Consider the following 72,089-nt stretch of genomic DNA (forward strand, 5'->3'; position numbering starts at 1 on the left):
ATTTATATGTGAATGATTCTAACCGTGAATCATCTTTGATAGTTTCTGATTGGAGTGCATTTTTTGAGTGCAGATGTGGATAGCAAAGGCGGAGTATGATGAGTCTGGGCCATCAATCGTGCATAGGAAATGTTTCTAATTGTTCAAGAATAGGATCATGGAAGAAAGGAAGCACTGCACTATTTCTTGGAGAGAAATGCGGCTTTACAACCTTTGGTTCTAGCTTGTTTTCTTTTTATGTGTACTTGTGTCAAGGTGACGACCTTGACTGGGCTGAGGTGTTGATTACGGAAACAGTCCCGATTCTTTCATTATTATTTGTTTTTGAAATTTTCAACTGTTGCCATGCAATTTCTTTTGCAGCTTGTGAATCCCAGTGTTACTTTCCTTTAGGGGTGAGGTGTGGTGGAAAATAGGCTAAATCTGCAATTTGCTTCATCCAGAATTAATCTATTATTTATTATTTATTTATTTATTGAGACCAGTTGGTGTTTTCGGAGGATCCAGGAACACTGAATGACTTCGTTTTGTGTTTTAGCATAGCATCAAAATTGAAGGGAAGGGTTGCCATTCAACAAATTGGGCTTGTACCAGTGCCACGACAACTGGACCAACCTAGCCATGGAGGGTAAAACTAATTTCTTGTGGTTGATGTTCTGTTTTACAATATGAAAAACTCTTTTTCTTTGGGGCTTTCTTTGCCTGTTTTGGAGTAACCTCTACTAAATCATTGGTCCTTCCAAGCAACTCAACTAGTTTCTCCTATAGTAATTTGTTGATATGGTGGTATATACAACACTACCATAACTGATATGGCAGTGTTATACATACTATCATATCTGTCACAAAATTTACATTTCATAGCTAATATGACATTTTGTCACAAAATTAAAATATTATCACTAATTTCTTTTTACTACAATTTTCTTTTTTTGGCCATGAATCTGTTAATGGATGAAGTGTTTTTCTCTAAGGTACACTTCCCATGATAAAAGTTTTTCAATAACAAATATATTTCACATATTACCATCGAAGTCTAAACTCTAAAGTAATGACTCAAAGTAAAAGCTTGTCACAAATTTATTTGTTGCAAAAATATACGCTACTTTATTTGCCACAAAACTCATGTCATATTTAAAAGCGATATGCTTTTAAAAATATTTTTTTGCAAAAAACAAATTTTACTTTTATAACAAAAATAGAAATTTTGTGACTAAAAAAAGCAATTTGCAATGATTGTAAATTTTGAAACTCTTATTAAAGTAGTATTTCTATAAAATTATAGAAAATATAGTATTCATTTTTTATTTTAATATCGAATAAATTTGATATTAATAATTAAAAAAATGAGTCAAATTAATAAACATTTTTATTCATTAAATTAAAATAGTTAATGAATAAATTTTTCTTTTTTAAAAAAGGGCCTTTTCATTCAACTTAAAAAAAATGATGTTGACCAAGAATGAAAAATAAAATCAACTATTCCACCTTTTTTTTATATATGAATTGTAACAATTCTATTGTTGAAAAGATAAATGAAGTTCATAAAAAATTGTAAAATATACAATCTATTTGAAAATTTTAAAAATTAGTTTCTCATCCATGGTATAAATATTTTTTTATCTCTAAATATATATATATATATATTCAGTTTTTCATTATTTCATTAACAAGACTATTAAAAAATAATCTTAATTTGAGATGAGTGTAAGAATAAGTCTAATATTGAATTGAATTAAAATTCTCTTTTGAAAAATGATGATAGAGTGAAGGATCGTGGAACTTGATTGGTCACAATAATGAACCTTTTGCCAAAAGAAATTTTGTCACTGATATAATATAAAATTCATTTAAAAAAGAAATCTTTTACCAAAAAATAAAATGTCACGAAAATAATAATAGTATAAAAAAACCACAAAACCTGTTTCAAGGTAGAGAGGTACCTTTTGTCACCAATATTTTAACTTGTCGCCATAAATATTATTTGTAGTACAGAGTTACACTTTCGCTATGGAGTTTTCTGTTCATAGATAAAATTAATTAATCAAAAACCACATTGCCATGAAAACATTTATGGTAAAAAAATCTTATTTTTTTATGGTGCATATAATGCTACTAAACTAAATCTCTTATTATGAGATCAAAAAGGAAAAAAAAAAAATTGACTTCTCCAAAAGTCAATCCAAATAGACCTAAAATTGAGCTTAAACCATTATTTCTTAAAACTTTAGCTATTTTCTAATTTTTAGTTGATTTTTTACTTTTTATGATGAATTATATTTATATTCCACCATTATATAGAGAGAAACAAAGCGAACAGTTTCATTGGAAGCATCAGATTGGCAGGGTGTTATGATTTACATGTCAAATTATTTTACAGCGGCCTAGGATCGTAAAAGTTTTATCCGCTAGGATTAATTCAGAATCCTTTTTAAAATTCCTCCGGGAGACGAGTATAGAGACAACTGTGACCTAGATTTCCTTTGGCTAGGCTGGATTAGCTCCAAAAACACACCTAAAAACAGACCATGGGAGACGATAGAAAACCAGGCCACCCATTACACATATCCTTGGAGCACCATCACCACAGATTCCATTGAGAAAACCCTTTACCCCACAGGCCAATACATCAATTCCATGGCTGGCTAGTGACCTCAATACTGTGATCTCAAAAGAGACCCAAATCAATAACAAACTTGAATTCCATTTGCCTGCTTAGTCACAATGCATTTCATACGTGGAAAAGGATTAGAATGCAGGCGGCAGAAGAGAGGAATCAAAATCCTAATAAGAGTGAGATTTGATTCCTATTCCCATTCCAAAAAATCAATCAATGGGAATGAAATTGATTTCCTACTCCCATACTATATTCCAAACTTTACCTAAAAATTGCTAAGAGAAATAAATTGTTCTTCCAAAAATTGCTCAGAAGGTCAAAAAATCTTACCCAGGATGGCATTAATGATCCTGTGTACATAGGCAAGCCTCGCCCACTAAAACTTCAGATCCTTAAACCATGAGAAATAAGAAACTAAGCAAATTTATACTCATTACATCTCTCACACCTGATCAAACAATTTCCCAGCATTATTTTAACTTTTTCTTGCGTGGACATCCCTGACTCTATAGTTTAATCAGCAATTGTAAGGAACAAAGACAAAATAAAAATAGTAGTTTCCTTTGTATAATTTTACAAACTGAACTACCAGGTCAGATCATGGCTTGCATAAAAATTCACGAAATTAGTAATCTTTGTTCGTGCAAAAGTGAAAGAAGATTTGTGTCCCCTAAGGTTTGCCTAATCAGGTGTCACTTCTGTCTGTGAAATTGCATCAAACTGGAGGCGGCAAAAAAGATGACACTACTCCTCTTGGATCAACTTCAAAGTATAAATACTCAGGTAGAAATTTTCCACATACCAGTCCTATATCCAGCAGACATGAGTGCAAGCTCCCAAAGCATGTTGGGAATGCTTAATGGATTCACCTTAGAACCAGGAATCTCAGACCAATTTACAGATATCTCAATCATTGGAATACCAAACCATTTGCATAGATAGACTAACTCAACATCAAAGCACCACCTGCACCAAGTCCATGTGGCTATGTAAGTACCCCAAATTAAATATATATATATGAAACATAGAACAAGACAGATGGAAAAGATCATTGCAGAGCATAATTCCCCAAATAAAGATAAAAAATTGATATAAAACATGCCCACTTAACTGATAAGTCATGTGTCCCATTTATATCTCTACTGGTTTTAGGCCTAAGGTCTGCGAAGTTAAATATCCAGTCAGCTGTAGCTAACCCTGGCCAAGAGTCATCTTCTGTATCTGGTGAGTACATGAGTCCATGTATACACCCATTGAAAGTGGTCCCCCCACATTAACATCCAATTCAAGATTGGTGTGATGGGGGAAGAGGAAGAAACCTTCTCCAGGAATTGTCAGCCGCATCTTGACATAAATTGTTTGATGCCAATTTCAATAGCTTGGACCAAAGGCAACAGTTTTCATAGATGCATCTTATCTATATACAATTTGCTCATAGCATCTTGGCATAAACTTTTCTAATTTTCATTTGATCACTTGGATTGCAGGTGAAAGTGGCTTTAATTTACTTGGTACATACACTACATGAATGTCCTCAAATTGTTCTTTTTCTGAGAATTTAAAATAAATCATTGTCATAATAGAACATGCTAATTTCCATGCATCTGAAAGCATTTCAATTTTCCAATCTTGATGTTTTTTTGTCCTGTAGATCAAATCCTTAAATGTATTCTAGGTCACTTTTCTTGTATTATATGACCTTCTTTTTCTATTTAGTTGTCATACAGTTGGAAACCATACTTGTCTGTGAACTTAACACATGATGAGTTGAAATGCAATCCTAAACTTCAATATCAGCCCGGGCTCCTTACAAATTCAATAGATTAACTAGCATTCTACCCAGAGGTATTGATTCCTCAGTTTCACTGGAGAGAAATCGCTACACCAAAAACTAAGTTTGAAAGACACTGGATGCTAGATTAAAGGTACAAAACAGAATAAATTAGCTCCAAAGGATATATTCGATGAATAAACAAGAGTACACAAAATACTTCACAATTCCTATTAAAACAAAAAAGAATCATTAGAAATTGAAGGGAATATTGTAAGCGGATCATCAATAGCATCCAAAGTTATGTAGTTACCTTTTCAAGCGGATGTTTGTGAAAAGCTTTCGGGCAGCCGCCCTAGTAAACATCTTAAAACCACACTGTGATGCATGAAAATGTCCATATCAAGTAAAAATTTTAGAATATCTATATTAACCCCAGTCTAAAGGCTTTAATTAAGAATCCAAGAAACGATAGGGATCTCTACTCATATCTAAGGGAAAACAAATTATTTGTGAAGTGGAAAGTCTACCTGTGTATCCCGAATTCCAGGACCAGCAGTTAAGAGAACCACAACATGGAAACCCTTCATTAAAAAATTGCGGTACCACTTCCTCTGAAAAATGAAGTAACTCTACTAAGAAAAATTTAACAATATAAAAAATCGAAAATATATAAAGAAGCAAACGTCATCAGCAAGACTCAACTGTAGCCAGAGCTTTCTCCTCAAGATGAGCACGAGAACCAAATGCAGCAAGTGGAATATCAGAAATTCTTAAACTTGAATCGCCAGTTGCTGAATCTCCAAACTGAATTTCTTTCATGGCAACTACGTGAATCTGACAGGAAAAAAGTCAGGTGGTCTGTGATCAACTCTAACCATTCCAATTGTCATTAAAAAAGGTATATTCGCAATGGATGGCATACAGCCAGAAATAACCTGATTTTCAAGTTTTTCTAGGTCAGTAACCTTGGTTGCCCCATCAGCATCCAGCATCAGAAGTAGTTCACCACGTGAATGAAGCATCCCCTGTTTTCCAATGCTTTCACAGAGGTAAAGCGCTTCAATAAATTGTCGTCACACATAATAGAGAAAAATAGACCCATCATAGAATAGGAAAATATTTGTAGCTGACTGAAGAATAAATAGGCTAACAGACTCACTTGTCTTATAGCTTCTCCTTTACCATAATTTCTTCCAAGAAGTATAACCCTAACATTGTCTATTGTGTATTTTTTTACAAAGTCAAAAGCTACTCTGTTTGTCCCATCAGCACTTCCATCATCGACAATCACCACCTGTACAAGAACACATGCCCCAGTATATGTGAGAGAAGTAGAGAATGCTAGGATAAAGCCCATGTTGCTATTTGGAAATAGTAATCAGGACATCCTGTAAAAGATATAAATCATATCAACAATCTAGGCAACAAGACAATGCATCAGACTTGAGTCCTAGCTCATATGGCAAGGAGTTAGGGCAAGGAAAGGGTGAATCCAGGTTAATTCTATGTATTAAAAGGAAATACCTATAAAACAGAAGGAGGACAAAACAATAGCAAAACCAAATTTTAGCCAAGCAAAAACAAACCAAAAAAAAAAAAAGGCAAAACCAAATTTTCTATAATTATTTCCTGGTTGAGAAGAAAACACACAACCTGACCTGACACAAGAGCTGACAGAATGTTTTGAAAGAATTTGTTGTTGGGCTCCCATAGATGGTTATTTTGCAGGGTTTTTTTTTCCTCTTTTTTGACATGCAATATTTGTTGTCCCAATTGGGTCTCAAACCTGTAACCTCCCACATCCCCACACCAACCCCTCACCACTTGAGCCACACCAACAAGCTTCCAGGCTTTTTATACAAATATTTCAGGAAACATTTACATGGTTCTTTTTTTCTTTTTTTTAATTATTATAAGAACTGTTATACATATTACTTTGAAGTTTTCAAAATAATTATCACAAATGTCACAAATATTTCATGATAACTCAGATAGACACCGTGTAAACTTCAATTAGTTAACAAGCTAGTGCATAAACTTAATGGACATATAGACTAATAACACACAAACTTATCTCAAGATACTATCACTAAGAGAGCTTTCCCATAATGGATCTACATGGATGGTTAAGACCTTAACCATGAAGTGAGGACCTTATTCCCTGTCAATTTGGGAGAACTTCCTGCAATGGTAAAAACAATAATTTGTCTGCTTCATAAATGCAATACACTTCATCTAAGTATTTTTTTTAAGGTAATGAGTCAGCAATACCATAATCTAATTTTCATTTTATGGATCATTAGAAGAATTTTTTCCTTACAATTACAGTATGGCAATTCCTCAAAGCCCCAAAAAGCAATTTAAATGATACAGCAAATAAAAGGAACAAAATTATACCTCATAAGAAAATGACTTATCCTTGGCTGCACGTTGTTGAAGATAACTACAAGTAAAGGTTCAAATATTAGAGTGCTTCTACAATTTATGGAACTCTGCACATTATCCACTAATAAATTGATTAATTACCATTCTGCATATATCATTCTGCAAATGCACCTTCATTTCCTAAGACAAGTGTTGTGCTACAGAATATGAATAGAGATGGCATATATTTTTGAGTGCCAATAGATATGTGTGTGCACATGCACAGTTCCATATCTTAGTAAAGTGCATTATCACAACATGTTTGTAAAGAAGTCCTACAATGAAGGATTGAAAATCTCAATTTTGAACTGAACCCTTTAAACGACATTGTTGAAACAACTCTAAAAAATGATTGAGCACAAATCTATAACAACCATACTTTTTAAAAGCATTGTTGAAGCCAGTGTAAAATAACCATAGCCAATCAGATGTGGATGAGTTTAGCAGTATTATTTTCCTGATTCAAACCAATTCAAGCCATCTTGGTAAAATTTCTTTACATATTGTCCACTATTGAGATAGGCGATCTATCATGAACTCAGGCATGTCCCCAACTAGAACCATATGAGTCAATATCAGATGAAGATGTGTTCCTTAGAACACTGGATTGCGAAGAAGTTGAAAAAATCATATTAAAAGGACCCTTTCAAACTTCTATTTTATTTTGCCACCTTTATATGATCCCTGCCTTCCTGCTAATTATAGATATTTTCCAAGGGAAAAGAGTTCTGTCCAACCACTTGTGCAATTTTTATTTAAATGAAACTTGTTCGCGGATGTGCTATGTATAATATAGACTGGCAATGACAAAGCATTTGTAATGCATGTAAATTCCTAAGAGAATTGCCTTTTTCCTGAGAAACAACAAAGATCAGGTTCCCAACTCAATTACCTGCTCTTGTTGTAATGCCACATGCAACACAGATAAAAGGCAGGATAGCATGCTAACAGAGAGCACATGGAAAATTAAATACAAGGAATAATTATATCCTAGAGCAAAAAAAATAAAATAAAAATGTATCAGATCTTATTCTAAGAATGAGAGTTCAATAGATTTTAATTTTCACAACTCTGGTGCAATGCAGCGGTTCTTTTTGCTTCACTCATGAAATTTCAATTCTCTCCAAAGGTCCAAACTCATAGAAATGAAAATTTTCATGCTTAAGTTTTTCCCATGGGAGTTAAAACTTCAACCCAAATAATTCTACAATTCTTGATCCAATATGAACAATAATTCAACTCCATAGAATCACTGGTACAGTTAAAAGAAACATTAGAATCTGAGTTGGATTACAGGAATCTGAACAGATTGATCAAAGCATTTTTTTAAAAATTGCAATTTCTCTTACATATTAATACATTTGATGTAAATGTTTCTATAGTTTTAGGGGGTTGAAGTAGTTGGTTGCTGGGATTTTCTTTAAAGTAACAGTTTACAGATTTACAAAGTGTGGACTATGATATAGAAGAAAGTAGCTAAGATTAGAACTATTGATTTGGTCCATGCGTCTGTCCAGTGATTGTTTATAGAAAGTAATTAAGTAATCCTGCACCTTACTACCTATTTATGTATTACGAACACCAATAAACACACAGATACATGTGTATTGTGTTTGTGTATGCATTTGTAACACCTTTTTCTGATAGAATTGAATAGTGCTTTAAAGGATGATAGCTTTTGCAGGGGTTAAGTCAGTTCAACAGATTCATCATCATTTGACTCAAGATATAAATGAAGGTTAGTATTGATTAATGCACTAATGCAAGAAAAACTAGTTGTCTATATTCCCTTTTGCATCAAATACCCATCCAAACCACACATCCACAAATTTGCTTCTGAACACAAAAAATTGCTCCATCCATTCACTCACTAAATTGCTTTCAGAATAATGATGATTAAGTAATTTTTCTTCTGCATATCAGTCACAAACCAATGATGAATTGCTTAGGGAACAATTTTGTTGAGTGATCTATGCTCTCTAATTCCTTTTCTCAAATGACTAAACAGTGTATGAATAAGTTGATGTCAAAACCAAATCATTGTAAGATATACAGACAATGATGTCAAAATCCTATCAAATAATTACCAATCATAAACTATAATACTAATTAATTAGAATATATGATGATAGATATGCTTCTGCTTACTTCATGGTTTCATCAAGCGCTCCGGGAAGTCTAAGCTCTTCATTGAATGCAGGAATTATCAAAGATATATACTTTTCAGCAGGATCAGAAATATTAGGACAAGGAACCTGTGACAAATGGGAAAAATGCTTCCAGCAGAATAAGTATTTCCACAACCACTTCCACATCCTAGCTAGATAATAACCACTAGATTTACATAGTAATGTAAATAAACTTGAATTGAAACAATTCTATTGGTATGTTGAAATGCTTAAAAATTAGTTCTTTTTAGATCATTTTAATCATTTTCTCATCCAGAACTTTTTTTTATTTTTCTATTGTTCTAAAATAATAGAAAAAGTAAAAGAAATCATTTATTTATTTATTCAAAGAGATGTGTAGATCATGTTGAGATTATATTCTGGTATAAATTTTTAAAATTTTCAATAATATATCTTAAAAAATGCTCCACTCAACTAAGACTATCCAATTGTTAGTTTAACGAAGTTGCATTTCAAGACCAAAAGAACAACATTTAAAAAATAATTTCTCTTTTTCTTTTAATCTTTGAGAAACCAAAGCCAATGTTCCATTCCTAAAATGCATATGCAGAAGAAAATACAATTACCTGCTTCAAAGAATTTGGATCTTCGAATATTGCATTACCAGATTCAACATGACTGCCAAAAGATTGAAATGTTAACAAAAACAACAGCAACATTAAAAGAGAAAAAAAAAAATCAAATATGAGAAAATTTAGAGTTCAGGTATGAAAAATACGCATTGTTGTGTCTTCTCCTGAACGACTCGAAGATTATAGCAAACCCTAATCCTAAAGCCGCAAAGGTCACAGCAATGACCAAAAGTTCCGTGATCATCCACAGCCATCCCATCCTGGAGTTGTTTCGCCAAGTTATTTTAAGCACTGTAAGGAGAAAATGATCCAATGTGACAGCTGAAATTCAACCAATTAATGATCCTAATTCATATATTTAGAGTTCAAATGAATAAAACAAACCGTCGATCAAAAGAAAAAGTAGATTAAAGTTCAATCCTAAAGAAATGAAGTGAAAATATTTCAATTGCATGTTTTTGGATCTGAGGACAGAGTATGAAGTGTGATTACAAGATCTTTAACGTGAAAAACCTAGATTCAATGGTTTAACCATGGAAACATCAGAATCTAATACGAAGTAGAACGATGGAATTGAAGGAGAAAAGAAAGGTACCTCGATCGGTTGGCGCCAAACAACCCTCTCTTCACCTTCTCTCTCGCCAGAAGTGAGAAGACCCAACCCTAGGACGGCTCAAGTGGTCAACTCTGTAATTTACTTCAATATTGAGGTTTTAATTATATTGGGAAGCAAAATTATGATATTTATATTTTAAAGTTTAGCTTTGATGCCACAGCCCGTCTAGCTCAGTCGGTAGAGCGCAAGGCTCTTAACCTTGTGGTCGTGGGTTCGAGCCCCACGGTGGGCGCTTTTTTTTCCATCTGTCTTCTTCTACCTTTTTCTTTCTTTTTTTCCTATCTTTTATTAAACTATTTTAATAAATTAGCTTTTTTTTAATATAAATTTAAGTATTGCTTTTATTACTTCTCACTTTCTCTAAAGTAATGTTTAGTTCTAGAAAAATTTTAAGTAAGAAAATGATAATAAGGAAAATGATTTTTTTTTAAATACTAAGAAAATGAGCCCCATTGTAGGCATTGTTTTTTGCTTCTTTTTATTTTTTTTTCTCCAATTTAGACTTCAAAATTATGAGTAGGTCAAGTACCTCTTCTTAAACTATTCCAATAAATTAGGTTTAATTATCTAAATTAAGTATTATTTTTTTATTAATTATCAATTTTTTTAAGTTGATGTTTGATTCCCAAAAATTATTAAAAAAAAAAAAGAAAAAAAATGTTAAGGAAACTATTTTTTTGATGTTTGATTTACTATGAAAAAAAAAATCAAATATAATTAAAAATTAATTACAAATTTATGTATTTTTAAATTAGGGTTAATTTTATTCACTTCCCTAAAAGTTTTTATTAAATACACCTAACTCATATTGGTTAGAATAACTTTCTAGATAGCGAAGAGTTGGGTGTAGTTATGATTTTCCTTCATGGATGTAAAGCCTTGGGTATCAAACAACGCTTTTCTCCTTACCTTAAAGCCTAACTAGACACTTTTCTTGCGCCTTAGAAGATTTGAACATGGGGAGGAACCATGGAAAAGGCAAACAACCACATGTATTTTGATTGAACATTAAAATCTACATGTAAATTTTAGAGTTAAATTGGTCGTGATATTCAATTTATTCTTGGAGTAACTTGTAAAGTTGTGAATTAATTTGCATTTTCTCTATAAACTTGATATCGAACATTTGAAATCTTAAGAATTTTCTATTCATTAATTATTTAACTTCATTTTATCATTTGATAAATCATGTTTTTATAGACTTTCTTTATATGAAATCAAATTTTAAGTCAATGAAAAATCACTAAAAATATAAATGTTTTACAGCGATATTTTGAAAACTTCCTTGCCAAATAATACGTTACTTATATGTGTTTCACTGGTGTAGACCCCTCTCTTCAAACCAAGTGTAATGGTTTGTTATTATTATTTTATTATTTCTATTGTTATAATTTGAAATAGATGGCACTTCATAACCACCCGGGAGAGTGGAGTTTATCCATTTCTTTGGAGTAGAGGGGGGGGGACCTCCTTATGCCGAGGACCAACTGCATGGACGGGTGGCAAGGAGCATGGTTGGCCATGGTGGTGGGTGAAGATGACGGATTGGCGGAATGGTGCACAGTGGAGCGAGTAATGGCTTGTTGCAGAAGACAGGAACATGGGTTGGGAGATATTTAGCTGAAATTTTCCTTTGGCTAAAGCAAGGATAGAGAGAACAAAGCAAGCGGGATCAGGGGAAGATTTTCATTTTCTTGAAGAGCAAAGGAAAGTGGGGTCTCAGATCATCAAGTAAGGCAACCTTGAGCTTGAATGACTTCCGTTTCTGAATGTTCTACTTCATTCTTTGTTGATTTCCGAGCATTGTTTGTTGTTTGTTTGGTTGAACCTGTTTATTTGCATATAATGCTCTGTTTTCTTATCCTCGTTGATACTTCTGTTTTTCTCTTGTACATGGTTGGTTTCTTTTTGAGTTTGGGTTTGATGTTTGATGGTTATATTAAGGCCTTTGAGTTTCGTCCCACCAGCTTTGAGCTCGTTCATCACTCATGAAGCAGGGCTTTGCCTAGTAACATTTCGAATCCCTCATTTTGCTCTGTTTTTAAGCAACTTTATCATCTGTATTTCCTTATTCCCATGTAACTAGTTGAGGAATGATTTGGTCAGTATATCACCACCTGAGAGCTCCTGTTTGTTAGAGTGAGACATTTCCCTGGATGTTACTGTAAGTTGGTATATGTCTTCCCCTGATCAAGCTGCATGATGGCTATGATATTTGTCCGCATGTTAAGATCATTCAGACCCTCTACCAGTTTTCTTTTTAAAGCGAAGTGCTTCGCGTGTCATCTGCTGACTGAGTCACTCATCGATGCTTGTTACTTGAATGAGCGAAAATTTTGGATGGTGTGTATCACATGCAAATGTATATCGTTATTCCTCTGTTTGTACATGATATTTGACTTTCAAATCCCCTATGGACTGCAATAAGGAATGGACCCCAATACCTAAACACTAGAGTTGGTACTGGTGGGTTCGAAGAGGGAGTGATGCAAGTGGAGATGAGGTGCTTGATAGCTCGATTACAGATTGAGAGTTCTGAGTCTAAGAACTCAGCGATGTACTCGTTGTTGGATTTGTTCTCTAAATGTGACAAGAATGTGATGATCTTGGTGACACGAGGTGTGTTTCCAGTGTTCATGCACTTACTCAATTCCAACTCCTTTGTAGAGATGGAGAAGAAGACCGCGATGGCGATTTCCAAGGCCTCAATAGGATGATAGCAGGGATGTGTTAGCTATTGGAGGGTCAAGTGATAATTTTTTTATTCAGATAGTAGCTCAAGTGGGAAGGGTAAAAATGTTTCAAAGGTTGCTTCTTCAGCTAAGAAGTTGCTACCTTCCAGTTAAGAGGATGTTCTAGTGATGGCTCCTGAGGGAGCCGAGTCATGTGGAAGTTCTAAATGAGACTGATTCTGATGAAAAGAGAGCTTTCATTGAGCTAGGGCAAGTTGAATAGGCAGGCCGAAGCCTTCGTTAAGAAATCCAACAAAGAATATGCAGTGATAAGATGCTTATCCGGATTGGTTTTGAGTTGATGGTTATTTCGGTCAGGGCATGAATTTAAAGGTTTTTTCGGCTCCAAATCTCACCAGATTGAATGTTCCTCACGGTGACAAGAAATTAGTTGCATGCGACAAGCATTGATAATGTCTTCCCACACTCAAGAATCTTCATCATATCCATTGAAAGTCGAGATAAAATATCGCGCATTACATCATGTCCCGTGACCTTGATATCGATTTTTGTGTAGTTTGGGGTGTTGTTGATTTGATTTATGTGGTGGTTTTGGTTGAAGAAAGATGACTGTGGGAACTGGGATCACTGTGGTTGACGACAATCTCGTGGTTCTTGGAAACACCATTCTTTCCGACATGCATGACCGCATCGTTATAACCCCTGTCGTTGGAGACTCCCTTACCAACGAAGCTTTCATCAACGTTCCCTCTGACCGCTTGGGCAATCGCTGGGTCTTTCCTGTTGACAAGCTCTAGGATTCGAGATTTGCGTGTGTTTTCCGCTTCAAGCTGTGGTGGATGACACAGAGGATGGGGTCTTGTGGCCAAGACATTCCCATTGAGACCCAATTTTTTATTGTTGAAAGACTAAATGGTTCTCATTTTGGCAAGGGAAGTGAGAAGGAAGCAGGCCAATATGCTCTGCATGTCGTTTCCTTACCCATTCTATTCATTCATTACTCCAAATGCACATCACTACCCAAATACCCCACTTACCCATCTTTTTGTTATCGCCACCTCTTCTCTCTCTACACCACACTGCATGTCCATCACCACCCTTCCTCTCTCTATCACCACATGCACCTCTCAAGCCCACCATGCCCATATTTTACACCCACTAAACCCATGTTTCTTTCATCACCCGTGTCTCTCCATCAAATCCAAGTACCCTCACATGCATCCTTCGTGCCTACCATACTTGTTTATCACTCATACTTACACGGACTCATGCTTCTCTCACCATATCTATCTTCATTCCATCGCACCACTAACTCACTTCTCTCTCTAATATTTTCATACCCATCAAACCCACTGCTCATATTTCATGCACCATCATGCTCATCATACCCATCTTGCACTTCACCACCTCATCACTCACCTTTCCCATCCATCCTCATCATGTCAATATCACACTTATCATCCTCACCTCCCATCCGATTCACCTTCACTTCACCTCCATCATTCTTCACGTGCATGAAGTCTCCTAACTTTCATACCCATTCCACCAACCTCCAATTCCATATTCCGTACCATACCCACGACACTAAATATAACCAATGTTTGGACCCATTTTCTTTTTTATCCCACGTACGAAGCCACCCTCAATGGATTCCATGCAATCATCTGTCGAGCTTTGTGGAGTCTAGTTTTGTTTGATCCGGTTTGACGATCCGACCCGAATAATATTGCATGGCTTTTTAATTGGAGATTTATTGAGGTTTGTTAAGCCCGTCTAGCCCATTGTGGAACCACCTTTTGTAATTAGGGTTTTTTAGTGTGGTGTGATTGCCGTGTTATATATAGAGAGAAAATATTATAGTCGCTGTGGTTGTACTCTGTATTCTTCCCTGATAATAGTGATATCTCTGCAACTCCGTGGATGTAGGCAAATTGCTGAACCACGTAAATACTGTCTTGTGCGTGTGATTGCTTTTCTTTGGCGTGTGTTTTCTCTATTTTTTTTGTTTCTCACAGGTTGGGAATTCGATTTAATTTCCTACAACTGGTATCAGAGCCTAAGGTTAGGTTTGAGTGGAAGCAATGGTAGAGGAAGTAAGAAAGGCGTCTAGAATAGAAAATTTTGATGGCACAGACTTTGCGTATTAAAGGATGCAGATTGAAGATTATCTCTATGGGAAGAAATTACATCTACCTCTTTTGGGGACAAAACCCGAGAGTATGAAGGCTGGGGAATTGGCGCTTCTTGACAGACAGGTTCTAGGAGTTATTAGGTTAACTCTGTCTAGGTCTGTTGCATACAATGTTGTAAAGGAGAAGACCATAACAGATCTAATGAAGGCTTTGTCCGATATGTATGAAAAGTCGTTCGCAAACAATAAGGTGCATCTGATGAAAAAATTGTTCAATTTGAAGATGGCAGAGAATGCATCAGTAGCACAACATCTGAATGAATTTAATACAATCACAAATCAATTGTTCTCTGTAGAAATTGATTTTGATGATGAGATTCGTGTTTTGATCGTCTTGGCTTCTTTACCAAACAGTTAGGCGGCAATAAAGATGGCAGTAAGCAATTCTACAGGAAATGAAAAGCTCAAGTACAATGATATACGAGATTTAATTCTAGCTGAGGAGATTCGCCGAAGAGATGCAGGCGAAACCTCAGGATCTGGTTCTACCCTAAACCTTGAGACAAGAGGCAGAGGTAATGACAAAAATTCTAACCAGGGTAGATCAAAATCCAGAAATTCTAATCGGAACATAAGCAAATCTGGATCAGGCCAACAAGTACAATGCTGAAACTGTGGGAAAATAAGTCATTTTAGAAAGCAATGCAAAAGTCCTAAGAAGAAGAATGAAGATGATTCTGCTAATGCTGTAACAGAAGAGGTACATGATGCATTACTTCTTGCAGTAGACAGTCCACTTGATGATTGGGTTTGGATTCAAGAGCTTCGTTTCATACCACTCCATACCGAGAAATCATACAGAATTATGTTGCATGTGATTTTAGTAAGGTGTATTTGGCTGATGGTTCAGCCTTGAATGTTGTGGGTCTATAAGATGTCCGAATATCATTGCTCAATGGCTCTGTTTGGTTACTAGAGAAAATTCGACATATTCCTGACCTGAGGAGGAATTTGATTTCTATTGGACAACTTGATGATGAAGGATATGCAATACTATTTGTTTGTGGTACTTGGAAGGTTACAAAGAGAGCTAGGGTATTGGGTCGTGGAAAAAAAGTCTGGTACTCTGTATATAACCTCATGTCCAACAGACACAATTGCAGTTGCTGATGCAAGTACTGATACAAGCCTATGACACCGTAGACTTGGTCACATGAGTGAGAAAATGATGAAGATGATGTTGTCAAAAGGAAAACTACCATAATTGAAGTCCATTGATTTTGACATGCGTGAAAGTTGCATCTTAGGAAAGCAAAAAAATGTGAGTTTTTTTAAAACTAGCAAGACATCGAAGGTTGAAAAATTGGAACTAGTACACATTGATTTGTGATGGCCTTCTCCAATTGCATTCTTTGGTGGTTCAAGGTACTACATCACTTTTATTGACGACTCAAATAGAAAGGTATGAGTTTATTTTTTGAAAAATAAATCTGATGTATTTGAAACTTTTAAGAAGTGGAAAGCCATGGTTGAGACATAAACAAGTTTGAAAGTAAAATGTTTGAGGTCAGATAATAGAGAAGAGTACATAGATGGAGGGTTCAGTGAGTATTGTGCTGCACAGGGAATTAGGATAAAGAAGACCATTCCTGGAACACCACATCAGAATGGTGTGGCTGAGCGCATGAACAGAACTCTCAATGAGTGTGCTAGAAGTATGAGGTTGCATGTTGGACTACCAAAAACTTTTTGGGCTGATGCTGTTAGCACTGCAGCTTACCTGATAAACCGAGGACCATCAGTTCCCATGGAGTTCAGACTTCCTGAGGAGGTTTGGAGCGGTAAAGAGGTAAAGTTTTCACATTTAAAAGTTTTTAGTTGTGTTTCTTATGTTCATATTGATTCTTATGCTTGTAGTAAACTTGATGCAAAGTCAAAAATATGTTTTTTTATTGGCTATGGTGATGAGAAATTTGGCTATAGGTTTTGAGATGTATAAAACAAGAAAATCATCAGAAGTAGAAATGTGATATTTAATGAATAGGTTATGTACAAGGACAGGTCAACTGTAGTGTCAGATGTTACAGGGATAAATTAAAAGAAATCTGAGTTTTTCAACTTAGATGAATTGACTAAAAGTACTGTCCAAAAAGAAGGTGAAGAAGATAAGAAGAATATAAATTCATAGGTAGATCTGAGTACACTTGTAGCTGAAGTTCGCAAATCTTCCAAGAACATTAGACCTCCGCAACGTTATTCACCTGTTTTAAATTATCTTCTGTTGACTGATGGTGGTGAGCTAGAGTGTTATGATGAAGCCTTGCAAGATGAGAATTCAAGCAAGTGGGAGTTAGCCATGAAGGATGAGATGGATTCCTTGTTGGGGAATCAGACATGGGAACTGACTAAATTTTCAGTAAGAAAGAAGGCTTTGCACAACAAGTGGGTATACATAATAAATAATGAGCATGATGGTAACAAACGTTACAAGGCTAGATTAATTGTTAAAGGGTTCCAGCAGAAGGAGGGCACTGACTATACAAAAATATTTTCTCCAGTTGTGAAGATGTCAACAATCAGACTTGTACTGGGAATGGTAGCTGCAGAAAACTTACATCTTGAGTAGTTAGATGTGAAGACAACATTTCTTCATGGTGACTTGGAGGAAGACCTTTACATGATTTAGCCAGAAGGGTTCATTGCTCAAGGACAAGAGAATCTAGTCTGCAAACTGAGAAAGAGCTTGTATGGCCTTAAACAAGTTCCTAGACAATGGTACAAGAAGTTTGATAGTTTTATGTATAGAATTGGGTTCAAGAGATGTGAAGCTGATCACTGTTGCTATGTTAAGTCTTTTGACAATTCTTACATCATATTACTGTTGTATGTGGATGATATGCTTATTACAGGGTCTGACATTGAGGAGATTAATAATCTGAAGAAGCAATTGTCTAAACAGTTTGAAATGAAGGATTTGGGAGCTGCAAAACAAATCCTTGGTATGAGAATCATTAGAGACAAGACTAATGGTACATTGAAGCTTTCACAGTCAGAGTATGTGAAGCAAGTTCTCAGCAGGTTCAACATGAATGAAGCTAAACCAGTGAGCACACCCTTGGGGAGTCATTTCAAACTAAGCAAAGAACAGTCACCGAAGACAGAAGAAGAAAGGGACCATATGAGCAAAGTGCCCTACTCTAGCTATTGGCAGCTTAATGTATGCTATGGTATGTACAAGGCCAGACATTGCACATGCAATGGAAGTTGTGAGCAGATTCATGAGTAGGCCTAAAAAGCAGCATTGGGAGGCAATCAAGTGGATTCTAAGATATTTGAAGGGTTCATTAGATACATGTCTTTGCTTCACAGGTGCAAGTTTGAAACTGCAGGGTTATATAGATGTTGATTTTGCTGGTGATATTGATAGTAGAAAGAGTACTACTGGGTTTGTTTTTACTCTAGGTGGTATAGCTCTATCATGGGCTTCAAATCTATAGAAGATTGTTACTTTGTCTACTACAGAAGCTGAGTATGTTGCAACAACTGAAGTTGGAAATGAGATGATTTGGCTACATGGTTTCTTAGATGAATTGGGTAAGAAGCAAGAGATGGACATTCTACATAGTGACAGTTATAGTGCAATTTTTCTTGCCAAAAGTTAGGCTTTTCATTCAAAGTCGAAGCATATACAAACAAAATACCACTTTATCCGTTACCTTGTTGAAGATAAACTGGTAATACTTGAGAAGATTTGTGGATCTAAGAACCTGACAAACATGTTGACTAAGGGTGTCACTATTGAGAAGTTGAAGTTGTGCGCAACTTCAATTGGTCTTCTAGCTTGAGGACAGGAGGATGAGTTGCAGGGATAAGGGATTGTTTCTTGGAGGATAGCGGTTTGATGTTGGTGATTGAACTAGTCTCCAAGTGGGAGATTTGTCAGGCTTTGTGGAGTCTAGTTTTGTTTGATCCGGTTTGGCGACCCACCCGAATAATATTGCATGGCTTTTTAATGGGAGATTTACTGAGGTTTGTTGGGTCCGTCTAGCCCATTGTGGAACCACCTTTTGTAATTAGGGTTTTTTAGTGTGGTGTGGTTGTCGTATTATATATAGAAAGAAAATATTGTAACCGTTGTGGTTGTACTCTGTATTCTTCCCTAATAATAGTGATATCCCTACAACTTCGTGGATGTAGGCAAATTGCCGAACCACGTAAATACTGTCTTGTGCGTGTGATTGTTTTTCTTTGGCGTGTGTTTCCTCTATTTTTTTTGTTTCTCACAGGTTGGGAATTTAGTTTAATTCCTTACATCATCCACATATATCTTACCTTCTACCCGTCCTTGTTACCTTTCCTATTACCCTATCAGCATGGTATGCATGATGTCTTTCAATAGAGAAGGGTGAGAAATATTGGCTTGATAGAATGAGTTTCTCAAGCTATTCATCATAGAGGCTTACATATTCTATGGGACGTCCTTAGAAAGTCAATATGCAAAGATACAATATGAGGGACGACTTCGAAAAATAATACATGCTACTGACACGCACCACAGAAAGGCAGAAACCTATCATCACTTCGATTGTTGTAGTGTTTCGTTAGATGGCTACTATAGCAACCAACCCACCTTCATTGACGAAGCAATGGATAATAGCTTCATCATAACATCTCATGGGAACCTTGCCGCCGTCATCGGCGTATTCTAGGTCCGGGAAGCCATCATATTGGTTGCACACAACTCATCATATGGCGCTGCTAATCTTGCCTACGACTCATCCCCTTGATTGTAGAGTCGTTCGCGTCCAAGACTGTGTGGCTCTACCACCTCTCACATTGCTCGACATTTGAAGACTAAGGGCCACTACATTATTGTTTATGACTGGAAGATAGAGTGATGATGATGCACGCATTCCTGTTGGTTCGTAATGTAAACCCTACAAAAGGTGAATGAGCAAGCTAGCAATCAAGTCCCTAAAGGATAAATATAATATAAGTGACATGAAGCAACTAAAGGGTATGCTGATTTAGCTTAGGATGAATTGGAGCATATCAGATAGGCCACTTGCAACCTTGGGTCACCAACCAATACAACCGAGACAACTGGTTATCACGATGCTAGCATAGTGGAGTTTATAATGGATGCCATCTCAAGCGCCCACATCTGGAATGATCATCCTCTCTTAAATGGGCCAGTTTGTTCGGTTAGACAACTCAGCGGCCCAGCTTTGATGGTTGATATTTCATTCTCACAAATGAACTCATCATGACCCATTTGGCCCAAAGAAGCAATTTCAACTTTCAAATGTTCCCTTCCAAAGCTTTTGACAGTGACTTTGAGCAGGTGGTTGGAATCAGCTTTTGGACATGGATCTACTCCATACTTCCCATATTTTCAGTGCACATGGGATCCATAACCACTATTGGCTACTTTGGATTCCTCTACTAACTATTCTGATTGTGAGAACAAAGCTTGGGGTTGTGATAATCAGAACGTGTTTGGTAAGTTCTAATGAGAATGATGTGACACGCAATTTATGACCGCTTGTCATCACCCCATTCCTTCTTCTTTGATTTTAAAAATAATATCCCCAAATTCTGATTTTCAAGTAGCTTTCCAAATTCCGATTTTCAAATATTTTCGGTTTTCCACAATTTTTTTTTATCTCAAAAATCCCATTTCTTTCAATAAAAGTTGCTGTCATTTTCTATTCGTCAAGCAATTTTCAAATCTTTCTTGGTTTTTTTTTAAACGTTTCAAAATAAGCAAGAATTAAATTTCGTAATTACGATTAATGGAGTTATTGAAATTGATTCATGCAAAATAAAATAGGCTATGGTGGGAGCCCAACATCAAAGGAATTTTATTTAAAATAAAAAAATGAACTTGAGCTTAGTGTTATGTGTGCCTTTGATGATTTTGTATTGTGTTTAGTAACATGCGAGCTATATTTTGTATTCATTAATTGTGCACTAATCTTATTTCTTGATAGCGCATTATGGCTTGTTGCCTAAGTATGCATTCATTCCCATTTTGGTCATTCTCTATGCATGTTCTGATTCCCATATGTGCATGATCGATTTGAATATCCATTGATTTTCTTATTGATTGTCACGTCAGTTTCATTTTATTAGTAGAAACCCGACTTTAGGGACTTAGAGGGGTGCTACGATTTTTACCGTACCTTCCCGATAAGTAACCTGACCCCCGAACTCAATCCGATTTTTCGTAGACCACATTTTCCAAAAGTAAGGAGTGACACTTAGGGTTTTCTTTGTTATTTTGTTTACCCTTTAAAAATAAAACAAAAATAAGTGGCGACTCCAAGTCATTTTTCTAAACGATAAAAATCATCTTCAAATAAAAATTGAGCTTGCCGTCAAGTGGATGCGCATGAGCCGAAATGCGAGGTCCACAACTGGTTTTTTTTTTTAATCAATTTTTAATGATTTTTTTTTGTTAAGAAATACTTAAAATTTATCAAGTCAAATTTTCATCGCACTTTTTATTTCAATCTTCACCAAAACTCAACATTTCTATTAGAATTTCATCAAAATTCAATGATGTCTTAATCCTTGGTTATATAGAGATGATCCAAGGATTGATGTTAGGTTTCATCTCCATGAAAGTGAAGTTGAAAGTGATTGAAAGAATTGCTATGCCTTCCTTTATTGATGGTTGAAAACTTTTGTTGCGTGTGTGTGTGAAGTTTTTGTTTCATCTTGAAAAACAACTAATTAAGACCAAGCTACCCAAAAGCTTTCAATTGCACCTACTACCTAAAACCCTTCAATTACGTACATTTACCCCACTAGATATCCTTTTATTGAGAGCAACTTTTAGGTTCCAAAGAAAGCCAATAATTGTATGAAATAATAACAACATCATTTGGCTTCAATTGCTTTTAGCTTTGACCACCTTTAGGTTTAAATACTAACATTATTTTTTATTAATCCAAAATTTGATTGAAGGGTTTAACTTTTAAAATAATGGATGTTATAACATTTCTTTGGTTTTTAAATATTTTAACATATGCTTGTTCCATTGCTCCTACCGGTGCTATGTGTGGTTAGTTCAAACCCCATTTATCCTACTTATGTTACTTGTGGTCCAAAACCTCAAAGTATATTTTTATAAATAATTAAAATATTATAATTTTTTTTATTATATTATATTTAAAATAGGAAAATAAAAATTAAATTAATTCATTTTTGAAATTAAAATTTATATATAATTGGGTTGGGTTAGGTTGGGTTGGGGTGGAGTGGGGCAAGATAATACCCGAATCCGCTTTAAACCTGTTCTAGGTTTTTTTTTTAAATTCAAACCCATCCCAAACCTTTAAATTTAAATTTCAAACCCGTCTTATTAGGGACAGGATGAAGTAGATACTCGAAAAAATCTGTCCCATAACCATCTCGACTTGACTTTCAAATGATAAGCATTTATATGCTTTAACATTATTATTTTTTAAAATCATTTTTGAGGTTGAAATTTGAAGATTCTTTAAGAGTGATTTTTAGGAAATCTTGAGACGCAACATCCAAGTAATTCCATGAAAAATCCATAAAGAAAATAGTATGAAGTTCAAATATATTAATAATCAAAGAATACCATATAGATGGTCGAAACGAGGATCGAATATTATGCACTAAACAAATCTCTCGTACTATTTTTTGAATTATTAGTGTATTATTTTTATAGATCTAGACCCAAAATATTTTTCTATCTCTAAAGATCATTTTCATTATATTGACGTCTATTACATAATTATTCTCCTTATCTCTCATTTCGTTTTTATATTCATATATCTTAATTGTTATTCCAAATCAATGAAAAAGAATGCAACTTTACATATCATACATAGTTAATTCAAATCAACCATATATGGATGAAATTAAAAGTGAACGAGGAAAGTGTTGATGCAAAGTCAATTGGAGTTGGATTCGTCCAACTCAATGGGAAATGAACAATCTTCCTCCCTTTGTTTGCCTCTCTGAGTATCCACTCCAACGATAATGAGGTTGGATAAACTCTTTTCCTGCACAAAGGATGTTCGAACAGGTGGTTCAGACACGCCCCTCCGAACCTTAAGTTAGACAAAAGATAGCTCAAGCAGTTTTAGAGAGAAAGAGTCAGTAGGCTTATTTCTGCGTGCCTTGTTTGTGCTTGTAGAGGGTTTTTATAATGCTAAAGAGAATGTCATTGTAGTCCTAACTAAGCACTTTGACTTTCTCTGTAGTGATGATTGTTTTGTAGGTGATAGGGCAATTATCATAGTTTTAGATGGTTGGTAGGTATCGTCAGCTGAAGTGCCACAATGTTTGACCGTGCAACCGCCTGTCCTTGCAACTTGTTAATGGTATGAGATTATGTATAGCAATTAATTGATATGAACTTGAGGGTTGGAAGTGGTCCCATCAACCATTTCCTTATCAGTACGTGAATGATTACTCATGCTAGTAGGTCTTGAAGGCTTGATTGAACGGTTTCATCTGTTTGGGGAATCAGGTCCTCCTTTTCGTCTGAGCTCGTAGGGAAATGACCTTTTTATATACATGGCCAAATGAATTGGGCATGGTTCCGGATGGAAGGATCCAGGCGGTTGCTTGCTTGTGCCACCCGACCAAGTGTTGCGATTGGAAAGTGACACGTGGAGAGAGCCCCCCACATAATGTACTCTGCCTTCAGCCCACTATATGTCATTTGTCCATTTTTTAAGAGCCTCTTTTAAGTTCCAAAGAAAGTGGCCAATCAAAACATCTTTGATGTTATTAATGGCTTCAAAAACGTTACATGCATTCACCAATACCCACCATATAAATGCAAAAAAAAAAAAAATTAATGGTTGAAGAGGCCTTTGATTTACTAAGCGTCTACTCAAAAGTCGGAGGGGAATTAGTCTAGCAGAGATGTGTAGATGATTCATGTGAAAAGTAGTTGGCATGGGACCTTCTCATGACATGATTAAAGGCAAAGGAGGAATAAGAAAAAGAAAGATTTTCCCTTTTTTCCATTTTTTGTTGCTTTTCCCTCACTTTTGTAGGCCATAAAGCTTTGGAATGGGTGGCGAGGGTACCCCATTTCTGCCTTCCATTATGCCATACAGCTTTTCTCCACCACCATCATCCTCCTCCACCTCCTCATCATCATCATCACATGCCATCATCATTCACTCAACCATAATAACTGACACTTCTTCAGTCCACTACATATATATATAAAAATTTCTCAGGTTTGGTCCGTTTGGACCTCTCGAGAAAGTTTAACGTGTTGCAAGTTGCAGCCAATATAAAAATGAGTTGGTCGCGTGTTTCAAAGCCATTGGTGGGGATGTGGGTGGGTTCACGGATTGCATCTCTGCGCAATTCACGAAAAAGCCAGTGCCCGATGGACAGAAATTTGGACGGTCTAGATCATGTATTAATTTTGACACCAACCATGGCTCGTATTCATTGGACGGTAGTGATGGCTCCATAGTTTATACAGCGAACTAAGCTCTTATATCTGTATTTTATTTGCCTGTAATTTGAAAATTGAAATTAGGATTTATTTTATTTAGATTAATTTTTTAAAATTTATTAACCCTTTTAATAACATCATCTAAAAATTTACGAAAACTATTATTATTATTTTTTAAAATTGAGTTTAGTATGCAATTTTCTACTGTGATTGATTGATTGCTGAATTTCAGCATGGGCCCTAGGGTCGGTACTGGGTCTCACCCATTTTAAATGGTACAAATTGTATAGGGGCCATCGACTCACAACTCACAAGGGAGGCAGGAAGATTTTTTCCCACTCAGAATATTCCTTTTACAATCTCAAGGGCAGATAATTTGATAATTTTCTTTTATAAACAGGATTTTACTTCTTCTTAATTAAGTATACAAGTTAAGCTAAAAGCAAAGTGTTTTTAACACTGGACTAGTTTTGATCCTATGACTATGGCTCCCAAGAAGATCTTGCAGGCGAGATCGTACCAATATTTAAAGAGGGTTTGGTAGCAAAAAATGGGAACTGTTTTTGTTTTTGAAAACAAAAAACATATAAAATTTCACAAAGCATCTTCAAAACTCAAAACTGGTTTTGAAATTTTAAAAAATAAAAGTTAAAACATTACTTCTGAGTGGTTTGGGTTCCTGTAGTTAGGTTAAACATCATGGTGGTAGGTATCATACCCAAGATCAGTGGATGTCAGCAGAGGAATCGAAAAGAGTCATAAAAATTGAAAATGTTTTGGAAATGAAATTAAAAGTAATTAATAAAACAGGAGAAGACACAAAGGGAAGAGAAATATATACTCATATATATATATATATATGAGTATATATTATTCTCCCTGTGATACCAGCCAATATTGATGATAAGGGTATAGCAGTAGTGCTCAATTGTTCTAAGTAAGAAAAATGTCACATACCTAGTCATGGATGATTACTTCAGAATTTTGCCCAGTAACATGTGCTTTTCTGCAAATCAACAGACCAGACCCATCTGAATTCACTGTAGAAACCCACTGATTTATTTGTACTAAAAATAGGAAAAGAGAAAACAAAAGCAAGATCTCCAAAAAAATTAATCAATCCCCTCCCCCACCCACCGCCCCAACATCATAATCACAATATTAAAAAAGAAAAAAAGAAGTCAACAAATTAAAGAAGTCTTGAAGGAGAAGAGATGAGGATGATGATGATGAGGAGGGTAATGGCTAGTGAGCCATGGCCACCGGAGGTGCAAAGGCAATGCTTCTCTGGTGAGGCATGGCGAGCATAGCAGTGTGATCCAAGAAATCCTTGAGCTCGACCACTGACTGAAGAATTGTTCTCAGATCATCAGCGCATGAGAAGCCCAAGTTACCTACTCGTCGAACTGCATAAACGTAGAAAGTGATGCACCCTTTTCTGAACTTAAACCGAGCCATTTCATAGCCTGTCAGCCCTCTAATCAGCTTCTTGTTCACTTCTCCTAGAGGAATCTCCGGCGGCCACACACGGTCCACAGCCACCTTCAAGCTCTCCGATTCAAAGACAAAGAGAAGGACCTTAGATTTCTTGGTGCCAAGGCCCAGTGTGAGGGTGTGCCATGCATGGTGAGCTAAGATTGTGAAGTTTGTAGGCAAGAAAGCTGTGGTTGAAGGAAAAGGGAGTTTGGCTTTGGTTTTATCTTTGTGGTGATTGGTGGGTGGGAAAGAGAGGACTTTGAGGAGCTCCAGAGGCCTCGCTCGCCGGATTGTGAATGATTTTACGATGAACTGACCCCCAAATCGGAGACCCTTTACTTCTGAGCTGAGCTTGAAGGCAAAATCTGATGAGGGTTTGGTGGTTTGATCATTGGGGTGTTGGTGTTTTTGCTTCTTCTTCTTGCTCTTCTCCTTCTCTTCCATGGTACATTTGTGGGTTGTGGTGATGCCTTTTGTTTTGTATGATAACAAACCAATCTATTGCTTTTGATGATGTGTTGTTATCTTCCAACCTTTAATTATGGAATATCAGTCAAAAAGGGAGGTTACTACTTTAGAAAAATTTGTTCATTTTGATATTATTTTAATTATTAGTATAACCTTGATTTTTTATTTTATATGTACGCCAGTCTATTATTAAAAGTGGGCTTGGAGATGAAGTAGGTTGGAGTTATTGAGTGCTCACATATTTTCATGACATATCTCATGATGTTGCCTCTTCTTTCCTTCACCTTTTCCCTGTATTTTTCTTGCATTTTCTTTATGTGGCATCTCTATACCATCATGGATGCATCAAGGCTTAAATATTTGGAGACCCAGAGGGATAAAACTTGTGATTTGCAATTGAATCTCAGAGGCACCACATGGGCAGAGAGAAGACCTTGGGACTTACAAATGATAATTACCCTCTAAATATGGTATACGTGGAGTTTTACAGAGGAGAGGGACCACATTATGGAAAACCCATTTTGGAAATTTGAATCCTATCCTCAAGGCTGAACCCATTTATCCATGTTCTTGTATTGGATGGCTAACATTATCTGATATGGGTAATGGTAAATGTGAAGTTTTTATCAAAGAAATCTCCAAAATCAGGCAGAATCATGGGTGGTTCCAAACTTGGACCATGGTCCTTTTTCTTTTATGTGTAGTAGGGTTCATTAAATGCTAGCTGTAGAAGGGTTAGTTCAGCCGTAGTTAGGAATCGGCCCCATTACCAAAGGTTTGGTGGAAGTTGTTCATATGGTATGCCAAGAAACCATAAAAAAGAAACGAGGAAAAAGAGAAATGGGTTTCTTTGGTTTTTGTATGAGAGATAAGGTTGGCTTACCTCATTTGACAACCCATAAGTCTTCACATTAAAGTTGTTTCCTTCTAAAGGCAACATTGGCTTTAATCATTTCAAGGGAAAGAAATTCTCAGGCCCTTCAGAAGACCAACTAAAGGCAACAAGTCTTGCAAGTGGGGACGGCATGCCCTGATTAAGATTTATGGCTGGTTTCATGTTGGATGGCTTGCCTTTGCCTTTATTTATCAGCCTTCAGCCAAAATAAGTTTTGAGCCATATTTTGTGGTGAGCAACAGATTGGGGAGAGACCTCCAAACAAAATTTGGAATAGTGCAAGAGACTTGGCATGTAATCCTGTTTTTGTCATGGTTAAGAGGCTTGCCTATTTTGCCTTTAAACCAATAAAACATATTGCACCAGTGACATGGGTTTCAAGTCTGATGGGCAGATCTCGGTATCATGATTATAGTAATATTACACTAATTATGTTTCTTTCCCAGTTGCATTAAGATTGGTTAGAAGTCAATTTTATGATTTGTCTCTAATCAATTTTGAAATCCAAGGTCGCTTAGAAGTCATCCTCATGATGTTGGATTGATATCATCTAGAGTTGTTTAGATGTCATCTTTCTCATGATCCTTGGGCTATATGGTGTTACACTCTTCATTCATTCAAACAAATTCAATGGTAGCTTATACGATCTAAAAATTAAGACCCTGATTGAAAGGTGTTTTCAAAAACAGTTTTGGAAAACAATTATTAACATCTATCTTATAATATTTTGTAACACAAAAGTTTATTTAAAAACTAAAATATTTTAAACTTGTTTTTTTTTTATATTTTTAAATATGTTTTAAAAATAATTTCATATGTAATATTTATTTTTCATCATTTTCTATATTTGAATAATTTTTTTAAAGCATCCCTTAAAAAATAAGTGAAAATAACTAAAATATATTATTTAAAAACACGAATAGATGAATTGATCATGCATAAAAAGGTAAAAACCACCCATAATCTGCCCATAAAGGTTGAAACCCAAAAAGAGGATTGGCCAAAATTTCTAAATGTTTAGAGATAAAACAAACCAGAATGTGTATGGATTGCTAGAATAAATATAAAGTACTCCCAACAGTAATTAAGAAAAATAAATGAAAATGATGACAAAGGAGACAGGTTGGATGTTGTTCTCTGAGCATAGTTGGGTGCATTATTATCAAAATATTTGTACTTTTCCTTTAACTTCATTCATAACTTTTCTCTAGTTACCATGTACCTTGTCTTATTAAACATGCCCCTCATTCTTGCATATTCTTGACTCTAAGGAGACCACATGATTACTTCTCACTTCACAGTAATTACCTTCAAATTTGAAGCAAGATGAAGAGGGTGTTGAGCAGTCCAACCAGAAGCCTAAAATCTTACAATGCATACACGTCTGCCGAACTAGCAATAACTAAAAGACGATGGCACTTGTGCTATTGTAGAAATCTCCAACAAATTCATTTGAAAAATGTGTCCCGGCTCGGTAAATGATCAAACATAAACTTTAGGTTCATGGGTCAAAAGACTCAAAACTACTATCAAGATACTAGTAAGGGGATGCTAGGAGTCGAGCTCTCTGCTGAACTTGCAGAGATTGAGCTACTCAATCAGCTTGCCAGGGTTTAAGGGGTTCCTAGAAATTTTTTTTATTTATTGAATAACGAGTTTACCCCCACTGTATATTTAACCTTTTCATGTTTTAGGATTTTGTTTTAGAAATAAAAAAATTAGAGTGCAATTGTGATCGAGAGGAAATTAGGAAAATCTTCACCATTATAACTTTTTCTCTTTCGTTTGATTAGTAGATTCTTGAGTGTTGATGCGTTTCATAAATATAAAGATCATATTGATCATCTAGTGTACTTTGATTACCATTACATGATCCATCATTAGGTTTAAGAGCTGCCGAACATAACGTTCTCGAGAGTTGAACTCATGACCCGTGGCTCTGATGCCAATTCTTTGAATCAAACTTTCATTATTTTATCTAAAAATTAATTGGTTTCCAATGAGGATAAAACCAAACCTTTTATCACACTAGACATCACATCCTAAGGACTTGTTTAAAAGTCATTATATGGACCACCTATCTCAAGCTTAAGAACTACTTTATTGCACCCTTCCCGTAACAAGACCTTACTAATAGAAGTCAAGCAAAGTCTATGCACAACAGCCAGCTTAAAAAAGCTTAACCATCCCATGTGAAAGGGGAAAATGGATCTCTTTCCAATTCATGATGCAGTCAGTATAAAAGCTACTTTGATGCATAAGCACACGGGCTGTGCTAGAGGCTGATGTTGGCACCATGTGGCGTTGGCATAAATTTAATGGCACTTATAGTAATTCAAATGCATTGATGAACTCTGTAGCAGGTATTCCCTGCAACCGGGGGTAATAGGGGCTTCCTGTGCGTAGGCAGGCAAATCCTTAGCTCACTACAATGGAAACCTGCCAGACAAATGGACTAAGGCGTTTCATTTCCTCTCTCAGCCGGGGTTTCATTTTCCCCCTCAGCCCCTCCTATCCCAACTCATTGATATTTTCATACACAATCTCTATTTTATGAGTATGATTCAAGTTTCTCCAATTCTCCCAGTGCCAAAGTTGCAAAACATTCAAGGCTTGGAATACTTAAAGGTTTTAGACCCCACTCTGTTTTCATTTTTGCCTCCGTGAATAACAGAGAAATATGACTAGAAACATTTTCTTGTGCAGGTTAAAATTCTTCATCCTACCTTGATTTTCCTCTCTTGGCACTGGTCTTTCTCATTAACTTGTTACATCTTTAATTTGTATGCCTTTCGTTTCTTTTAAAATTGTCATCATTCCATACCCTGCAGTGTTATGTATTCCAGAGGACCAACAGGCCTCAGAATAGGAACCACATACACCTGATGATAAAGCCTTTGGTACCATTGAAGGCCCTGGTAATTACCCATAAAAAACAAAAAAGCAAAAGCAAAAAAAAAGGCAAAGCAATACAGTGTAAAATGTACAGACATGAATATATGGTCTATATAAAGTAAAGTAGCACTGTCATGGGTTATGAACTAGTCATCTGTTTTCCCAGCTAGCAGCAATATTTTAACGAAAATAAATAATCACCAGAGGATAAATACTCTGAAGTCAGATGAGGTCTCTGGTCAGGCAATGCGCTGTTTGCTTGCGTTCAACTTCCAAACTCAAGAGATGTATTGACATGGACCATGACCTGTATACAGAAGCACATAAAGGATGAACATCACAAAACTTCGAGAATTAAAAACATGTGTATGAAGAAAAATAAGGCAATTGAGAAAAAGGTGTTGCGAAGCTTCAGAGGTTAATGACAGGCATTATGCTCATTGTCTCTAATCATTTCCCCTAGAGAAAATGTCAAAGAAAGGGAATACCGGCATGTGAGGAAGTCATGACACTCAACAAGATCAATGAGTAGGCAAGCACAATGCTTAAAACACTCGTGTTCCACAAGTTTTATCATCTTAGCATTAGAAATAAATGGGGGAAAGGGAAGCGTGATCATGAAACTAATCAATCCCCTTAGAATATGATGATTCAATCAATTCATCTTCAATCAGAATTCTTTACACAAGAATAAAGCTTGCAAAACTACTCATGTAAAGTATGCAAGTCATGATCATGAGGAAAGGACAAAAAAAAAACAAAAAAACTAGAACTCTTTTATCACTTACTTGGATCAGAGGTTGCTAGAACACCAGTATTGGCAAAGTCACAATTGAAATCATGGCGACCAGAAGTCTGATAGTAAGCATTCATGGCATACGAAGCATGAGATCTAATGGTGTTGGGGTTGTAGCAGGCCCCACCAGGTTGTATAGGCTTGCAATCTACTCCTGTGCTGCAGACGTAGTTTATGTTGGATTGCAATGCTTCGTCGGTAGCATCTGGTTTTGGTACACACCACTTCTTGCCTGATGGCACAGTTGGTGTTGGTGAGCCACCAGCAGACTACACAGCAGTAATGTGAAACAAGCCGATTAAAATAAACCTAACAGACATGACACAGATCTAAAACATCTTATAGAAGGCATATGCAGTCCACTCTCCTCATAGTGTTGTTTAATTAGTCTAACAAAAACACGAAAAGATCTGATTTGTTCTTAAGGAAATACAAAGGGGGAGCTTCATTGGCATCTCCATTAGAAAATGTGTATGTTGATGTAGTCAAATGATCAAATTACTAAGAGGTCTCCATAGAAAAAACTTAATCTTGTATTAGACAATCTTGAAACTCTAACTATACTGCAGTTGATTGTCATTTGGAGTGTAAATTCCAGAGAATCTGCAAGCCCCACCTCTAAAAATGAAAATTCATCTCTTACCATCTCCAAAATCTATTTTCATTTCTAAAACTGATATGCAATTCTATTCACACATCCTCAGGCTAAGTCAGGACAAATGAGAGCAGGGGACCTACCTTACCATATGGTAGTCTTATTCAATAGTGTACTTCAATTAGCTCAATTGCTGGGTTTAAGCATAAATTAATATTACTGTTCCACCTGGCGTTAAAACTAATCAAGCTGAGCTCGAATTTTTGGAGAGTGAGCGAAGAATATTGCCAAGTCAAGCAACACAAAGCCACTTCATTAACAAGGATTGAATAAATACCCATGTCGTAAGCCATGATCTTACCTAATCCGCACTCAAACTAATAAATAGAGAGCATAATCTCACCTGTTTCAGAATCCCAATGTCGTAAACCGGAGTGAAGTCAGGTCTGAACAATCCGAAGTTCCTCTCGGCGGTCGAACCCGGTTTAAGATTCTCGTTGAATAGCGAGAACAGATACGTCTGGAACCGCCGGTTTGGCATCAGTGGCGTTCCCTTGCCGGAGCTTATATGTTTCAACAAGTTGCCATTGAACGTCTTCGCGTTCTCGAGATTCACACCCACCTGGTTTGGGTCACCCAGCGACGGCCAACCTGTCTCCGCCACCATAATCTCCACGTCGCCGTAGCCCAACACTTTCATTGCAGAGTAGACAGCGTCCATCTGTGCGTCGAACATGTTGGTGTATGTGATCCCCGTGAACTTATCGTGAACCCCACGGTTAGGCTTGAAGATGCAGTAGTTTAACATGTTTGGGGAGAAGCCGAAGTATGGGTATGGGTTCACCATGAACGGAGACTTGGTTTGGCGGTGGAACTCGAGCATGGGTGCAAAGATGACTTTATCGTAGCCGCGTCTGAACCGACCCACACTCGGTGGCTCGGAGATAGAAAGTATGCCGAGAGAGTGAGGCGTGGAGACCTTAATGTCGGTGATCTTCGCAAGTAGGAGAGCGTTGTGGAGTGCTTTCATCGCCGGAACGAGGTGGCCAATGAGATTCTTGTCGGCGGTGGCCATGATCTCATTCCCAACGGCGACATAGTTGATCTTGGTGCTGGGGTAGAACGGCAAGATGTGGGTAGCGACCCAGTCGCGAGCGGCCGGGAGTTTCGCGATTGCTGGGATGTCGCCGTTGCCAACGGTAACCGTGACGCCGATGCCGGTGTTAGCGAAGGCTCGAAGAATATCGGGGTTGCTGTCGAAGATTTTGATCTGGTCGATGGTGGTCCGGGTTTTGAGAAAGTTGGCGACTTGGGCAGGCGGCGGAAGGTTATCGGCGAGAGTGCCATAGTTAACGCCGATGGAATAGGCGGTGGCGGAGAAGAGAAGAGCGGAGACGCCGAAGATTACAAAGCGAAGAGATTGTAAGGCGAGAAGAGCCATGTGTGCGGCCGTAGCTTAGGAAAATGGAAGCAAATGAGAAAATAAGGAGTATTTGTGGGAGTGGGGAGGGATGTGCGAGATGACCGGTCAACCTGATGTCAACACCTCACTATTGTTATTAGCATTAAAGACACCCAATTAAACACAAAGTGAAATAAATCTTAATTTATTATTTATTTTTTAATGATTTAATTTTAAATTAAGAAGACTTCAAAAAGAATTAGTAGGATAATCCATCAGGATACCATGTTATTACGTCGTGTTGCCGCATAAATAGTTACATTATTTTTATTAATATAATTTATAATTTTTACAATTTAATTTGGAAAAAGGCAGCACGGCAGTCAGGCTAAGCCGATAAGGGCGGTTTCAAATTTCGATTGAGCTGGCACCCGAGTTTTTGGACCGACCCGCGTTCATTGTGTGAAATTGATGGACAAGGGGTTTGAGGAATTTAATATTATTGGGCGTCGTGCTACCGCCTATGTCGCGGACACGGGACACTTTAGACGCAAAAAGGAAATATTTTGGACCACGTTACGCGCTTTCTACCCACCACCAACACAAAGAGTCGAATCCAATATGAGCGGCTTAGCGGCCTCATCGCGACGTGTTGCAAATCGGATGGTTCCGTACACTGGAAATCCAGAAAATAATCTGCAAGATCTGTCTCCATCTTCTTGTCCTTTTGGAGTGCAAAACTGGAAAAAAAAAATTCAAGAACTGGTTTTTATTTTATTTTACTTGTTTTTTTATAGCAGAGATGCATTTAGATTGGATCTGAGCGATGCATCCGGATATGATTGATGATGCATACGCCTCACACACACCGATTCAGTATTCCCAAGCCAGTGGCTGGTCGGTTGTGCCGTGTGCGGCTTCTCTTGTTTTCTACTATATTAAATAACCTCTTGATACAAATGTTATAAAAAATAAGGGGTCCCCATACTTTGGTTAAATTTGTTTTCGAATTTAAAATTTTATTAAATACCTTTTTTATTAAAAAAAATAAAAATAATAGAAACGATATTTAATAAAATTTCAAATTAATAAAAATGAAATGTATTTAACTAAAATTTTAGAAAAGATAATAAAATTAACCTTAAATAATAATTAATGAACTAAATTGTTATTTTTACTCATCATATTGCCATGAATCCAATATAAAAATAATTTTATCTTGATCTATTTTCTACGTGGGAATGGGAGAGATGAGGATTTAGCGTTTGGACATAAGGCTCAAAGGATGAAAACAACTCTATTAAACTACTTTATGCCTTCTATTTAATATTGCAAACCAAAAAAATAATAGATATGATTCTTTTCAAAATTTTGATAATAATAAAAGTATAAATAATATATGTAAAATAGTGTAATATTTTTTAAAATTATAAAATAATAGGTTAGTAAAACTAATTAAATTTCAATAAATGTCTTCAAGTTTAAATATTATATATGTTTTATTTAATAAAATATTAATATATTTAATTTGATAATATTAAATGAAGAATAAATATTAATAATTTTTATTTTATATTTTTATATATAAATTTTTAATAAACATATTTTATTTTAAGAATATATAAATTGTAATATAATGACATCATCAATTATATCAGGATTTGAATAAGAGATTTGAGTGGTTGAAATATTTAGAGTGAAATTTAGGTTATTAAATAATAATACAAATAGATAAGATGAAGATATAAAATATAAACAAATGAGATTAAAGTACAAATAATAAAACAAAAAATTATATGTATGATATCACTAAATTAGTAGTACTTTTTTTATAAATACCGAAAAAGTATTCTTGATATTATAACCAGAGTCTTGATTAGAACGTTAATTTGCTCATATCAAATGCTACAAAGGATCAATGGCAAGAAGAGAATAATTCTTGTGAATTTCATCATATCTTTTCATTTTTCATATTAGTTGAAATTTCCATTATCCATGTATACATTTTTCTTCGTAGATTTCTTTTTTTAAGGTGATAAATTAAATTTTGAATCTTTTTTAAGGTCTTGTATGAAGGTAGCTTTTAAGCATTGTCTTTACTTACCATAGGATTGAGTTGATCGATGTTATTGAAAATTAATTGCTTTATAAAATATTTTCATATTGTGTCATAAATACTTAAATGACTAGAACAATGGCGTTTTTGTAAATAATGAAAAATCGATTGGTATTTTTATTTTGGAAAAACGAATATTTTTAGAAAAGTGGTAAGCAATGGTGTAATAGATAAAATGACCTTACCTGTTAACAAAAAGGGGAGAGAATTTCTTTTATTACTCAAGTATCAAGATGTTGAAGAAGAAGGGTTCCTTTTTTGACAAACATATCTTGGTATCAGATTCAGAGACTGAGTCAGAAGATATGAGCAAGTTTTCTAAAGTCCAGACACCAGAGAGACACAAAAAGAGAAAATGCACCGATGGAAGATGCAGAAAAAGAGGAAAAGGATATGGAGGAAATCCAGGTTCATTTAAACATTCTACATCTCTTAGTTTTTTTACTTTTACTTTGCGATTTATTATTTTCATTAGTGATTATTCTTTATGTTCATGTTTGGTTCTCGAAAAAGCATTAAGGAAAAAAATTGTTGAAGAAAATGATTTTCTTATATTTGATTGTGTTATGAAAAATTATAAAAAAATCAAATGTAATTAAAATTAATTATAAACTTATACATTTTCTAATTATTTAATATTTATATTGATGAGTTAAAATAAATAATTTGACTGTAAAATAACAAATAAAAATAATTTATTGATTTTAACTTTATTTTTATTTTCCTTTATTTCTACTTTTCATCTTTATTTTCTTTCTCTCTTATTTTCCCTCAAATTTTTTAAGAACCAAACATAATCTATATTTATATATAGAAGAGGATCACATATTCATGGTTCTGGCATAAAAACCCATCAACATTCTTCATTTTCTTATCATTCTCATTGAATCTTAATTTTAATTAATATGCTAATGATTTTAATAAAAAAAATTCAACACCAATTGATGAAGAAGAGCACGCTTGATACTCTTTCTACTCAAAGTATTTATATTGAAAGCGTTTTTAAGAGAATTACCTATAAAGTATTTTTCAAAAAAATATTACCAATGATTTTTTCATACTATAAGAAACTTTTTAGATTTTTAAAAGTATTTTTTAAATTTTATCAAACACCTATATTTTTTTTAAATATTTTATATGCTAAAAACACTTCTTAAAATCATGATCAAATAGACTCTAAGTATCATATTTGTAAAGTTGGTATAACATTTTGTTAGGAAAATTAAGTTAATCCAACCTATGGTAATCACCATAAAGGGGGAGGAGAGGGGTGAATAGGGTGATAATCTCTTTTTGCAAATTTAAACTAAGTGAATGTAAGAAACAATTATATACAAGTATATAATAAGCAATATAAAGACAATTGCATATAAATTAAATAGTATGGAAGAGAAAATGCAAACATAAGAATTTATAATGGTTCGGTGCAACCCGCCCTACATCTACTCTCCTCTAGCTTCAATTCCAAGCTTGAGGTTCCACTAATTCAAGGCTTTCAAACCAAGCCTTCAAGCAATACAATTGGATTATGGTTTCAATTCACCCTCTTGGACTTTTGAATCCAAGCACCCTTTACACTTCTCAAGAGATATCCCGCTCTTGAAAAACTTCCTCTAAAAGATTTACAAATAAATGATCTCACAAAAATCTTAATACAAGAACTTTAAGGTCAAATGATACAAGAAAACTCGGATTGACAGGTGCACTAAGGATATGCAAGTTTTAAAACAATGGTACACTCAAAAACACTATTTCAAGGCTCAAATATATTCAAGAAAGGTTTGGGAATGTTAAGCTCTTAAAACAATGAAGATTAAAGCCTTTTTATATAAGAGAAAGGTCAAACTAGTCGTTTGGGGGTTCGACCGATCGAGTTAGGGGTCGACCGGTTGACTAGTCGTTAACATTTAATGCTTGGCAAGTGACCGTTGGACCTCAACTGGACCTCGACCGGGAAGAGAAGGCCATTGGGAAAGAGATAAACTTTTTGGCCTCCCTCGACCGGTCGACCGGTTCCTCAACCGATTGAACCAGTTGAGCCATTTTTTGGCTCAACACCCAATTTTTTCAACTTAAAACCTTTTAAAATAAGTTTGAAAAACATTTAACACAAGGTTTTAGTTGAAAACATGAAATCATCAAATTCTTAAGATATTTAAAACAAAATAACTCTTGGATGATTTTGGTGCATAAGTAAAAAATGTAATGCATGAAAATCTTAGTGCACCAACAACCTTACAAAGAGATCTTATGAAGTTTGGATCTTGAAAAACACTTCTCTTTGAGGTGGTCTTCTTTTTCATGATTTCTCATTGACTTGATTTGTCTTTGTGATTGTCAATTTGGAAATTGTATTGCCTAATTACACTTGAAATATAATCATTAGTTCTAAACCTTGTTCTGTTATCATCAAAATCAAGATTAACCAAACCTCGGTTTCACACATTTCAAAAGAGTTGATGAGAAAATGAAAGACCTTCAAAAGTAACCGGATTTGGCTAGTAGAGAAGATGAAAGTAGCTTTTAGATAAGAATTGTAGTGTTAAAAATATAGAAAGATGTTGTCCATACCTTTAGAAATGTAAGATTAAAATTACGTTTGGTAACTATCTTCGAAAACAATTTTTAAAAACCGTTTGTGATGTTTTGTAGAACAATATTTGTTTGAGAACCTAAAATGTATTTAACTTATTTTTTTATACTTTTAGTTATGTTTTAAAAATAATTTTTATATGTAATATTTTATTTTTAATCATTTTATGTACGTGTATAATTATTTTCTAAAAAATTAGTAAGAACAATTAAAAAATATTTTTTAAAAACATTTAAAAATCTCTTTTATATTTTTTGATTGTCAAATATATTTTATAGTTTTTTTTTATTTGTTTTGAATAATAAAAATATGTTTTAAAAAATAATTACCAAACAAACCCTAATTTTTTGTATAGAAAAATACATAATAGTTTTCTCAAGATACCCACATTTATTATACATAATTGATATGTCCATGTCTTCTCATTTAAGAGGAGCTAATTAAGATAAACATTTATCATGCAAATTTAAAATACATCTAGAAATTCAAGAGGAGAGTTAATGCATTAGGATTTTTTTGAAATTTCATTTTTCAAAACTATGGTTTATGTTTAAATAGGTAATCCATATAGAATTAGGAGGGAGTTAATGCATTAGATTTTTTGTTTTATTTTTCAAATCATTGTGCTACAAATAGGATAAGCCACTCATAAATTTCTCTAATATTGGGAAAAATGAGAATTAATTTTAAATTAGTGATATATAATACTAGTTTATAAATTTCATTTCTTTTGATGAAGAAGGAGAATGTTTTTTTATATTTCTTCATCTAGGATATGACTTTATATTGTTGATGCTAATAAGAATTGAATCGTTTTGACAAGAAAAAACTTGATTAAGAAAGAGAGGAAGAGACAAAAATTGGAACATAAATTTCATTTGATTTGTTGATCTCAAAATAAAGTTCTATCTTTGAGTGACCACCAAACAACCATCTATTAGGCAAATTTGGATATGCATTTAAGTAATTAGGGAGGAGTTAATGCATTATGTTTTCTATTTTATTTTTCAAATCTATGTGCAATAAATGAGAAAAATCTCTTCAACAATAAGTGTGAGATTAAGCATAAATTGAAATGTGTACATGCTAACTAAGACCTACACAAACATTTATCATACAAATTGGATGCGTCTAGTAATTAGAGTGGAGTTAATACTTTAGATTTTGTATTTAATTTTTCAAATCAATGGAGCTATAAATGGTAAGTCTCTTCTACACTAATAAATTCCCTAATATTGAATAAAATCCATAATTAATTTTAAATTTTATTCCTCAAATTAAGTAGCTTATATACGTTTTGTTACCCTAGAAAATTTAATCATGGGTTTTAATTCGACATACATATTGGGGCATTGCAAAATCTCCTATTGAAACGTCCTCTTTATTGGTAAAATCGATTTAAAAATAATTTTTTTAAAAAATAATGATCCCTTCACCTTTAAATATTTTCAAATTCAAATTTCAAGTGATTGTATTTTTTAAAATATGAAAAAAAATATTTTCTATACATATATTCTTAAAACAAGCATTTTAATATAGGACCTTTATTTTTTGTTTTTTTTTTATATATATTTCAAAGTGTGTTAAAAAATATTTATTGTAAAAGTATTTTTAGGAGAATTGTCTAAAAAAGCACTATAAATGACTTTTTGATATTTTAAAAATATGTTTTAAATTTTTTTCAGACACCTTAATTTTTTTTAAAAGCACTTTTTCTGTTAAAAGTGTTTTTGAAAAGAAATGTAATACGACACCTTAAACTACATTTCAAGATTTTGTTATTATTTTCATTCTTTAAAATATTACTATTGGATTGTCAAATTTGAATTAATTTTATTATGTTTTGCTCAAGATGTTAGAAATTGAGTTGTTTGATCAGCTCATAGGGATTAAAGGGGGCAGTGCCTAGGTAATGATTGACGAGTTTGTCCCTATTATATATTTTAATTCTTCTGTTTTAAAATTTTGTTTTTTTAAGAAAGTGTGGCCTTAATTAATCTTGTATTCTTTTTTGTTTTATGTTCATATATGCATGTGATTTGATTAACAAAAGACGACATTCCAAAACACCAAACAGGGCTTGCTTATTTTCTAATTAACTAAAACCTCATGTGGCAAGACTTTGAAACCATGCAGGCGCAGTACTGAGGCCATATGCAGACGCTTACCAGCAATACATGAAGCAGTTGCCAATTCCCTCAAAACGCTGCGAAACGCATATTCCATACATCACATGGCGAGAACTCGGCAATTCCATGAAACAATTGTACGGGCAGCCACTGCACTACCTCACTAATCTCATGCTTCAACAGTGGGATGATTCCAGGATCGGTAGTGAAAATGAGCACAAGCCCATGTACAGCATCATTGAACCCAGCGTAGCCGAATCCACCATCTGGGTTGTTGAAGAATTTCATAGGCGTAGCACCTCAGCTCAACATGTGGCCACTCTCTGGATGAATGACCCCAAGTACAGTGCTTTTATTGATCCAATTCCTCATACAGGTGGCTGCTCGGATGCGAAAAGTGCCGAAAACACCGATTCATGTATAATTTAGTCTGTAGATGAATAATAATAATATGGGCATGTATTATGCTGGCTAGCTCTGTGTTTGTGTGATTCGAGTTAGAAAAATGCATGGTATAGTTTATATAATATTTGGATATCCTCTAGATGATTCAACTTTGATTTTTAAGATCTGTTGTATTGTTTGTTATGGGAGAGGAATTGATCAATTCTCAATTGCTTTTAAAAACTAATTCAAGGGGGTATGTGTAATTTTTTCCTTTTTAAAATTATTGAGTATAATTTAAAGCTTATCCAACATTACAAAGAAAAAATATATGATAACGTTTATAACAAATCACCATAAACATACAATGTCATTATAACATAACGTTATCTTATCTACTAACACCATAGAGGGTATCAATATGAGAAACCAATTATGAATTATTTTTGGTAAAAAAAATATCATCTATATAAATTAAAAGTGAACTTATTTTAGTGTTATGATTATAAATAAATAAAGAAGAATCCGTCCTAATACTTCGTGAAAAATCAATAGTTAGTAAGCATTTAGAAAGCCTTTTTAAACATATATAAGTGACACAAAGATGGGCATCAAGAAGAGATATCCCACGCATGAATTGAGAGAATGTGAGTCAAGGTAGAAATTATTCATAAATTTTTACTCAAATTATTTAATTTTATTTTAAGGGAAGTTAATATTTGTAGAGTCTATACACACGTTTGGGTAAATTATTGTTTTTGAATTTGACTAGAATCGAAAAACTTTTTGTTTTGGATTAACTCATAAATAAATAAGACTAAAAATATGTGACTTTACATCGAATTTGTTGTAAGGGGGAAAAAAGTGAGCCATAAGAAGTGTTAAGTTATAAGAAGAGTGAAAGAGGGTTTTGGGAAGAGAGACTCAGAAAATTTGAGTATGTAATTGTGAAGTTTTCAGTGAATTTTCCCATGATCAGACAATCACGCTCAACGGCTAAATTTTTTTGTCTTCTATATTTTACTTTATTTTTCCTCTGTGTTTGGGTGTAATGTCAACACATGAGATGTGCAATCATCTTCCTTTCCTGTCTAAATTTACATACATTCATATAGCAGTACGAATGGGGATTTGAAACCTCTAACTAGAGCTTCAAAAATGCACTCGACATATATTCTCGCACAACCATTAGAATGTGTGTAAGAACCAAATTAAATCTCGCGTAGGATTGTGAAGACAAGTACTGCAGCAGCCCACAAAATACTTCTTTTGGTCTGGTTGCAATGGGCATTCGAGCTGTGCCACTCAACTTCGAATAGGGCTGCAAAATCAGCTGCTGAAAATGCCAAGTTATGCATGCATCTTCTATATCTTAGTTCGAATAGCCATTCAAACTTGGCATTGCCAATTCATATGGGCATTTCGAAACTCACTACCCAAACTGCAGAAATCACCTTTGCTGCCTGTGTTTGAATGGGCATTTGAAATGACATTCAAAATCCACTAAAATGTTCATTTCTCCTTCTTTTGCTAATACTCCAGTCATTCATCACCCCATTTCAAACCATGCATGAATAAAAGCTTCTTCCAATGAATAAATTCTCAGCTGCATAAGCCTCCAAATTGTCATCCTCTCCATAGCTATGAAGTTACTACCCTCTCACTTCATGTTCAACATTCCCATCCTTTTTCCATTAAGCATGGTGATTTCCATCTCTCCAAGTGAATTCGCCATCAAACACTCCCATTGAATTCCACTCATTCTCTTCACCTTTCACCATTGAAACACAACCCAATTACCAACTTTCCCATCAAACCTTCCACCCCTCGTCTAAAAAGTTAAATTTGTTAATGTGGGATATCTTACATTCAAAATTTGTAGTTGAGCCGTTGACAATCTAGCTTTGTATATGCAATATGGTAGATTTCTTCACAATACCTTTAGAATTTCTTTTTATATGAGAAGCAATGGATGATAATTACATTTTGGAAACATTTTTCTGTATTAAATTAAATTCATGAAAAGTATTTTTAGAGTGTTGTATAATTTCCATAAACTAATTTTTGAGAAGTTCAATATCATTTGTAGAATTTTTCTATACATTCAAAATTATAGATCTCCAGTATATAGATTATCTATGTTAAATTATTTAACTAGTTTATATCTTAATTGTAGAATTAAAGGAAATTTTATATCACTATTTAAAATGTATTTGACAGTGATTCTTAAAAGTATTTTTAGTTTTTCTAATACTTAAAAAATAAAAATTTTAAAGTGTTAGAAAATTAAAAAAATTGCTTCTTAAAATCATTATTAAACAAACTCTTAATTAGTTTATAACTTAAAATATATCTAAAACCTAAAGAATTTATCTATTGAATTGGTACTGATCACTTTTTTTTTTCTTTTTATATATATATATAGGAAAGCATAGTTGCTCACTTTCTTTCGTTTCTGGTAGTTCGTCCATAGATACAATAAGAGTTATATCGGCTTAAGGGAGCAAGACTGCCCTTGTGCTCCTTTGTTTTTTCCCTATTTGTTATACGCCTGGACCCTAGTGGGGCTGGAGAACTCCCTGAGCTAACAACACTTCGAGACACTATTTCAAGCTAGCTAGTCACACTCGTTACCTAACATTGTATAACAACTAACACAAAAAAAGTTCTTGGCGGCATTTCTTTATTTTGTACTCACCAATGGTTTCCAAGAATTGTTATTCATTTGATTAGACATCTCGTATTTGTCTCATTAATCATAATATATACATTGTTCAAGGGAAGCTAGCTAGCCAACAATTATAATATTCCCTCCACACATGAGATTAAAGTAAACAACACGTGCTATACTCTTGAAAATTGATAAAACCAACTTGTATTAATTCTACTAATTGACTTGTGACACGGCCAGTAGAAAACTTCAATTGGGTTTCATCTGACTCCCACAGTGTCCAATCTATTTTTTTTCACATTCACATCACATGTTGCGTAACTGGCCTTCTGAATCAATTTCAAAGGAAAAAGACGCCCATTCGATTATGAGATATAGATGTTCAGTATAAAAACCCATATGGAAAACGCACGATCTCGTTAGGTGATAAAGTAACCAATGAAAGTCGCCTAACTGGCTTAGCACATGCCTAGCACATGTTGCCTAACTGGCCCTAGCCTCTAAATTAATCTCGAAGGTGAGAAAGAGCCTCGGTTAACTGTGAGATATGTTTTATAAAAACATGTGGAAAACGCACAACCATTAAAGTCCATTAATTCTATGCCTACAAAAAAGAAAAGTGCTTCATTGATAGCATGTTTCATACTATATAATAAAGTCTCATTCTCCTAACTCCCTCGCATCTAATACACCAAATTGAACTGCCAACTCCACGAAAATCTTCTTCTCTTCGATCCACCATGACCTGGAACTCTAACTCAAGCTTTGATGAGCTCGAGTGGGTGATACAAATACGTAGAACTCTAGATGAAGAGCTTGAAGACAATAGTGAAGTCCCTGTGTGCATCTTCAATGTACCCAAAACCCTAATGGCTACTAAGCCGGATTGCTATGTTCCACAAGAAGTTGCACTGGGGCCTTATCATCGTTGGCGGCCGGAGCTCTACGAGATGGAGAGGTATAAGCTTGCAGCAGCGAAAAGAATTCAAAAGCATCTCCAGAGCCTAAAGTTTCATAGCCTTGTTGATCAGTTGACCAAGCATGAGCCAAGGAATCGAGCTTGCTACCACAAGTTCTTGGAGTTCAATGGTGAAACCTTAGCATGGATGATGGCTATTGATGCCTCTTTCTTACTTGAGTTCCTTCAAGTCTATGCCATGAAGGAAGGTCGGATGCTGACAAGAGTTTCCTCCAGGATGTCACACCTAGTTGATTATGCGGGGACCAAATCAGCTCATAATGCTATTCTTAGAGACATGGTGATGCTTGAGAATCAAATTCCATTGCTTGTATTGAGGCAGGTGTTGGAATTTCAGTTCTCATCTCTAGATCAAGCTGATGATATGTTGTGTTCAATGTTAACCGGGTTCGGCCAAGATCTTTGTCCTTTTGGGATGATGGAGAACTTGCCAAAGATCCAAGTTGAGGAGTATGCCCACCTGCTGGATTTTCTGTACCATCTCATCGTGCCGAGATCAAAAGAACCATCTGAAATAATTGAAGTCGAAAACGAAAACGAATCAAAGGAAGGCAAAGAAGAATCTTTTGGAGACTTCAGTTATGTACAACAACTATTTGAAGAAATTTGGAAGCTGCTCTCAAAATTGAATTGTGGCCCGGTACGTATTCTCAAGAGAATTATATTTTCCAAGCCTGTAAAAGTCATATTGAAATTGCCTTGGACAATCGTCTCTAATCTCCCCGGGTTTGCTATCTTGAAACAACCTGTTGAATACTTCTTCTTTTCCCAAGACAAAGAAGAAAACAAGCCAGAAAATGGGAACTCCAAGTCCAATAGTAGCATTGTCAAACCTCCACTGATAGAGGAAATCACCATCCCTTCAGTCTCCGAGCTCTCCAAATCTGGTGTGCGTTTCTTACCTATTAATGGTGGCATCTCGTCCATCACTTTTGATGCTAAGATGGTCACCCTTTACCTCCCCACTGTTAGTTTAGATGTAAACACAGAGGTCACTTTGAGAAACTTGGTTGCATATGAATCATCAAATGCATCAGGGCCATTGGTTATTACTCGGTACACCGAACTAATGAATGGGATTATTGATACCAAGGAGGATGCCAAGTTTCTAAGAGAAAGGGGTATTGTTTTGAACCGATTGAAGAGTGATGAAGAGGTGGCCAACCTGTGGAATGGGATGAGCAGGTCCATAAGGTTGACAAAGGTGCCTTTCTTAGATAAGGTGATTGAAGATGTAAACAAGTATCACAGTGGCAGATGGAAGGTTAAAGCTGGAAAGTTTATGAAGCGCTATGTGTTTGTTTCATGGCAGTTCCTGACATTTCTAGCTGCCATTTTGATCGTGTTGTTAATGACACTGCAAGCATTTTGTTCAGTTTATAGCTGTCCTCGAATATTTAATGTCGCCAGTGATTGATGATTTTCCTATATCGATCTTAAGTTATTCATTTTCACTTGGAGTACTGGCCCCATATTATGGATTGCTTCTTGTGAAATTTCCAATTCAAAAGCTGTTGCAAGCTTTGTGTCGATAGCTGAAGAAAAAGCTAATTTGTTTTATGCTTTCTGTATGAAGAATTATGGGTTGCAATGATGAAGAGAATATGTTTAATTTGGTAGTAGTAAGAATGATGCAGGCCAATTCCACTTTTCTTAAAAGAATACGTGCTCGAAGCTTTAATTATTCCACTTCTTGTTTTTCTTTTAAGTTTTCCTTTTTGGCCAGAGTCTTTGTCACTGTGATAATTAACATACAATCATCTGGAATATAGCTAACATTGCACCATGCTCACTTTGGTTGATGGCCACCAATTTTTCAGCCAAATGACCATGTTTAACTTGATCTAGCTAGGCCCATAAGCAGTTCTGGTGCCAGGCGGGAAGTCTATTTCAAGCTCAGTTTTTGTTCATTTTAGGGTTTGATTTATTTAATTTTTGTTGTAGTATGTGACTTATATTGAGTGAAAGACATATGGAGAAAAATAGGCAAATGTCGGAACGAAGCAGAGCAACGATATTTGTCATTCAAGTTTATATTTTTATTGTTGTGGGCGAACAATAGGTTAGAGGTGCGAGGGCATCATGAATATTTTTGAAATTTCATTATCTGAAAGTTAGTATAAATACCATTTTATATAACCCTAATTTGTGATATAATGAAAGTTTTCTTTCATGTTCTTATAGATAATCTGTCGAATCACGTTAAATCTATGTGTTTTTCTTTTCGTTTTTTTTTTTAATTTTCATTATAAATCGTTACACAGACATCAAAAATTTTAAATAAGAAAGATTGGAAATATATGAATATAGATTGATCAAAACTTGGAGCATTGAGTGTTTTATCCAAAGGGACTGTTGTATTAACGATCTGATCTGGTGGAATAAAGGAGCTGTTTCACGCGGCCATCAAATTTGAAAATAAGAGTGGTTGTCAAAAGATGGAAGTGCAGGGTTTTTGCGGAAAGAGAGGAAGATATTTTTTATGCGAGAGCTTAATAAAAAAGTGAGGGAAAACATTCAAGGCCTTAGCGATAAAGGCGCCTTAGGTGGAAAGTAGGGGCTTGAAAGACCAATTAAAAATTTTACGAACACTTAGCTCCCGCCATGTTTGGCTATGATGGCTTAATGGTAATCCAAAAGATCACTTACCTAAGTATTAATTACTGTAAGTGGGTGATTAGATATTAAGGATATCAGTCGAGCACCTCGAATACCCTTTAAGAAATAATTAAAATTAAGTTGCAATGAAATACTAATTCTTTCAAAATTAGTAATTTAAAAGAAGATACTAAAAATATGTTGATAATTGTTTTCGAAAATAATTTTTAAAATTATTTTATGATGTTTTACAAAATGAACGTTTGTTTAGAAACTTAAAATGTTTTTAATATTTTTAAATATATTTTAAAAATAAATTTTATATGTAATTTTTTATTTTTAATTATTATGTATTTTTAAATAATTATTTTCTAAAACAATCTTTAGAAAGTAAAAATAATAAAAAAAATAATTAAAATATATTATTTGAAAACACTTTATTTTCTATTTTTAAAAACAGAAAAAAGAAAATAATTTTTAGTTGTTACACGTATTGTTTTGGTTTTTTTATTTTGGAAAATAAAAAACTACTCTCAAATACAATTTTCAAACGGATTCTAAAAGTCCACATAATCATTTAAGCACCTCTACTACCCCTTAAACAGTAGCTAATTGTGGGCAATAGTTATGAATGGAGGAAAAACCAATAATGCGGAGCAAACAATTAATCTTTGAAAACCCAATTTTTATGGAACACAAATGCAGAAGAAGTTCACTAGATGGAACCCTTCCTTAGCTAAAAATCTAGCCATTGATAAAAGTAAGAGAAATTCATAATAGAAGCATAAATAAACTAAATATTAGAAAAAAGCATGGTTTTGAAAATTGGATCGGATGGGTTGGTCCGATCGGTCTAACCGTCAGCCGATCACGGTTTCTATTTGGTTCGGTCAATTGGACCAGAGTTAGATTGAATCGGGATTGGACCGCTTGAATCGGCGGTCCAACCGGTGAATTGGATGAATCGGCCGGTTCTCTCTGAACCGACTAGTTCATTTAAATTTAATTTTTTTTTTTATAGCATCAAAATGATCGACGTCGTTTTGGACGGCTATAAACCCTCCCTTGTCCACCCCACAGCAGCTGTCACCCCACTCGTCCCCGATGCGCCGCAACACCCAAGTCGGGATAGCTCCCACCGGCGTTTAAAACCGTCGCTTGACTCGCCTCTTCCTAGTTCCCATCGCGCCATTGCAAGCCGACAACCCCTCCTGCCGCTGTAAACCACCCCTCCTGGCTGTAAACCCCCCACCCCCTCAGTGGTCCGACGGTTAAAAAATGTTGCTGATAGAAGAAACTGAAATGGGTTCGTGAAGTGGGGTTTAGGGTTTGCCCTGAAAGTGTTGGAGAAGTGCTTGGAATGCGAAGGAGAGGAGTGGGGTTGCTGAGCTTGGTTTTGGTAATGGTGGATTTGAGGAGGAATAGGGTTGGTTTTGATAGAGAATGATGGTGAGAAGCCATTGGAGCAGGGTGAAGACAATTGTTCAGTTTATATGGATAAAGTAAAAAATGTCTTTTTATACGGATTTACACGGATGATATAAGGTATGATTTAATAGTAAAATTAAAAATATTATAATTTTAAATAAATTTTTTATTTTAAAATAAGTTTTTTATTTAAATAAAATATTTAAATTTTAAAATTAAAATTAAAATTATGATTTTAATTTAAATTTCTAATTTAAAACTAATTTTATCATTTTTAAATAAAATTTTAATTTTTAAATAATATATAAATTATTATTTTATTTTTATAATTATTTTAAATTTTAATAATTTATAAATTGTATATTTATGATGTCACTGATTTGACTAGTGAACCGTGAATTGATAACTTTTTTTAGTTCAACGACTATAACGATTCTGAAAACTTTGGAAAAAAGAGAAGAAAATTTATAAAAGTGAGCAAAGAAGAAAGGGAGGAATCTCATGTGCAAAGGATCTCCCTCAAGAAGATGGAAAAAACCCTTCTATGGCTACCAAATAGGGTACTTAAAATCTTTCATATATGGAAGTGTGTATTTATAAGATAGGAAATGCAATATTTATTTTCCTTCTTTTGCAGTCCATAGCTTGCACATTTTAATCTCTGGGATTTTATTCTGAGTTGCAGCTTGTAGCTTGGAGATTTTATTCTCTTCAGCTGTATTGGAATCTGCATGAGCTGGATTCTTGACACTTATATAGCCCTTCGAAGTTTGCCCTAGCTTGGCAATGCTTGAGGGCATCCTAAGGAGCCATCAAAGATCCAAGGATTAGGAGGAAAGTGCCAAAAAAAATGGGCTTGAGCATCGGATGCTTTTTCAGACAAGTAGCGCTAAAGGTTTAGGCATCATGGGCAATGTCGCCCCACTACTGCCAAAATTCTAGTGTATAATGCAAAAAAATTATTGGACCTCATGGTCTAGGTTGCCACCCAAAATAACAACACCTCATCCTTCCACTGTTTTATGTGTTTACACCTCTTCTTCTTCATTCTCTTGCTTTAGATAGCCTTGTAATGTTCCTTTAAGTGCCCACTATTCACTCAAGCGAGTTGCAAGACATAAAAAATGAGGGAAAAATGTAAGAATGCCAATCATATGGAAGGTAGATTAAATAAATATTGGTAACTGGGTGTGCACTTGACGAAGTTATTGTACTAAGAAGGCAAATTTTCACTTGAATTAAAATTCATTATTTGACATCAATAAAAAATCTCTACTAAAAACTAAATTCTTTTGAATTTTTGTATAAGTTAGGTATTTACAAGCTTCCTTCTACCAGCTTAAGAAGGAATGATAAACTAAAGCACCATAATGCCCACCAAGATCAAGATCAACAAATCATAGCTAATAATCTGCAAACTAATTTAGCAGAATGTGGGCATTGTCTAAGGGATATTCCAACACAAGATTAGCATCAAGAATCATTCGAAGTCAGGTCCCATCATTATTATAATTTTGGATCTTGTCTTAATTAAGATCCTTAATTAAGTTAACATAATTAAGATTACCTATAAGTACTGTTCTCAGCTAGAGAATTTTCAACATAAACACATTTTAATTAAACTTAATGTTTCAACCTTGTGAGTTAGACCACCCATATCCTTAAAGCCCCCATAACCTATTTGTTTGTCAAATTATTGTATAGTAATGGTCATCTTAAATTATAATGTTTCTCTCCATTAAGTGCTTAAGATACCCTCAAAGGGGTTCCTAATAAACTCCAATTTGCAAACAATAAGATATGATATTCTAATTAAAAGTAGACAACCTATAGTATCCTTGAAGCTTCCACTACTTATTTACTTGCCAATTAAGGACTCGATAATACCTGTTTCAAGTCAAAATGACTCTCGATCACCCTTTTAAGTGCTTGAGATATCCTCAAAGGGGCTCCTAAACTCCATTTCCAAGCATTAAGACATGACATTCTAACAAATATTAAATAAAAAAAGAAGAAATGTTCAACTTACAAGCTTAATAAATAATTATTTACCTAAGATTAGAAGATCATCTCATAGGCATAAGGGAGGCCCTAACTCCTAAGGACCCCATTCTCCTCGTCGTATATGATCCACAACTCAAAAGACATGAAATTGAATCAAAATGAAGAACCAAAACAGAGCATGAAATAAGAACCATTGAAATCCAAAATTAAGCTTCAAACTTATACAAAACTAGAGAGTAAATATAATAAAAATGCAAATACAATTAAAATAAAGGAGTTTAATATATTAGAAAGATCTTAAAAATTGGAAAACATTACAAAGATTCAAGTTATAGCAAGTCCCAAGATTGGAGGTTGAAGAAGGGCTTCCACCAAGAGGTGTTCCCCCTAAATCCCCCTTCTCCACTTGCAAAATCTCTTTAAATAAGTGCTCCCATGTTGCCTTAAGTGGATACCACGTGGAAGCATAAACAATATAGTGGAAGATCCAATGGTGGCTTGGGAAAAGTCCAAAATTGTCCTACGTGTTCTCAATGTTCTAGCACAAAATGATGATAATTTTTGAAAAAATGACATTATAATTAGGTTATAAGGTGACACCATATATCTTGGTGTCATTTTTTCTAGTAGATGGGCTTCTTTTGCTTAAAATAACCCTAAGGTAGGGAGGAAACGGTGCAAGGGCTTGTGGAGGCACCATCACAAGGCCATTTTTTTTTTCCTAGAAAGCTCCTTAGCTTCTTCAACATTATTCTTATTTTTTAACAATCTTTCTCGATTTTTCCACATAAGCAAAGGATATCTAGCTAAATCTTTTGAAAATTGGTGAGATTGATCTTAAAAGAGTATAATTAATAAAATTTATTTGAGTTCATTTGGACATTTCTAACCTCAAACTTTGGATTGGTTGAAATAGGATTGCTTCATTGACTTTGAGCCCTCAAGACCATCATCATTCATGAAAAATGACTTTAAACATTGATGACTTTATGAGAAAACTAAGTATATGCAAGGTAACATATAATTGACTAGTTGGAGAATGAGTTTAATGCTAAAATCGAAGATAAGATGTGATTTTTGCATTCATCATTGTGCAATATATGACATCAATCAGTTACAGAAACTTGGAAATTAGAAGTTTGTAAAAACCAAGAAAAATGCATTAAACTACTAAGATCAGGCTTAGCAAAAAACATATTGGCTAAAAGGAATTTTGGACAAATTGTACTTGACAAAATCATTCAAATGAGCAGTATATATACACTGCTCATATATAAATAAAAGTGAAAATGACAGAATGAAAATAAATATAGGTACATGATAATGTCATATCAATGAGCATGAGATACTTTGGGAATTTTCAAATAGAGATCCTAAGCCTAGGGGTTCATCACACAATCAACCGAAACACTGGATTCTTCACTATACAGCAAACCACTAATCAATCAACGGAACTTAACTCATCTTCGCCTGGTCAGGAAATCTCCAAATGACACTTCGGTGTTAATTTCATCATTCTCTTGACGAAAGAAGCAATGTTTCCACTCCCTAGACATGCTAAACTATACTTTTGCATACCATCATGCTAAGCTATCGTCTTGATCATCATATTCATCAACAGGCTGGGAACACTCTAGCTTTTAGACCTTGATTCCTTTTTATTTTACTTTTTCCTTCTTTTTACATTGAGAAATTCATTGTTTAGGGTTCACTCCTTGGCCAATGTAGTGGCGGTTAAGCCTGTGACCCTCAGACCATCTGGTCTTAGAGTATTGGGCGATGAAGCACTCCCAGTGACCTCTAGATGTGAGGCTTCTTGGATGTTGTTGCTTATATATGTGCTAGCTGTGGGGCTTCTTCATTTTCCACTTTTAAGTTCCCTGAGAGACGACTACTGTAAGTTTGCTATATATGCTAATTAATTAAGATGGATTGCATGTGCATCTAACTATTTTAGAGGAGTTAATAATTAAGATTTTTTATTTCATTTTTAGATTCATATGCTACATATATGGATAGCTCTCTTCAACACCCATAAATCTCGTCATGGAAATAGATTTGAGAGCTATCCTCTTAAAACCTATGACATTCATATTCAAAGAATATATTTTAATTGACGCGAGTCTTGACTATAATTTTGCTTTATTTAATAACATTTATACCAAATATTACTCTTTTATTTTATTACCATATGCTACAATAATTCATTTTTATGATTTTTTAAAAATTTAATTTAATTAAAAAAGAAAAAAGAAAAAAGACACCATGGCTCTTGTATGGTTTTTTGTTATAAAAAAAATGCCTGTTTAGTAGTTTTATTGAAATTATTATTTATTTTAATTCTTAAAATAAAATATCAGTCGTCTTTTGTAAGATATATACATATTTATTTAAAAATACGTAATCCCAATATTCTGATGGCGAGATATGTTTTCTAAATGCGGATTTTTATCACATTAAGAAATTTGATTATTGTTTCTAATCAACTTAATAAATCGAGGAACACGGTTTTTTTTTCCCAAACAGTCCCTTTTCATTTCTATATAAATTCTTAAATCTTATTGGCCTGAAGAGTAACCCAGCAGGTCTATAACTTTAGTGGCAAATCCATCTGATTTGCTCAACTTTACACTCATCCAACAGTTGAAAACAATTGTAAAGTTTATTAAACAAGATTGAAGACACACTGCCGCGCTATATATTATCGATTTATTTTTTCAGACGAATATCTATCTGGATTTGCCATTCTTTAATTGAAAAATATCGTGTGCGTTAATGGGCTAGTTGGCCACACCTAGATTAAAAAAAGTACCATTTTTTTAACAATAAAGTCATGAAATGAAATATTAATTATTTCATGAAACTCAAATAATTTCCAAAAAAAAAAACACTTAGATAACATAATTTAGAAGGATAGTTTATATATATAAAATTGTAAAAATAAAAAATAAAAATAAAAATAAAAATTGGAATTCATATTTAAATATGAAAGATAGCTAGCACTGAAGTTTCTATACGGGGTTAAGCATCTCCCAATCATTTTGAGATTGCCCACATATGGATTAATGGTAAGAACAATGATATTTTTTCCTTTTATCATACAAATTTAATCTGGATTCTGAAAATCGCATTTGTGTAGTTCAAAATCAATGAAAAGAATAGGTTTTTTCTTTTAATTTTTTTTTTATATCCATTTTGTTTCAAGGGTAGAAATCAAATAGACAGCGAAGAAGTGGCACAAATAAGGAAAAAGGAAAATCTCTGAATATATTAGGGCATGAAAACCGAAGTAAAACCTTGATCCTAAACCCTCAAAAAGCCACTTCTCAGTCCTGTCTCTCATCTCCTTCACACTCAAACTCAGCAATGGCAGACAATGAGAACTCCATCGACCAAAACGGACATCACCCACAAATACAATCAAACAACTTCATGACACACTCACTCACCATGTCACCCTTAACAGCATCAACTGTTTTACGGGTGCAACAGCGCAGCAGAACCCTTAACCCAGCCATAAGATATGCATTGCACGATAATACGTCACCTGCATATAGATGGCTGCTTCCAGGCTGGTTAGCAGAAGAAAGGACTGTAGCCAACGGTAGAGTCTATAGGGTAAGACCTCTGGATCTTTTTGAGGTGTGAAAATGGTCTGTCTTTGGGGCTGCATTTAGGGTTTCGGATGAGAACTAGTAGATGCGCGGGTGTGGGTGTGAAGTGGTTGAGGATTTGATCACTGTTATCCTCAGATCTGCTATATATCAAAATTGAGAGACTAGGGGAGGTAGGTTTCTAAAGATTTAAGGCATTTTTAGGGGTCTCCAATGGAGGGGTTGGAGATGTAGCCAGAAAGCCAATGTATGTGCGCTTATGGGTGCAGATCCACAAGTGGAATGGCTAGAAATGCACAATCATAGGAATTTTAATATTTGAAGCTTAGCCAAAAGGGATGATCTAGAACACTGGATGGCAATTTAGATCATTTGTTGTAATATGCTGATTTCATGATTGATTGCTGTGCTCCTTTGATGTCTATTCTGAGACTGTTTATGCTGATTTTGTGATTCTTGAATGGATTTGTGAAGTATAATATAGCCTGCACTCGCCCTTTGTTATGATAGATTTGTTGTTCTTTTGTTTTCCTTTTTAGGATTTCATTCTATAGATAGAAATAAATTACTAGATCAAATATGTTTTTTGATCGTTTTCTTTGACCTATTGATTTCTGTTCTAAAATCTTATGGATTTGATAATCTTCAGAAGAGCAAGATAAAAGCGTATGCATAATGGAATGATTGCTTGTATGAATCCATGGTAACTTAACTCTCTAGAGGAATTATTGTTTTCTCTATCCTCAGTCCCCTCCAACCCAAAACTCCCAAAGGAAATTTGGTATATGATATGGTATGCTTCATGTTCTACCAATGCTGCCTAGCTAGTTGTTTGCTGGTAGTTTGGAATGAAATTATGCTTTTGTGTTAATTTGGACATCAATGTTAAATGGACATCTAGTTATACCCTAGGGCTCATAACAACCTAACCGTTAAATAGGGCTGATAACGACCTAACCGTTAAATAGGGCTGATAACGACCCCACCGTTAAATAGGGCTCATAACGATCCAACCGTTAAATAGAGCTCATAATGACCTAACCGTTAAATAGGGCTCATTACGACCTCACGATTAAATAGGGCTCTTAACGACCTAACCGTTAGATAGGGCACATTACGACCTCATGATTAAATAGAGCTCTGAACGACCTAACCGTTAAATAGGGCTCATTATGACCTAACCGTTAAATAGGGCTCATAATGACCTCACCCTTAAAACAGTTTTTCCTTGTTGTGATGCTGTGATTAGTAGCTTTACATTTTTGCAGCTCCATCCATGATACAGGTATGCAGTATTTAGCTATTTTAGAGAAAATGGATTAAGAGCTCAGTTTAATGAAAATTACCAAATGTATTTCACAACTTGATTTTCATTTCCAGTTTTATGGTAGCATTTATGTCTATATTTACCTAGCCTAAAGGTTGACACTGATGATAGAACTTTTGAAATTGTTGTGCAGTACTATTATGACCCATCTGGCCGTCTTTATCGATCCAAGAACGAAGTTCTTCTAGCCTGGGAGCTCGCAGGGATCATAGTTCTTGATCTTTGAGAAGGAAAAAATAAATCTCTTCAATCTCACAAATCACAAGTTTCTGTGTACACCTTTGAGAAACTTCAGATTGAACTATTGAAGTACTAACTTCACAACATTCTAGTTAGGGTACAGAAATCTCTAATTACTGTCTCAAAGTTCATGAAGTTCTGATCCTGATAAATGCTACTTACTATTTTCAGGATGATTCGATCTGCTGTAGCATGGAAGCTGATCTTCGAAGTGTTTGTGTTGTTGATTTTCTTGCTCTATCATTTGTTTTCTTTCCTTTGTTTGCAGTATCTAAAGTAGGCTGAACACACACACAACACATATATATTATTGTACACATTTGATGCTTGGTAATATGTACTTGTAATCTGGTTTTTGCCACCTATGTTTATGTATGTTTGAAGCTATTCAGACAGATTATGCAAAATGAGATACCGGTTATATGAAACTTTATATGAATAGTTAGCCCCTAGGATTTCCCAAGCTTGAGGCAACCTGCAAGTATCATTTCTTGTAACTTGAACTGATTGACTGGGTTATGGCCCTATAGCCTTTAAAAACATTAGCAATTGGATGGGAAGAGATCATGTCAGAGATGTAATTAAGAAGGTCGGATTTGATTTCTTTCAAGGTTGGCAATTGCAGTATGATTTTATGGGAGGTTACCAGAATGAAACTATGATGAATACAAACCCAAGTAGTAGCAAACGGCATTGAAGTATGATTTTAATGGATGGGTGGCAACATCTCTGATCACTTAAACCTAAGAGAAGGATTGATGCATATACTCATTTATGGTGATACAAATTAATGCAAAGAGGCTTAAATGTCCTCTTGTTTCCAGCACCTGCCTTTGCCACAAAAAACTTGACAACAAAACTGTATGCTGCTGTTTTGAGCCTGCCACCTAAGGCAGTTATTAAATTATCTTCGAATAAGATTGAAAGTTGAATATGGGGTTGTAATTTATGTTAAATTAGTAACAACGATATATTTTATGGCTTTGCGATATATTTGGATTTTGACTTCTTATGCCATAATATAGTTTGTACTTTATAGCTTTGAAATAATTATCTTATTTTTTAGGAGACTCTTAGCTAGGTTTTCTATATGATAATCCATCAAAGCTCATCAGAATATATAGGAACTAATTTGTGTTGTTTGTAGGCTTGCCTTGGGTTAGGAATTCATAACCTGACCTTGAATTCAATTTGGTAAAGGTTAGATAAATTGATACACAGATTTGGCATAGGATACGCTTCTAACTCATCCAAATTGAAACCCTATTGATGGGGGGCATATTCATGGTTTAACTCATTCAATTATGTGATGGGATCCTAAATCTTTTCCATTATATATTTTTTACTGCAAAAAAATGTATAACCTCCATTACCACACTAAGAGTGAAAACATCATAGGCAGGATCTCTTGGTCTCTATTTGCCAAGTCCTTAACAAGGCAATGAGTTTTTATGAGGGTATCTCTAAAGATGCCCATGTGAGAATGTGCATAGAAGGGATGATTATTTATTACAAAGTTCATTTTCAAAATGTTCAACTTCTAATTCTATAAACTTCATGTAGTTGCATGCCACTCTAGTACTTCAGTTCATCCAATTTGGAAGCATGACCTAGACCACCAAGAGTGTAAGCCTCCAGTGATTGCACACATGCTGATTGTTATGTGTTATTTGTGTTTTTGTCTAATTTCTTCATCTCCCTCTGTAAGTACAAAGCTTCCTCACATGACTTGAGTATTTGCAAAATTGTTGGACAACGAAATTTTACACTTTCCCCTACAAACGTGTGTGTTGCTGAAGAGTATAAGTCAACACTTTTTTTTTGTTTTTTTTCATCTCAGAAAACATTTTGGGACAAAAGAACAAATTCCGCCCATCAAAGTGTAGGGCCATATACATATGTGGTGATGATTTTGGTGGACACTTAAAATAATCGCAAAAGACCTTTGGCCATGCAAATGAAACTTTTAGGGACTCATTGGTTCGTCTCTAATAAACAGATCATTATCAAGTTGGTATTAAAAGGAGCAGCCAATCACCTCTACCACTTGTTCTTCGAATGAAGTGGTTTGTAAATTGAAAGAATGTGTTTGAGATGAAGCAGTGACATGTTTTACTATAAAGGGTTATCTCCGTAGTTAAGATTGGGGATAAAATGCTTTAGTTGATGGATGGAGATTGATACACGTACCTATGAAATGGATTAAAAAATTTCATAATTTGTGAACTCATCAACTTTATTTTAAGGTTGGATATATGTTTTCATTTCTCAATAGTGTTCAAATCAAGTTTTTTTATTTTTTGAAAAAAAAAAAAAAAGAAGTTATGTTTGGTTCCTAGTATGTACTAAGAAATGAGAAAAATTGGTAAAGAAAATGACTTTCTTATATCGAAGATCATGAAAAATGGGAAGGAAAAAAATACTATATAAAAAGAGAAAAAATACTAAAAAATTTACTTCTGATTTTCCTTCAATAAAAATAAGAAAAGATTGGGAAAAGCGAATTTCTTAGTGATTTAATTCTTTTTTCCCATAACTTTTTCATGGACAACCAAATAAAAGAAAATTTTTATTGTCTCATATTTTAAGGTTGGTTGAAACATTACCCATTAAAAGAGATTGTGAAATTATTTTTCCTTGACCACAAGTGTAGTTGATGAAGAGAAACCCATTTTTGGGATTTGCAAAGAGAAATCCATTCTTTGTTTTAGAGGAATAGGTTTCCTCAAAATGTGCCTGCATTATCATCCTTGCATAGCTTTGCATATACTCATGGTTTCCTCTAGTTATTTACTTATATTACATTAATACAAGCTTTTAAAAGGGCTTGCTTAAGTATGGTGAAAAAGAAGAAAATATTTATTGTATTGAATACGTTGTTATCCTTCAAACAATATGTGCTATAAGTGTTGCATGCTTTGCATATGCATGCATCCTGAGCAAAATATATATGCTAGAAGTTTATAATACATTGTGCAAGTTTTTCAACAATTTGAGAACCTATACAGTTTGGTTTAGGAGAGTATATAACAAGTATGACACAACTAAGAATTGATGATGTTGTCACTACCAAAAGGCTTCTTACATATTCTATCACATTATGTTAGAATCTTGTTATAAGCTTCAATTTTAAGAGGTTTGGTAAACTATGAGTAAATATTTCCTTGAGTGTTTGAAAACAATCATTTGATACCAAAAAGGTTTTGGGAAAACGCTTGAATTGATACATGAAAATTCAATTGAATCAAGATGGAAGTAGTTCAAGATATGTAAAATTTAATGGATATGATTATTTTGTGAATGGATATACAATTAAACTTATATATTAGTGTACTTTAACTAGATTATACAAAATTTCTTAGGTGTTATAGCTAGAACATAGAACATATAACAATATACATGTGCCTCAAGGAGCTAAACAAAAACACCGAACATGTAAAAAATGAAATCACTACCAATGTGTTAGGTGTCTTCTATCAAAACATGCATTTCATTTATGTTTTACGGAGATGGAAGGGCTCAACGCATAATGATCGAGGGCATAGAGATGTAGTGACTAGAAGAAATAGGTTAAAAATTTTGCATGGTAATGATAAACTACATAATAACTACAATATAATCATTTTTTACCTTTTATGGATAAAAAAAAAAAAAAAACTATTCTATTAACCAAAATTATATGTTCATTTCTTGTTAACATTAGGATTTTATTATTTGGAAGATGTTAGATATATATATATATATATCTTTTAAAGGGCAATGTTACCATTTAAATGATTAGAGAGATGGTCCTCGATTAATACATTGGAAGAGTTTTTCAATATGAAACATTCGAGTGCTAGGAATATTGTCATTGACAAATGTTTTGGCTTGTTGAAGATTTGTTGGGAAATTCTTAAAAGTCCATCATTTGATACTAACAAAACACAATGTCTAGTGGAGTATGAATTAGACACTTGCCTAGTGGATAAGAACTTAGTTGATGTATTAAATTCATTAATGTAGTGGAGTCATGTTATGAGTGGAACGCATGGAGACAAAACCTTGTTATCCCAATGTTTAATATATGACAAGCAAGTAGGTATTATATCTAAGCTAGCTTACCATTGTTTATTATTGGTTTATGTTTAATTATTATGTGGATTTATGTCTTTTGGAAAACATCTTGTAGCTGATGTTTAGAACTATCCCTATAATTATTGGTTTTATGACTTTTATGTTGAAATTTCTTTTTAACATGTATGTAGGATGTCTTCAAATCCAAATCTATACAAAGAGGAAGATGTAGGAACAAACACTTTTAAACATCCACAGAGGATGCTAGTTTGATTAAGATTGCGTTTGACAATAATTTTATGAAGTATTTCTAGTATTTTCAATACTTAAAAATTTTTTATCGTTCAAATATTAAAAAAATTAAAAACATTTTCTAAAATCATTATCAAACACACTCTAAATCATTATAAAAACTATACCAAAGCTCTTGGTGACATAATAATACGATTTAAAAATGGATGTCAAGCCCAAATAGAGGTTATGATGGAATCCAAAATTGAAACATAAAAATGCTATGCTTTATTTGAGATATTATCTCAAAAAGTTTCAGTTGACATGAAGATTGAATGATGTTGACGTTTGATAAAACTTTTTTTTGGAAGAATGGGTCAGGGTAATCTTATAAGGATATTTCTTAATTATTAATGTTTTACGTTTTATAGGCTTTCTTTTTTTAATCTTTCATCTGTTTTATCTCATGATGACCTTGTAGATGCATAAGGATGCAGATGGATTACATAGCAAACCATTTTCATACTGCCATACATTGGATGAAAAATATGGAAAAGATCATGCCACTGGTGCAAATGTTGGCAATGTCAATGATGAGGAAGAGGAAATAGAGGAGGATGCAGGCATGGATAAGAAAATTCTAGGAGAAAATGATATGATCTTTGCCCTTAAGGATGGATCTTGATAGTGTATGAACATGGAAAGCTAAGAGAACACAAGACTTTACCGTATCATTCACCCAACAATCAAGTGTTTTAAGTTGTGGCCGTAAAGGAAAAGGTAAGAGCACAGAGGAGACGAATTGAAATATTAGAAGTATGGTAGCTTCTGTAGTATCAACGATTCTTAAATTGATGGATTGATTAATGTGCACTCAAATGATAAAGAAGCACTTTAATTGCAAGCTCAACTTACGGCTCCATTAAGAAAATTTTAAAGCCTCCAAGCAATCCAACTCTTTTGAGCCACTAACATATTAACAACTAAACATGATTTCTGAGAGTGTTCTTCACCATGACTAATTAGTGTTGATGTCAACAAGTATATTGGCCTTAGTTACCTCCCTTAGGATCTATAATGACAAAATCATTGAAATAGTTTCCCTTATCAATCGTGTCGTTTTTGAGGATTACTAGCTAGCTTTGCATTTTTGCAACTAGGTTTATAGTGCAAGCCAAGAGCATTTTCCTATTTCATTGGATTTGGTTTTATGAGCGTACTTAAATAAACATCATTGACTAAATATAAAAACACTTCAATAAACATGATTGACTGGATATAAAAAATATTTACTTTTATATAACCCTCTTTTTCTAAGAAGATATTTATCATAGTACAAAATTTTCACCACTACTTTATTTTTAATGAAATTAATCTGACTCCATGGATAACATGACCTATTAACAAAATGCAAAAAAACATGTTACAACATTTCTATTATAATGGAAAATTTATTATTGAGAATAAAAGGAATTACATAAAATTTGGCATGTGACTTTCCTAAGCAAGATTAATGACTAAAGCTAAACCGCTCGCCAACTTGAAATTCTCTACACTCCATGAAAGTTGATATTGTCTTCTCATTCTATGTGCTTCTAGCTAGCTCATGTTATATATCTAATTTAGTAGATGGTGATGAAAGGTTTTGACACTTATGCAGTATTATTATGATCTACTCTATAGCTCTAAGGGCAAGGTTTTTCTTTCATAGGAATTAGTAGTGATCAGGAGGTTTGTGCTGATGGGAACTACTTTTGTTAGAAGTCCTTGGAAGGAAGTGATGCAAAATGAATCTAAGCAATTGTTTGCTGCAACTAGTTTGGTTTTTTTTATATTTTATTTTTTGCATGCAACATAGATATGCTTTTAAGGGTAATTGGAGAAGTGTAGACCCAAAAAAGAAGCATTAATTTATTCCATGCAAACAACTCCACATGACAAGATAATTAATGTCCAGTATTAAGCTATTTTCACTCCCTCTATCTAGGGTGAACCTTGACCATCATCTCTACATATTAGAGAATTTATGTCATCAAGATTTTGTATCAAGCTCTAATAATGCTTTTGGTGTCTAAGACTAAGTAAAATTGTTCTTAAGCTTCAACATTTCTTTCACATGCGTCCTTGTATATCAAAAGAACTTTATAGAAAGTGTTTGGTTTCTAATTGAGAAAATTTTCAATTTACCAACTTGTCAATAAGAAAAACTATAGTGCAATTCTAAATCATCTTTATAACAAATCTATTGACCAGCCTACCACTTACTTTTAGGAACTTTTTGAGCCATCTCAACTAGGTAGTCCTTTCAAGATCTTGTCAACATGCCTTCCAAGCTAGTAAACCTTTAATACATGCTTCCAAGTGTAATTCTCTTGTAACTATAACTATCACTATCTTGAGATACTTTATTCACTACAAAGGCTATAATTTCACAATCCATCCTTTGGGTTGGTAAACCTTTAATACATAATCAATAGTATACAATTCTTTAAAAGCTTTTTTGTAACTCATCATAGTTTGAGTTAGAATTTACCCCATTCTCTTCAATTTCCATGAAGTATATATTGGTAGCTTCATCTTTATTTTCTTCTTCAATTATGATTCTTCACTATCATTCAATGTGAACACAATTTCCTTTTATTATAGCTTTATTTTTCTTTTTAAGAAAGGACAATCATGCTTGATATGATATATAGTTTTTTGCCTTTGTAGCAAATGATGTCCTTGTCGTTATCTCCATGGTGATTCTTTCTTTAGTTGAAATCTTGTTCCTTTGTTCTTTTCAAATTTAATAAATTTTATGAACTTTACTATGATAAGATTTACATCTTTATCTCCTTCACTTTACTCATCTTCTTTATCATCCATTGTTGAAGCTTTGAGGGATGTTTTTTGTCTTCTTGTATTCAACTTCTTGATGATTTTTCATCATAATATTATGAGTCATAATGACCCAATTAGTTCCTCAAGAAAAGCCTTCTAAAATCCTTAGCTTCTTGTATGATAGTGACTTTGGCTCCCAATGACTCTGTCACCTTCTCCAATTCGATATAAAATTTTCTCAATACATGGAGACCATTGATGATATTGGTGAATTCAGTGAACATCTCAAATGTAGTTTCTTCATCCTTCATGTTAAATAATTTATAACTATATATACACAAAAATATTTATTTTAGATTATTTTATTTGACTTGTTCATTCAAGTGTGATTTCAAGTCATCTTCATATTTCCTTGGTTTATTTACATTAATATTGACACACCCTATCATACTCATTCCTATCAATGGCATAATAAAGATAATAAATTGCTCTAGCATTTAACCTAGCCTTCCTCCTATCATGCTCATCATCCTGCTCATGACTAGGCTTGGGAATAGCAATGTCATTTTTAATTTTGGTTGTCAAATGTCAATACCATAATCATTATAGTTTTCCATACCCATAATATGTCCAATTATTGTTAGATTCTCATCTCAAATTATCCTCAATTCCTCCTAAAATTTCCAATTTTTTATTTTTATTTTTGCAAGTTTTTAAGCTAAAAAAATTTTAGGAATCGGTTGTGGCAACACTTCTTGAGAATGAATTGCACTTATTAAATTTGGTTTCATTTGAAAAGTATTACTTCATCCAAAATTTGAAAGACAATTAAGATTTTAATTAAAAAATTGAAGTATTCTTAACTCATTACACCTCAACCTTATAATTTTAAGGTCCTAAAATTAAATCTTGAAAAGAACCTTCTTTTTATTTTCTCTTTAGTTCCATAGCATTGAATTGCGTAGCTTTAAGTAACTTCTTCTTGATGAAAGTTTCTTATTTATCACACTTAAAATTAAACATTAAATCCAAATCTTACTTTGTTATCATCAGGGGTCGCAGACCCACCATAGTCATCAGGGGTCACAGTCCATAAACGAAGAACAATGACCACGGAGACCATTTAACCTTCAGACTAATGACACCATGAACCAAGAGACATAGGTAAGTTCCTACATAAAAACCTAATTCGGAATCTATTTACTTGGCTAAATAAGGGTGGGAAAATATATTCATATGGAAGTACACTATCGATCTCAACAAGAAATTTAGAAAATGGAAGAAAGGGAGCATGGAAAGTAGAAAATAGTCTCACATTCATGTGTAAGTCAATATTTCAATCAAAATATCACAACCCTAAAAACGGAAAAAAAAAAATAAAAAAGCTAACAATGATATCACATTAATATCAATTGATGAATGCAATTTCAGTATCACAGCAAAGAAATCATTTATTATAAAACCTTAAAATTCTATAATAATTGAACTAAAACCCTTCAAAGCAAACACAACGAAAGTTGAAAAAGAGAATCAAGCCATATTAATTAGGAAGAATATTGAACCATCATCCTTAGAATCGACTGCATCCAATAAAGCTTCAAGAACCAAGATTTCAAGCCCATTAGTACAACCGCCATTACGCGTATTTCATGTCTAAAAAATTAATGGTTTGGAAGAAAATAACAAAGATGATGACAGTGCCAAGATAAAGCAAACAAGGGAGGTGCTTAAGAATAAGACGTGTGCCCTTATTTGTAGGTGATGACATATCCACCATTACTAACAATTCAAGAGCTTTCACTACCTGCAAAAACTGAAGAAAGCATAATGACAAGATTAATTTATTTAGTTCAAATTAACCTCTTTACTAAAATTGAGAATTCCTTTCATGAAAACCATGGAAAGAGCCACATAAAGTTTCTTCTGGGATGGAGTCATTTGTATGCTTCATAATTATCTTCATATCCTAAGAAAATACAAAGGAATAATTGGAATTGGAGTGTGTGTTTGTTGTATATATGGTCTAAAGTATGGGAAACATTCACATCAAGGGCTCTAAATGAGGATATATAATCAGATTTTTGTTAAGCAATTTTTCCTATGAAGATTAATAGTTTTAGATGGATAGAGAGAGCCCATTTTACAAACACCATACCAAACTTGAGTTTTATTCAAAAGATTCAGAAGATGCATGCCATGTGTTCCTGAGGTTCCATTGTTTTGTACCTTAGAAATAATCTCATTACTTTATATTTCAATCATTATTTTATGTTTTCCTCTCATTATTTTGTATAATAATTTCATTTCTTTGCACCATGATTTTACCTTTTTGTATCTCAAATCTTGTGCGTTTATAGTGTCATGTGCCCTTATCCTCATTTAACTCTCCATATTTCATCATAGACTTAAATAGCCCGAATCACAAATTCTATATGATACCATATCAGTTCCATAGCCTTCTCCACAAAAAAATTAGTGGAAGTAAGGCATGTGGAAGAAAAGTGATAGCTGCTTTCATTAGGTGCATGTGTTTGAACTTAACCCCATATATAGTTTTAAAGGATTTGTAAGGTATTAAACCTATATGTTTTTTATTCTTTTTCTTTTCTTTCCCTTTTACCAATCAAACCATCTATCATTCAAATTTTGCACAAACATTTTAAATAATTTTTTCTTCTAAAATAAAAACCAAAACTATATGAAAACACTTTTTAAATTTAATTCTACATAAAAACTATTGTAATAAAAATGTTATTGACAAAGTATTACGAATTAAAACAACTATTATTATAATCATTCCTAATATTCCCTTAATAAAATGAAGAACAAAACAATAGTTCAAATTATTTGACTATAAGTACTTTGAACTAGACAATATGAGATAAGTTTTATCGACACTCAATAAATATATATCCAATCAATGGTTTTGTCTTAAAAATTAGGCAAACCATATAATTTTAGATAGTAATTTTGCTATTTGCTTAATTACTATTTCCTTAGTAAATTTGAGTAGCATTGCCTTATTTAATTTTTTGAATGAGTCTTCATTTAAATTATTATAGTTTTTGGCCTACAACCTTTTTTTTTTTTCACTCAAGATAACGGTAGGAAAATTGCTAGAGTTAGCAAAATAAATGAACATAATAAATGGTTTGATCTTTGGAATTTAATTATATTTTTTAAATTGACTATTAATAAAATGTAGTTGTCAAAGGTGTCCAGGCAGGTGAAAAAACTATTAATGAGGATAACCCATATATGATAAGTACAACTCAAACGTGTTGATGTGAAGTGATATAATGTGCGTAAAATAATGGCCATAAACCTATATATGACAAGTACAAATCGACATGTTCGAGTGAGTGCATATTCTGTGCATTGATGAATTATAAATGGGACACTTTATTGCAATATATTATTATTATTTTCTTTCGTAATCCATGTGTGGTCTTATAATAAAATATAGGAGGATTTTAAGAAAATTCAAAATTAGAGTTAAGATTTAAAAATGAAAGACCGCGGGGCCAGCTTCCAGGCAATGTGCTAAGTACTTCCCAATCATTTTGAGGTTCAGTGCTTGGATCAAATTTAGGAAAGGTGGATAAGGACGGAGTACATAAACCCTCTTTCTATATAAACCCGCACTCACTATGCACATTTGTCCTTACTCCTCACCCGAGAAAACAGCACCTCTCTCCCCTTCTCCCCACTCCTCACCCCTTCACTCTTAGACTCAGCTATGGCGGACAGGCAAAACTCCAGAAACCAAAACACATATCACCCACATGGACAACCAAACAACTTCTTGGTACACTCAGTCGCCATGTCACCCTCAACTATGTCAACTGTTTTAAGGGTTCAGCAGAGGCATCGAACACTTAATCCAGCCGTTACCTATTCCCTCCATGATAACACATCGATTGGATATGAATGGTTACTTCCAGGATGGATAGCTGAACAAAGGACTATGCCAAGCGGGAGGGTCTATAGGGTAAGTCCTTTTCATCCTCTTTGACGTGTGAAAAAAATGGTAGCTTTGGGGGCTGCACTAGGCGTTTGGATGAGAGTTAGTTGGTGGATGTGAAGTGATTCAGGAATTTTGTCACTGTTATTAACAGATCTGTGTGTAGATCAAATTTGAGAGGCTAGGATAGGTGGGTTTCTAAATATTTAAGAGATTTTTGGGGGTCTCTAATGGTGGGGTTGGAGCTTGGAGATGTGGCCAGAAAGCAACTGATATGTGTGTTTATGAGTGCATATCCGGAAGTGAAATGGCTTAAAATGAATAATCATATGGATTTAGCATCCGAAGCTGGCCAAAAGGGTTGATGTGGAGAAAGATGGATGATAAATTGAGATAATTTATTGTTATATTTGAAATTCATGATTGATTCCTTCGTTTCTCAGTTCTGAAATTGATCTGCTGATTTTGTGATGCTTAAATGGACATCTGAAGTATAATATAGTCTGCACTCATTCTTTACTTTCATAGATTTGTCATTTTTGTTTTTCTTTTTGAAATTGCAGTATACATATAGATGTTAATTACCAGATGAAGTGTGGTGGTCGATCGTTTTCTTTGCCCTATTGATATCTCGTCCAAAATCTCCAGATAAAGTATATAATAAGATAAAACCTTTGGCATAAAATGCATAGAATAACTGTTTGTGTGAATCCAAATAATTCCTTAACTCTTGAGAGATATAAGTGTCGTTTCATCAGTAGAAAGTTCTTGTTTCCTCTATCCCAGCCCCCTCTAACCCAAAACACTTCACTATAGGAAGTTGGGTGCATGAAATGTTCCAAGTTCTACCAGCACGGCATGGTTGTTTGCACCTGGTAATTTAGAATGAGAACTATCTTATCTTATTAACTAATTAATATTCCTGTTGTGCTAATATTGATGTCAATGTGTAAACTGACCTCTACTTATACCCTAGGGCTGAAACAACCAATCTGTTAAAACAGTTCTTTCTTGTCGCAATTCTGTGATTTATGGTTTACATTTGTTGTAATTCTATCCATGATAGAGACATGAAGTATTTCACAATTTTAGAGAAAATGGTATGAGAACACAGTTCCATGGAAATTAGTAGCAGTATATCAAGATTCATTTTCACATCTCTCGTCTTAGCAGATGATTGACTTAGTATGCAATATTGAGAACTTCTTGATTTTAATGTCCAGTTTTATGATAGCATAAATGTGTTTCTGAAATTCTAGATTTCTTTGACAAGAGATATGAGTGGAAATATATGATAATGCATCATGAGACATGACATAATGCAAAAGCCACGTTACAAAAATATTTACTTAAGCTACTGAAAAATTTATCACGCAGAATAAAAGGAAAACACAGCAGACGAAATTCCTCATAAAATTTGGTTTTAATTCATTCTTACAGTTTATATTGCATACATCTACAACTTTCTAGGCAAGATTAATTGCTCAACTACTAGCTTGCCTCAAATTCCCTCCAATGAATAGAAGTCCATATCATCTTCTTAGTTCATCAGCTTCTATCATATATTTATCTAGTCTATAGGTTGATACTGACACTAGAGCCACTGACAATATTGTTCTGCAGTACTACTATGACCCATCTGGACATCTTTATAGGACCAAGAACGAGGTTCTTCTGGCCTGGGAAGAAGCTGGGATCGTAGTTCTTGATCCTTGACAAGGTAAATAAATCCCTTCATTTTGGCAAGTGTTGTAAGTTTCTATGTACACCTTTGAGATTCAGATTGAATGAATGAAGAACTGAGTTCACAACACTTTAGTTAAGGTACAGAAATCTCTTAGTACTTTGCCTCAAAGTTCGTGAAGTTCTGATGATATATGATACCATACTATTAATTTTCAGGGATAACTCAATCTGCTGCTGCAAGGAACCTGATCTTGGAAGAGGTCGTGTTGTTAGTTCCCTTGCTCTATTGCTATGGCGGTTTTTCCCCCTCTGTCTGCAGTATCTAGAGTAGGCTGAATTGAACCTTATGAATACATAATTCTGGCTTTGATGTAATATACTTAGGCATGTGTATCATTGTACATATTTGTGGCTTGCTAATATTTACTTAAATAGGCTTTCACTATCTATATATGTTTACATATGAAAAGGCTAATCAGATAGATTATGCAAAATGCGATATCAGTTCACCTGTATTGCTATACTTTTCAGTTTGGCTATGCAAGTTCCAAACACAAAGCTGAATCGATCCAGAGTTGCATAGACATAAGTATCCTCATCAAGATTAGGAGCCTCAAATTGGGTGTGTGTTGTGAAGCAGGGACCGCCAATGAAACCACATATGAAGCAAGCCTCCAGCATCTTCCAAACTGGAGGCAATATCTGCAAGTACCATTTTCTTGCAATTAGGATTTCTGGCAGGTTGACAGTGGCAGCATGATTTTATTGAAAGTTAACTGAATGAAACTGTAATGAATGCAAACCCTAGTAGAATCAAACTGCTTAAGAGTGTGATTTTTAATGGATGGGTGATCACTTGACCCTAAAGGCAGGATGGATGTGTGTACTCATTTTTATGGTGATACAAATTAATGCACAGACATAAAGGTCTTCTTGTTGCCAGCTTCTCAGCTGTCTTTGCCAATAAAAACATTGGCAACAAAACTGTTGGCTGTGGTTTTGAATCTGCCACTAAGGCAATTGTCTGATAACTGCTGAAGGTTCGAGTAGTCCTTGGATTTGTAGTAGTAGAGTGAGACCGTGTTGAAGTAGTACCTGTTTAGTTCCCTATCCAAAGAATTTAATGGCAACTGTCACTTTCTAACTAGGAAAATGCTTAATTTAGCATCTTTAGCTAGTACCAAGTTTTCTAAGCCATCTTAATAACAATAGATCCTTCCAAGAGCAACTAACTTACTGAAACTATCTGTGCTCATTACCATCTTGATATATTGGCTTTTAAAAGTGTATGCCTCCTTACTACCATAGGACATTGAAAGACAGTCATTGCAACAGACTCCTTTAACCAGAAGAACCTTTCCATACCCAGAGAAGAGACCTTACTGCAAGAAGGTCCTTATTATACAATCAAAATTATAGGTGGCTGCCAATGAATCCAGTGCTGATGCATCCCTCACTTACCATATGCCTCTCATTTTCTTCCAAATTGAATCTGATTTTGAGACTAGATCAAATCAGTGAGGGTTCAAAAGTTTCAGGCAAGGAAAACGTACATATTAGATGGCCCAAAAATCATGTGATTAATTGAAGTTTCTGAAAATGATCTTCTAAAATTCACTCGAATAACGGTTGGAGGAACATCCAAAAGTAGGCAGGGTTGGTGGATAAACACTATCATGAACATATGATATAAGCCTAGTATCCATCTGGTTCACCAATTTATAATAAACCATTGTTCTAACTCTATTCTTCTAGACCACAAACTAAAACCAATCTTGATATCATACATATCCTGCTTAAGGAAATAAGGATGGTGAAGTGCCACTGCGGATCAGACTGTTTGAGTGATGTTGACATATAACTTGAGCTTATATATATTTGTTTTTAGGTAGTAAAAGAATATGGGAAGAAGTAAATGCCATTGGAGGATTATATATACTTCATGTTTGGAGCATATATTTTAACTAGAAGGATGGTTGATGCAATAATTTTTACGTTTTTTTCCTTGACTGTTCAGCAACAAAAATATTATTATCCTGAAATAATATTTTAAGAATTTTTCTCAGTACTTGGTTGCTTAGATTTGTTAAAAGGTGAACTTATGTTATTCTAAGTATTTTACTTAAATACTTAGTGTATTAGATTTATTGGCAATCCCAGTGCCAACAATCCACTAAAGATGATCTCGACCTACCATGAACTTTTAGTTGCACTTATATGTTCAAGCTTCATTGACTTCATCATCAAAATTAAAATTCTAGGTATATTCAGAAATTTGGGTGTTTATGCATACTAAAACTATTTTTCAAATGCATAAAATGTTTCCAAATTCAGGATTCCCTCCCCACCTCCCCCTCCCCCCCCCCCCCCCCCCCCCCCCCCCCCCCCCCTCCCTCTCTCTCTCTCTCTCTATATCTATATATATATCAGGAAGGTTGTGCAAAGTGCAAAAAATGGGCATTGCCTAAACTCTATCTACTATGTCTATATCTACCATGTTACCAACCTCACTTGATTTCAATATTTACCCTCTACACTGAATTGAGCTAGTCCGGTGACCCAATCTTCTAGATTTTCCATGCCAACCTATGTTTTATTCCATGACCGCTGAAGCAACTTTCATGAACGTATCCATCATTTCATTTTTGTCCCTGGTATATATACATGAGGCATATCTCAATCTTGTCCAACTCGAGTTTTGCAAGTTCCTTAATCAATAGGGCATACTCATAGTACTTCCACACCTAGCCCCAAGGTTAGTCCACTCATGGGAAGAGATGGTTAATCTTTAATTATGGGTGGCTTTAATTTCCTAGAGGTGTAAGTAGCAAACCCACTGGGGAATCCTCAAGTCCTATATGGGTTGGGGATTTACCAAAGTTTTGTACCATAATAGAACGATCTATTGTTTCTCCCTCATGACACTTTCTAGGATCCTTCCATAAGGGACTCAGGTCCGTAGTTAGTTTGGTCACAATATATTTTCCCTCTTTTGTATTGGCTTGAAGGGTTATTATTGGGATTGTATATGTCTTGAAAGCCACTCGAAACTTATTTTATCTTACTAATAATTGGATTATTATGAATCACTTAACACATTAAGGGTGAATATATATCTATTTCAATCCATGAACAATGCATTGATGTGTCCAGAGTTTGGATTGCAAACATCAAGGTGCACAGCGCAGTGCAGAATATGCATAAGGGTTCATGATCGTTGATTCCTTTCAAATTAGAACTTAGTTTATAATTGCAAATGTATATAGGCAATTCATTTGGTCGATAGCAATGCATCGTTACTATATTTGTGATATAGCCTAACTTAGTCATAGAGGTGGTTTAGCTCACAATTTTTGTATTGATACTTTGTGTTCTAGACAAAGATTGCCAACTACATAGCTTCAGTACGAAATGACACTCATAGAGTGTAAACTTGGCTAGTATGTTAGAAATTAGGCTATGATATATGAGTTTTTGGGTTTATTTATTCAAATAAAGAATCCAAATAGGAAAATGATTTTTGTTGGTACTATATGTCACAAGAAATTTGAGCTCAATTCTATATTAAGAAATAAATTTGTGAAATCTTTTTCTATTATTATATTTATATACACATGAATGTATAAAAGGATGCTTTTTATAAAAAGGCTTTCAGGTCTTTTGTTAGTGATCAGATATTGTTGGGTAATCAATTTGAGATAGGCATGGATGATTTGACAATCTTTTACTTTGTTGTACTAATCATGATCATAAAGTGGTTGACTTATGTGTAGCTATCCAACTAGACCATAGGGTTTGGTTGGAATGTTGGAGTTCAATAAGGAGCCAAATGTAAGATGGCCATGAGGTCCCAATAATGGCTTCCTATGATTTGGTGCATGATTTATACATGGTTTAAGAAGTATATTAGGTAATAAAAATGCATGATATTGCAAATCAGAAACATTTGGGAGCAAATAGAGTAAGAACAGAAGGAAATAGACTTGCAAAGGCCAAATGATCTACCTTTAATAGGGTAAAATCCATCTCTAATGAATTGAGCATTTTGTTTACATCCACCCATATTTTAGTGAGATTTGCATTATGAGCTCAAGCTCCAATGTTGTTATATTTACATTAATTCAATAAGGAGCCAAATGTAAGATGACCATGAAGTCTCCAATAATGGCTTCCTATGATTTGGTGCATGATTTATACATGGTTTGAGAAGTATATTAGGTAATAAAAATGCATGATATTG

At 34.3% G+C, this 72,089-nt stretch overlaps 5 protein-coding genes and 1 non-coding gene across 7 annotated transcripts in view; 3 read left to right on the top strand and 3 right to left on the bottom strand.

Moving 5' to 3' along the window:
- LOC117928118 (actin-1) overlaps window positions 1–482 on the top strand; it is a 4,028-nt gene extending 3,546 nt beyond the window's left edge. For both annotated transcript variants that reach the window (XM_034847974.1, XM_034847975.1), the window contains exon 5: window positions 74–482. In XM_034847974.1, the coding sequence (XP_034703865.1) occupies window positions 74–139 (66 nt within the window). In that variant the 3' untranslated portion in view covers window positions 140–482. The remainder of the gene's footprint in view (window positions 1–73) is intronic.
- A 2,542-nt stretch (window positions 483–3,024) lies between these two features.
- Window positions 3,025–10,259, bottom strand: LOC117928119 (dolichyl-phosphate beta-glucosyltransferase). The gene is made up of 11 exons (XM_034847976.1): window positions 10,172–10,259; window positions 9,723–9,867; window positions 9,571–9,622; window positions 8,964–9,070; window positions 6,789–6,834; window positions 5,551–5,685; window positions 5,327–5,416; window positions 5,094–5,225; window positions 4,919–5,002; window positions 4,702–4,766; window positions 3,025–3,583 (listed from the first exon to the last, which is right to left on the bottom strand). The coding sequence occupies exons 2-11, from the start codon at window positions 9,833–9,835 to the stop codon at window positions 3,397–3,399; spliced, it is 1,011 nt and encodes a 336-aa protein (XP_034703867.1). The 5' UTR covers window positions 9,836–9,867; window positions 10,172–10,259; the 3' UTR covers window positions 3,025–3,396.
- Window positions 10,260–10,351: 92 nt separating this feature from the next.
- On the top strand, window positions 10,352–10,424 carry TRNAK-CUU. The gene has a single exon. It is a non-coding gene; the product is annotated as a tRNA-Lys (tRNA).
- Window positions 10,425–25,515: 15,091 nt separating this feature from the next.
- On the bottom strand, window positions 25,516–26,471 carry LOC117928560. The gene has a single exon (XM_034848466.1). It carries the CDS (start codon window positions 26,397–26,399, stop codon window positions 25,725–25,727), a length of 675 nt encoding a protein of 224 aa, XP_034704357.1. The 5' UTR covers window positions 26,400–26,471; the 3' UTR covers window positions 25,516–25,724.
- A 3,730-nt stretch (window positions 26,472–30,201) lies between these two features.
- LOC117928559 (glucan endo-1,3-beta-glucosidase) lies at window positions 30,202–33,075 on the bottom strand. The gene is made up of 3 exons (XM_034848465.1): window positions 32,008–33,075; window positions 31,002–31,278; window positions 30,202–30,520 (listed from the first exon to the last, which is right to left on the bottom strand). The coding sequence occupies exons 1-3, from the start codon at window positions 33,043–33,045 to the stop codon at window positions 30,492–30,494; spliced, it is 1,344 nt and encodes a 447-aa protein (XP_034704356.1). The 5' UTR covers window positions 33,046–33,075; the 3' UTR covers window positions 30,202–30,491.
- A 10,564-nt stretch (window positions 33,076–43,639) lies between these two features.
- Window positions 43,640–45,295, top strand: LOC117928478 (putative UPF0481 protein At3g02645). Its single transcript, XM_034848355.1, has one exon. The coding sequence runs from the start codon at window positions 43,640–43,642 to the stop codon at window positions 45,293–45,295; it is 1,656 nt and encodes a 551-aa protein (XP_034704246.1).
- Window positions 45,296–72,089: the final 26,794 nt, after the last annotated feature.

This window comes from Vitis riparia, chromosome 13 (assembly GCF_004353265.1).
Source record: "Vitis riparia cultivar Riparia Gloire de Montpellier isolate 1030 chromosome 13, EGFV_Vit.rip_1.0, whole genome shotgun sequence".
Classification (NCBI taxonomy): domain Eukaryota; kingdom Viridiplantae; phylum Streptophyta; class Magnoliopsida; order Vitales; family Vitaceae; genus Vitis; species Vitis riparia.

What these genes read in the sequence shown, in the direction of transcription:
- LOC117928119 (XM_034847976.1), bottom strand. Translation starts at nt 9,835, where the DNA reads ATGGGATGGCTGTGGATGATCACGGAACTTTTGGTCATTGCTGTGACC. An exon ending in ATCCAAATTCTTTGAAGCAG is followed by an intron (nt 9,071 to 9,570) that starts GTAATTGTATTT and finishes CATTTGTCACAG; the next exon opens with GTTCCTTGTCCTAATATTTC. An exon ending in ACAAACATCCGCTTGAAAAG is followed by an intron (nt 3,584 to 4,701) that starts GTAACTACATAA and finishes GACTTGGTGCAG; the next exon opens with GTGGTGCTTTGATGTTGAGT.
- LOC117928560 (XM_034848466.1), bottom strand. Translation starts at nt 26,399, where the DNA reads ATGGAAGAGAAGGAGAAGAGCAAGAAGAAGAAGCAAAAACACCAACAC.
- LOC117928559 (XM_034848465.1), bottom strand. Translation starts at nt 33,045, where the DNA reads ATGGCTCTTCTCGCCTTACAATCTCTTCGCTTTGTAATCTTCGGCGTC. An exon ending in ACATTGGGATTCTGAAACAG is followed by an intron (nt 31,279 to 32,007) that starts GTGAGATTATGC and finishes ACTGCTGTGTAG; the next exon opens with TCTGCTGGTGGCTCACCAAC. An exon ending in TCTAGCAACCTCTGATCCAA is followed by an intron (nt 30,521 to 31,001) that starts GTAAGTGATAAA and finishes TTCTGTATACAG; the next exon opens with GTCATGGTCCATGTCAATAC.
- LOC117928478 (XM_034848355.1), top strand. Translation starts at nt 43,640, where the DNA reads ATGACCTGGAACTCTAACTCAAGCTTTGATGAGCTCGAGTGGGTGATA.